Raw genomic sequence first — 52,647 nt, forward strand, 5'->3', positions numbered from 1 at the left:
TGCAAAACAGCTCGAGCTCAGTGAGGTTGGATGGAGAGCATTTGTGAACAGCAGTTTTCAGTTCTTTCCACAGATTCTCGATTGGATTCAGGTCTGGACTTTGACTTGGCCATTCAAACAACAAGTGGGACACACAGATATGTTTATTTTTGAACCATTCCATTGTAGATTTTGCTTTATGTTTTGGATCATTGTCTTGTTGAAAGACAAATCTCCGTCCCAGTCTCAGGTCTTTTGCAGACTCCATCAGGTTTTCTTCCAGAATGGTCCTGTATTTGGCTCCATCCATCTTCCCATCAATTTTAACCATCTTCCCTGTCCCTGCTGAAGAAAAGCAGGCCCAAACCATGATGCTGCCACCACCATGTTTGACAGTGCGGATGGTGTTCAGGGTGATGAGCTGTGTTGCTTTTACGCCAAACATAACGTTTTGCAATGTTGCCAAAAAGTTCAATTTTGGTTTCATCTGACCAGAGCACCTTCTTCCACATGTTTGGTGTGTCTCCCAGGTGGCTTGTGGCAAACTTTAAACAACACTTTTTATGGATATCTTTAAGAAATGGCTTTCTTCTTGCCACTCTTCCATAAAGGCCAGATTTGTGCAATATACGACTGATTGTTGTCCTATGGACAGAGTCTCCCACCTCAGCTGTAGATCTCTGCAGTTTATCCAGAGTGATCATGGGCCTCTTGGCTGCATCTCTGATCAGTCTTCTCCTTGTATGAGCTGAAAGTTTAGAGGGACGGCCAGGTCTTGGTAGATTTGCAGTGGTCTGATACAGTGGTCTCCTTCCATTTCAATATTATCGCTTGCACAGTGCTCCTTGGGATGTTTAAAGCTTGGGAAATCTTTTTGTATCCAAATCCGGCTTTAAACTTCTTCACAACAGTATCTCGGACCTGCCTGGTGTGTTCCTTGTTCTTCATGATGCTCTCTGCGCTTTTAACGGACCTCTGAGACTATCACAGTGCAGGTGCATTTATACGGAGACTTGATTACACACAGGTGGATTGTATTTATCATCATTAGTCATTTAAGTCAACATTGGATCATTCAGAGATCCTCACTGAACTTCTGGAGAGAGTTTGCTGCACTGAAAGTGAAGGGGCTGAATAATTTTGCACGCCCATTTTTTCAGTTTTTGATTTGTTAAAAAAGTTTGAAATATCCAATAAATGTCGTTCCACTTCATGATTGTGTCCCACTTGTTGTTGATTCTTCACAAAAAATACAGTTTTATATCTTTATGTTTGAAGTCTGAAATGTGGCAAAAGGTCGCAAAGTTCAAGGGGGCCGAATACTTTCGCAAGGCACTGTACCTGCTCCTGATGCACACCCTGATACCCCTTCCTCATCGTCTGCATCATGAATGAGAAGTCGAATACTTGCTGGAAGGAAGAAGGTTGGAAGACGTCGCTCGAAAGCATACAGAGATCATTGTATGACAAATGTCAAACTTGATAATGCTTTACGGAAAGCAGAGAGATACAAAAAAAGGTATGATCGACTCAACAAAATGAAGAGACAAGATTCCCCAAAAACAAAGACAAAACAGCAAAAATGCGATAATTGCAGAGTTAAAACAAAAGTATAAAAAAATGTGCTGTGCCAAGGACAAACAAGTTACTTAAAAAAATGCTCAGAGGCAACACCTGAGAAAGTATGGGCTGGTCAAAGCCGCAAACAGAGAATTTGGATTTTCAGCAAAAGCAATGAGGGCAAATGAAAACAGGACATCAAGTCTTCAATACTCCAGGAAAAATCAGTGTAACAGAATTAGCACTGTCACAGAAGAGTAAATCACCAAATTCTATGAACGTGATGACAACAGCAGAGCAGCAACAGGGAAAAAAGACACACTAACGAGGAACAGGAAGAAAAAGCAGAAGCACTTCTTGAATGGCACAATTCAGAATCTTTATCAGAAGTTTAAGAGGGAATATTCAGAAATTCCAATTTCCGACTGTGAATTCGGCAAAAGACGTCCTTTTTGGGTTGTCTAACTAACTGTGTAAATACACCAGTGAAATCCAGGCAGTTCACTTTGGTGATTCTCACAAGCAGGTGACCCTCCACACCTGTGTTGGATATACCACAAATTATACAGTTTCACTTTGCTCACTGAGCTCTTCTATGCGGCATGACCCCTCTGCTGTCTGGGCCCATCTCTCAAAAACACTGGCCTACTTCCTTGAGCGCTCTGCCCATCGGCTACTGCTGTACACTTTGTGAGTGATGGGCCTACAACCCAGTATAGGTCTGAAATGTTTAACAATGGTTGTTGTTCAAAATGTTTGCAATAAAATATTGTTTTCATATGTTTGTTTTTTTACATAGATGTTATTTCCACCACACCTTGTCATTTCCACCACACCTTGTCATTTCCATCACAACCCATATTTTGAGGTAAATTAGTATATTATGTATAATTTACATACATTTATTTTTTTTAGACATGGAAATCATATGGTTGTTATCACAATCTCACAAAAAGGTTGGGTGGAAATATCTTATTTATGATAAATAAATGTTTTCAGCTGTCGCCAAGGCAAGTTTATACATTCAGTCGTCGTGTTGAATTATTATTATTAGGAAAACCTTAAAAATCACTTGGAATAATATTCAATACAAGTTCATGTACAAATGTATAAGAAATCCATTATAAATCAATTTTATGATATTTCATTTTCAACTAAAATAGATTTTTAATGATGTGATGGAAATTACATTTGTCTATGGCTGTCTGGGAAAATGACAAAAATATATAAATTCCTGAATAGTATGATCGCAGCCATTATCAGATATAGTTTCTAGACAAATCAAGGACAAGTACAATACTGGTAAAATGGTGTTTGAATAAGTTTTAACTTCTAAACTTTGCATGGCCAAAGTGCCCGAAGTTGCATAATCACCCAATAAGGTCATATAGGGCCAGTTTCCCAGACACAGATTAAGCCTAGTCCGGGACTAAAAAGAGATTTTCCATTCACCATTTGTATGTATGTTTTTTTGTCCATGGGATTAGGCTTGATCTGTGGCTGAGAAACCGCCCCATAAGGTTCGGCTTCATCTAGAAAAGTGTCAATTAAAACCAAGGCGAACATAATCTGTTTCTTAATAGTGTGACGCTATGGTTGAGAGAATGCCATTTCATTTTCCTACCATTAGTGTACTATACAGTGTTGTAGACATTACAACGGTCATTGGATTTTCATTGAGTCCACACATTCACACCCCTTAATAGTGGGTCCAAAGGCAAGGGTTATTATGGGTAGGTTATCCATATGGGTTGAGAGAGTGAGAGAGCGTTTTCTGTTATTGTGGATGTGTCTTCCTGTGGCTGCTTACATATTGACCAGAAACTGTAAGACTAGTTTTACATCCAAATGAACATCAAAGACCAAAGTATATATTCTAGGACCTGAAGGAATAGCTACTGTAGAAATTGCCTTCATAACATTTTCAGCAACCTGTTTTTGCTATTGTCCCACTGCTATTACAAGGCAACTCAGTAAATAGGAGAAATGTTGGTAGGGCAACAGTTGATTGAACACATTGCATTTTCCCCAAGGGAACTTCAGGTGTGGCATTTGTTATTCAGAAACACACAATGCGTGAGAGAGAATCCATGGCCTTAGCAATGGGGAGAAGAGGGAGAGAGAGAAGTCATGCAGAAGAACAACTTCTGACTTGTTATACCTTTCTGGTTGTTAAGAGTGAGATTAACATGATTAAATTAGCAAAAAAATGTATAGGTAATCAAATTTTAGAACTCAAGATCAACATAGGAGGAAAAGATTGACAGAGAGTGAGTTAAAAAAAAAAACTTTAATCGTGTTAGCTAGCCAAATTAAAATTTGTCAACTAGCTTACTGTCTAGCTCCAACTGTTTACTGGCGGTAACCATAGCAACATGGCCACTGAGGCAGTGCTGGCAGCACCAGCAGAAGCAGGGACTGATAGACTTCCCCCCCCCCCTTTTTTTTTTTTACATTTCCAGCAGGAATTGTTGTGGAAATATTCAGTCAATCATATTTCTCAAATACCGGAGCCTGTGAGTTCAAATATACTTTTATTACGACATAAGAAAAGCCGAGCTGGTTCATGAAAACTAACTTTCCAGTCTTGGCACATACTTCTTATACATTTTTCCTCCTTACATCACACCCATAGTAAACTCCTCTTAATGACTCATCCCCTCTGGCATTTAGCCACCATTATCTTATTGCCTTGCACTAAGTTTAGTTTGATATTAGGGCATGGAAACAGTAGAGCCACAGCAATAGTTCAAAAAGTAGTTCAAAAAGACATATGTTCTCGACTAAGACAATTGTATGCATGTAGGACCAGTCCTTGGCACTTTACAGAAATAACCAGACATGTCATCCTGCTAACTCCTCTGAAAGGGACACCCATGTTCTGGAAAAGACACAAGCAGTGTAACCATAGCAACACTGTATCAGGCCATAACACAGTTACAGGAATAACCAGTCGTGTCCACTCCCCAACAGGTGCATGTCTAATGGTGTCTAATGACCCAGAGCACATATAGAGTGCACTAGTTTTGCTGACTATCCTGAAATGTATAATGGCCACACATGTTCTGGAAAATTCTCCATAGAATTAAATCAGAGAAGGGAAGAATCTATTTTAGTCATAGAATTCTGAGGGAGAACCTGGAAACTTTATTTGCCGACTACTCACACAACAGGACTGTTGCAAACCTGTTATTTTACACAGACCACACTACTGCCTGGCACACAGCTGTAACCAGACATTTCAGCTATACGACAAAGAAAGGCATCTGCAAGAGAAGGCATTTTTGAGGACAGCGAGAAGGACCAGGAAAACAGGTTTCTGACGGTAAACATGTACCAGAACGGCACTGTCATGGTCCAGGGCAGTGAGGCTGCACTCAGCTCTGTTGTGCAGGACTTCCCCACCCTAAGGAAGATAGCGGAAACAAAAAAAGACAAGGACAGCACCCCGACCTCTCCCCTCACCTCAGGCACCCGAACAGCAGGAGCCCAGGCCCACACATACATCCACACAACAGGTATATCCTCCCCCCTGCTTGCCTACCACCACTAGAGCCAACACCACACTACCATAAGCCTGCTGAGAGACAGGCTGGCTCTGTTAGAGGTATGGGTTAATGAGCTACACCACCTCGAGCCCAGACACAGAACTACTACAGGACCAGATCAACCAGTGCAGGACGCAGCTGAAGAACTCTGTCCAGGAGCTGTCAGAGAGAGCCTTACCACAGCTCTTCAGGAGGTAAAGGCCACCATGAGGAGGAGGGAGCTGGTGCAGGTAAAGGAAGAGATGGCAAAGGAGTTTTCTGTCATCAAGAGGGTGCTGCAGAACAGAGGGCAAACTGTAGAGACTCCTAGAGAGAAGCTGCAGCCCTTCACCACCACTAACAACCCCACTGACCCACCACCTTCACCCTCAACCCCCCTGGAGGCTCACATGGGGACACCTACTACAGAGAGAAGCTCTCTGGCCCCCCCTTGACACACCCCCGCACACCCTTCCTTGGAAGCAGGCCCTGTGTACCCCAGCCCCAGACCGTAAAACCCACTGATTTGGCCATCCTCATTGACTCATATGGGAAATTCATCCAAGAGGATAAACTCTTCCCCCACCACAGGGTGTCCAAAATATGGTGTCCAAAAACACAGGATGCACTCCACATCCTGTCCCAGTCTGACTTTGGCACACCAGTCCACATTATTATTCACACCGGCACCAAAAACCTGCAAGAGGAGCAGGAGAGAGTAGGCAGCTCTAGTCAACAGAGTAGCAGAGAGGGCCTTTGAGTGGTTCCCCAACTCCCACATCAAAATCTCCACTCTGCTGCCCCGCAAAAACTTTAATCCCCATACCATTCAGAGAGTCAACGCTGACATCACCAGAGGGTGTGGCCTACTCCCGAACTTACATGTTGCTCACCACCCAACAATCACCCCAGAGCATCTGCACAACCACTCCCACCTGAGGAAGCAGACAGTAGGGAAAGTGTGCCAAGTCTCTAAAGGACGTGGCACTTGGTAGACAAACATCCCATGCCGCAGAGGACCACCCAGAGACCCCTGCCAGACCACTGCACCACCAAGGAGCCCCACGCCCTCTCAACACCCCACCAGAACCAGCGCACCCCACAGGCCCCACCCAGTGCACCCCACAGGCCCCACCCACCACCAAAGCATCACCACATCTATTGGCTTAGCCAGACTGGACCGGGCCCAGCCTACTATCCCGCATCAGACCACCACCTCTACCAGACCAGAGAGGAAGCCCCACGGCCCAGACCTGGCCCCCCTCCACTCCACAGGGTCCAACAGCAGGACCAGCGCAGCTACGCAGAGGTCGTCAGAGGACAGGAGAACCCTGTAGGATTAAGTGAGATTAAACATCTGCTCCAATACATCTGCACTAAACACACGGACACACACACACACCTATTGTACTAAGAGTTTACTTGTTCAATGAATAGGAACATATATATACATTTGAAGTCAGACGTTTACATACACTTAGGTTGGAGTCATTAAAACTAGTTTTTCAACCACTCCTCAAATTTCTTGATAACAAACTATAGTTTTGGCAAGTCGGTTAGGACATCTACTTTGTGCATGACACAAGTCATTTTTCCAACAATTGTTTACAGACAGATTATTTCACTTCTAATTCATTGTATCACAATTTCAGTGGGTCAGAAGTTTACATACACTAAGTTGACTGTGCCTTTAAACAGCTTGGAAAATTCCAGAAAATTATGTCATGGCTTTAGAAGCTTCTGATAGGCTACTTGAAATCATTTGAGTCAATTGGAGGTGTACCAGTTGATGTATTTCAAGGTCTACCTTCAAACTCAGTGCCTCTTTGCTTGACATCATGGGAAAATCAAAGGTAAACAGCCAAGACCTCAGAAAAGATATTGTAGACCTCCACACGTCTGGTTCATCCTTGGGAGCAATTTCCAAATGCCTGAAGGTACCACGTTCATCTGTACAAACAACAGTACGCAAGTATAAACACCATGGGACCACACAGCCGTCATACCGCTCAGGGAAGGAGACACGTTCTGTCTACTAGAGGTAAAAGTACTTTGGTGAGAAAAGTGCAAATCAATCCCAGAACAACAGCAAAGGACCTTGTGAAGATGCTGGAGGAAACAGGTACAAAAGTATCTATATCCACAGTAAAACAAGTCTTATATCGACATAACCTGAAAGTCCGCACAGCAAGGAAGAAGCCACTGCTCCAAAACCGCCATAAAAAAAGCCAGCCTACAGTTTGCAGCTGCACATGTGGACAAAGATCGTACTTTTTGGAGAAATGTCCTCTGGTTTGATGAAACAAAAATAGAACTGTTTGGCCATAAGGACCATCGTTATGTTAGGAGGAAAAAGTGGGAGTCTTGTAAGGCGAAGAACACCATCGTAACCGTGAAGTATGGGGGTGGCAGCATCATGTTGTGGGGGAGCTTTGCTGCAGGAGGGACTGGTGCATCATGAGAATGGAAAATGATGTGGATATATTGAAGCAACATCTTTGAGACATTCTTGAGACATACTTTCAAAGTTGTGGCAAAATGCTTAAGGTCAACAAAGTCAAGGTATTGGACCTATATCCCATATAAAATTTGTGGGCAGAACTGAAAAAGCGTGTGCGAGCAAAGGAGGCCTACAAACCTGACTAAGTTACATCAGCTCTGTCAGGAGGAATGGGCCAAAATTCACCCAACTTATTGTGGGAAGCTTGTGGAAGGCTACCTGAAATGTTTGACCCAAGTTAAACAATTTAAAGGAATTGCTACCGAATACTAATTGAGTGTTTGTAAACTTCTGACCCAAAATTAAGTTGTGATCCTAACTGACCGAATACAGGGGATTTTTACAAGGATTAAATGTCAGGAATTGTGAAAAACTGAGTTTAAATGTATTTGTGTATGTAAACTTCCAACTTCAACTGTATATAACATATATATTTTTTGCTGTTATCCTGTTTATCTCACTCTTAACAATAGTTAATCGTTACTGTATTTATGACTACTATTCTTTCTTTTTGCAATATGAAATCACTATCAGTTAGCATGTGGAACATTCAGAGCCTAAACTCATCATTCTTTGGACTGAAGAATTTAGCACTGAAGTTCAACAATAATATTAAAGATGTTGACGTCACCATTCTGTTGGAGACATGGTGTAAGGCTGACATTGTCACTCATTGTCCCACAGGCTACAGAGAGGTAATTGTGCCATCACAGAAACACAACTCTGTCAAAAGAGGCAGAGACTCTGGAGGATTGATAATTTGGTACAAATCCGCGTGCCCCCGACCAGGCTGCGGCCAAGTAGAGTAGGTGAGGCACATGCTCTGGGAGTGCAGAGCTGCCAAGGACCTGTGGAAGGAAGCAGGCCCCCTGATCACCCCATGTCTGCCAGCAGGGGAGGACCTAACACCTCAGCCCGTGCTGTATGGGGTGGGCCGAAAGGCCTATTATATCGAAGGCCTTCACCAAGTTCTGGCCCACCCTCACGTGCTTGAAGGAAGCACTATGGGCCTCCCGCAACCTGCTGGTAGGGAAAAGCTTAGAGACCACCCCCCAGGCAGTGGCCATGGTAGCCATGGACGCCCTGGGGTGGTACGGAAGGAAGGGGGCCTCGACCCCAGGCGAAGGGTCCCCCACAACACCCTAGGTCCCGGCGGTCACGGCCTGACAGCGCTGCGGCGCCTAGGGCGATGCGCCTAGGGGAGGGATCTCCTCTAGGCCCCGAAGGAAGGGACGGTAATTTATTGAGAGGAACAGGATGAGGCGAGTTTGATAAGGACTCACCCCGCTACTGTACAAGGGACCGAAGACAGCCTTTTAACAAAGTGACTTTTTCTGTTTCAAATATTTTTTATTAAACACACACAAGAATGGTGTATAGGTATACAAGACAGGTATACAATTCTTATCTAAACATAAAAGAGCATACAGGAACAACAAGTAATACAAAACACGACATACAAAACAATGACATGTGGAAAGAAAGAGGGTAGATGCACCCCCCCCCCCACACACACACTTATTCCCCCCTATAAAATTTGGGAGACAATCCTCCTTCCATCTTGGATTTACAGAGGTGTTTTTTTACCTATCCTGTGTGTTTTATAATCCCAGATGAAAGGATTGATAATTGAGTCCAGTTGCTTATGAAAGGATTTAGGTATGAATATTGGTCTGTATGACCCTACCTCTTCTGGATCTTTACCCTTCTTATGTATAACTGTAATGAACACTTCGTCCAAAGTAGAAGGGAGAGCTCCATCCTCATTGGCCTGAACCAACATTTTGTGCAGGTAGGGAGAGAGCATGTTGCTGAATGTTTTATAGAATTCACCAGGGTATCCATCTGGGCCCGGGGTCTTGCGACTCTAGAGATTTAATTGTTTCTCGAATTTCATCAAGAGATATTTCCTTATTCAGGAAGTTAGAATCTTCCTGGTTCAGGGCGGGAAGATTACAGTCCTCCAAAAATGTTTGCATAATTAAGGGGTTAGGATCTTTAGATGTATATAGAGTCTCATAAAACTGCCGGATTCTGTCATTGATGTCTTTGGGGGAAGAGAGTAATTCCCCAGATGCAGATTTAACTTTGTGAATCATTCAGTCACTTACATTTTATCGAAGTTGTCTGGCGAGTAATTTGTGTGGTTTGTCACCAAACTCAAAATATTTTTGCTTGGCATAGAGAAAAGATTTAGCAATTTTAGCTGAGAGAATCGGATTATATTCAAATTTTAAAGAGGTAATTTTGTTATGTTTCTCCATAGATGGATGGCTAGCATTCTCCCTATCCAGTAAGTGAATTTGTCCCTCCAGTTCTTCCAGTTTTCCTCTGTTTTGCCTACTCCTGGCAGCCTGAAAGGAGATGATACAGCCTCTCAGATAAGCCTTCAGTGTTTCCCACAATAATACTGGGGAAGTCTCTGTTGTCGTTGGTATCAAAGAAAAATGTAATTTGGTCTTTAAGATATTCACAGAATGTTGGTTCTGTGAGGAGCTGAGGATTCAACCTCCAGACCCTCTCGTTTGGTACAATGTCACCCAATCTCAGGGAGAAGGTGAGTGGACTGTGGTCAGAGAATATAATATCATGATACCTCACATTACAGGTATAGGGGAGTAGTCTAGCATCCAACAAAAAGTAGTCAATTCGAGTGTAAACATTGTGAACATGAGAGTAAAAGGAGTATTCCCTACCCGTAGGGTTAGAGATCCTCCATATATCAAATAAGTTTGAATGTTTTATGTAGGTATTCAAGAATTTGCTTGAATAGGAGGTAGGGGTTCGCCGGGTAGAGGATCTATCCAAATATTGGTCTAGCACACAGTTAAGGTCCCCTCCAATGACCAGGTTAGTATGGGAGATATCTGGAAACAGGGCAAGGACTATTTTGAAAAAAGAGGGGTTATCAATGTTTGGCCCATAGATATTTCGTAGAGTTACTGAGGTAGAGTGGATTTCTCCTATTACAATCACATACCGACCCTCTTTATCCGCAATAATGGTTTTATGTAGAAAGGGAATTCCTTTCCGTACCAGTATCGCTGTGCCTCTCATTTTGGCAGAGAAGTTAGTGATACACTTGCTCCACCCACCTACACTTAAGTCTGCTATGAGAGTTATTTTTCAGATGGGTTTCTTGCAAAAATATCATATCAGACGAGAGTGCTTTCAAGTGGGCTAGGACCTTGCCTCTCTTAATTGGTTCGTTTAAACCCTTGACATTCCAGGAAGTGAATGTAAGCCCCGCCCTTCTCTCATTTGTAGTTCCTATGGTGGCCTGCATAACATGTGACTTGATAAAAAGGTAAGAAAGCGCACCAAACCATCACGATCAGCATATGTAGCACCTACACCCGAGCAGTATCCAACCCACCCCTCCCACCCTGCAAGCACCTTTACTTCCCACCCTGTTCCCCTAATTTCCCCAACACTTACCCCCCCCATCAACCCATATATAACAGGCATGCACAAACAGGAGAGAAAAAAAAGGAAAAATAAAAATAATAAACACATTGTCTGGCCGATGCCAAAAAAGCACGGCGCGACCTCGAACAAGAGGTAAAACAAAAATAAAATCCCAACTATACGTTCACCTCTCACTCTCCTAGAACTTCTACTAACATATGAACTGAGGAGGCTCCCGCGAATAAAGTGTTCAGTTAGCATCTAATAAACCTAAACAGAATAAGTTGCAACTTATACATATTGCGCATTTAAGCGTCATCCTGGGTCAATCCCAGAGATAAGCAAGGTATAGCCTCAAGATTATATTGCTAAGCACTGCCGGTCAAAAAATAAACCATCCGCAACCGACATAGTCAGCCGTACATTTACATACTGTGGGTCAGGAGATCGGAACAAGGATTTGCTAAATTAAACGTTCCCCCCAAGAAAATAAAATATTAAAAATATAAATGAAAAAGTATATATATATACATACATATACATACCTACACATACATACACACACATACATATACACATACATACATATATACACACACAAACATACACACATACATACATACATATATACATACAGTGCCTTGCAAAAGTATTCGGCCCCCTTGAACTTTGCGACCTTTTGCCACATTTCAGGCTTCAAACATAAAGGTATAAAACTGTATTTTTTGTGAAGAATCAACAACAAGTGGGACAAAATCATGAAGTGGAACGACATTTATTGGATATTTCAAACTTTTTTAACAAATCAAAAACTGAAAAATTGGGCGTGCAAAATTATTCCGCCCCTTTACTTTCAGTGCAGCAAACTCTCTCCAGAAGTTCAGTGAGGATCTCTGAATGATTCAATGTTGACCTAAATTACTAATAATGATAAATACAATCCACCTGTGTGTAATCAAGTCTCCGTATAAATGCACCTGCACTGTGATAGTCTCAGAGGTCCGTTAAAAGCTCAGAGAGCATCATGAAGAACAAGGAACACACCAGGCAGGTCCGAGATACTGTTGTGAAGAAGTTTAAAGCCGGATTTGGATACAAAAAGATTTCCCAAGCTTTAAACATCCCAAGGAGCACTGTGCAAGCGATAATATTGAAATGGAAGGAGTATCAGACCACTGCAAATCTACCAAGACCTGGCCGTCCCTCTAAACTTTCAGCTCATACAAGGAGAAGACTGATCAGAGATGCAGCCAAGAGGCCCATGATCACTCTGGATGAACTGCAGAGATCTACAGCTGAGGTGGGAGACTCTGTCCATAGGACAACAATCAGTCGTATATTGCACAAATCTGGCCTTTATGGAAGAGTAACAAGAAGAAAGCCATTTCTTAAAGATATCCATAAAAAGTGTCGTTTAAAGTTTGCCACAAGCCACCTGGGAGACACACCAAACATGTGGAAGAAGGTGCTCTGGTCAGATGAAACCAAAATTGAACTTTTTGGCAACAATGCCAGACGTTATGTTTGGCGTAAAAGCAACACACCATACCCACTGTCCAACATGGTGGTGGCAGCATCATGGTTTGGGCCTGCTTTTCTTCAGCAGGGACAGGGAAGATGGTTAAAATTGATGGGAAGATGGATGGAGACAAATACAGGACCATTCTGCAAGAAAACCTGATGGAGTCTGCAAAAGACCTGAGACTGGGACAGAGATTTGTCTTCCAACAAGACAATGATCCAAAACATAAAGCAAAATCTACAATGGAATGGTTCAAAAAGTAAACATATCCAGGTGTTAGAATCGCCAAGTCAAAGTCCAGACCTGAATCCAATCGAGAATCTGTGGAAAGAACTGAAAACTGCTGTTCACAAATGCTCTCCATCCAACCTCACTGAACTCGAGCTGTTTTGCAAGGAGGAATGGGAAAAAATTTCAGTCTCTCGATGTGCAAAACTGATAGAGACATACCCCAAGCGACTTACAGCTGTAATCGCAGCAAAAGGTGGCGCTACAAAGTATTAACTTAAGGGGGCTGAATAATTTTGCACACCCAATTTTTCAGTTTTTGATTTGTTAAAAAAGTTTGAAATATCCAATAAATGTCGTTCCACTTCATGATTGTGTCCCACTTGTTGTTGAATCATCACAAAAAAATACAGTTTTATATCTTTATGTTTGAAATGTGGCAAAAGGTCGCAAAGTTCAAGGGGGCCGAATACTTTCGCAAGGCACTGTATGTACTCACACCTACACAGACACAAGCACTACAGAGGGCTGGTGGGACTCTAGTCGGGAGAGCGGAACCACGGCTAGATAAAGGCAGAACAGCACAAAACATCAACTTGCTAACCAGGTGTCTGCGTCTGCCCCTTCCCAACCATCACCCCCAGTCCCCTGCAAGCAATAAATAAATGGTATGGTAGTAAGAATAATGTAAGGATACAAAGTGACTTTTTAACATGTTTTTTCATGTCTTAAAAATGTTTTACCTTTGTTAGATCATTAGTACACATTTTAAATGGCTTTTACAGATTTGATGTTTACAAGGAAAGTACTTTTATTCATGGTTGTTTTCATTGATTTTAACAACACATACTTTTTAACAAATTTAAATGTAACTTTCAAATGCTGTGTTTTATGCTTTGTTGCCGTTTTGACGTGTATAAATGATGTAAAAAATGTATGAGCTGTTTTTAAAGGAACTGTGTTAATAACACTTTTCCAAAAGAAAACAATCTGTTTATCAAAGTAAGGTGGATAAATCCTTGATCCTGCTTTGGGACATTCCCCTCAGGTCTTGATGTGTGTGGTGTGTCCCAGCAGCAGATTCATGAAGATCAGTAGTTTATATGAAAATCATTCCTGCATGTCTCGTCCGTGCCCTAAAGCTGATCTGGGTACTGATCATCTGAGTAGAGATATAATTACATAATTCATTCATTACAGTTCCTCTTGTTGTCCTGCTGCTGATGTACACGTTTGTATTTGATTAAATTGATATGAGGTGACTGAAAGACAGGATGTGTCTCTTTTTCATGTGAATGCTTGTGCTTTTGTTTCCATGTAGAGATTCAGCTGGTGGTGTTCAGTTCATCAGTTCTCCCCATTGATCAATATCTCTATTTAAACAGGTTTAGCGTCATCCTTAACCCTATCAGAGAAAATGTGAAAAGTTATCGAATAGAGATTAAGCAAGGTTTATTCAAACAGAAATCACAATTACAAAACATGATAATGGTCAACCCTGAAGTGAAAAGCTCATTGAAGATGAGCAGTTCCATTCTAGCCTTACGTGTAATATAGAACAACACATTTGACCTCGACAAGTTAAGCAAGCTCATTTATTTTACACTACATCCAAGAACAAAACACAAATTAACTTTCCAATTTAAAGATTGATCTATAATAACTTTTAAATATGATGTAATATTATCAGAATGAGAAATCAATGGTTATAAACTGAGGAACTGACGTCTGTGAAGTCACAGCTGGTTTGGTCACATTGTGCAGTTGTTGCACAGCAGCCTTTGTTGCACTATTTCCTAGTAGCTCTTCTGGTTAATATTGAGACTGGAGAAAGGTGTGGCTGCTGATCTGGACCACTGACCAATCTCTGGTGAAACCTTTAGACCTCTGAGCCAGGGCTTTTGCCAGTTGAACCTGTGTTGACTTTGGGCAGAGTTGTGTCTTTAGAGTTGCCAACTGCTCCCGTTTCGAGTTTGGGCGTGGCCGTCTTGTCTTGCTTGAGTGTCATGCCCTCCTTATCAGGGATATTGCCAACCGCACCTGATTTGAGATTGAATCTGACCTGCTCCTTGAACACAAGCGCCTTGCGTTGCTCACGGGCTTTCTTATAGTTAAAGTAGTGACCTAAGCCATTGCTGACACTCTCCATGACACCCTGTGCTATGGCTCTGAAGTTACGAGACTGCTCTTCCTTCTCCTCGCGCTTGGCCTCCTCCTTCTCTCTCAGGCTCTGTATCTCCTCCTTCATGGCTGCCTCTTTCTCTGTGAAGCCCTTAGCCATCAGCTTTTCCTGCTCACGGAGCTTGCTATCTAGCGCTCTCTCCAACTCATGTTGCTTCTCCTTCGCCTCCTGGACCATCTTAGTCTAAAAATCACAGAGGGACAACATAAAAAGCAATCTGCATCTTCTCAAAGACTACTGTGTTTACCTCCATCAGTTACTACAATCTGTGGTTATAGTTAAAAATATATGATTTTATGAGATATGGTATACTATAGGTTCCCAGTGTTTATACATACCTCTAGCTGACAGATTCCCTCCTGATGACTCCTCTCCCTCTCCTGGATCAGTTTCTCTAACTGGTGCTGTTTCTCTGCCTCCATCTTCACTGCCTGTTCAGCCAGGGCTCTCTTCTCTTGTTCCTCTGTGTCAGAAAAGACAATAGCCAATGGCTATTTCTCAAGTGCAAACTGATTGATTCATGGTCTGAAAACCATTTGAACACCAAAAGGTGACCCAGTATCTGAGATAAAAGTAAGAGGATTGATGTCTTTTATTTTTGCATTGTTGTTTTCCTTAGTTTTTCTCTTTTGTTAATTTTGTTGGTGGCTTGAGGGTGGTGACATCTTGGATGGTTAAGAGGCAGCTGTTGGGGAAATGTTCGGGGGAACTTGGAGGGTTAGCGTTTGGGAGCTTGGGCCAGTGGCCGATAGGTGACTGGTTCGGGTCCCCATTTGGTCTTAGTGGAAGAGTCGCCGACGTGCCCTTTGGCGGGGCGTGGACCCTGGTTGATATTGTGGGTCGCTGTGGATGGGAGTCTGTTAGATGACTGAATGTAATTTAAATGTTGAGCGACTCACTGCAGGTAGATTGTATGTTCAATGAAAAATATATAATAACAAAAAGAAGTGCGTCAGGCCCCGAATGCATAAATGGGGTTTTCCAGATGCGAGTCAGTAACAGACTACTACTACTTACATAAACACTAAAAGATTCAAAGTGGATTCAAAACAATTTATTTATAAACTGATATGCATTTTATATACAACTTCAAATGACAATATCCAAATGATTCATATTTTCCTTCAATAGACAACGTTCTCAAAGAATATAAGACCATAAAAACAAGACTGAACAAAAATAGAAACGCAACATGTAAAGTGTTGGTCCCATATTTCACGAGCTGAAATAAAATCTCAGAAATGTTCCATACTCATAAAAATCTTATTTCTCTCAATTTTTTTGTACAAATTTGTTACATCCCTGTTAGTGAGCATTTCTCCTTTGCCAAGATAATCCATCCACCTGACAGGTGTGGCATATCAAAAAGCTGATTAAACAGCATGATCTTGTGCTGGCAACAATAAAAGGCCACTCAAATGAGCAGTTGTCACACAACACAATGCCACAGATGTCTGAAGTCGAGGGAGCATGCAATTGGCATGCTTATTGCAGGAATGTCCACCAGAGCTGTTGCCAGAGAATTGAATGTTCATTTCAGTATGTCTCACCGGCCTCAAAACCGCAGACCACATATAACCACACCAGCTCAGGACCTCCACATCCACTTTCTGCACAAACTGTCTCAGGGAAGCTCACCTGCATGCTCGTCGTCCTCAACAGGGTCTTGACCTGACTGCAGTTTGGCCACCTTCGATGACCACTGGCATGCTGGAGAAGTGTGCTCTTCACAGATGAATCACAGTTTCAACTGTACAGGGCAGATGGCAGACAGCATGTAGGGTGTCGTGTTGGCGAGCGGCTTGCTGATGTCAACGTTGTGAACAGAGTGCCCCATGGTGGCGGTGGGGTTATGGTTTGGGCCAGCATAAGCAACGGACAACAAACACAATTGCATTTTATCGATGGCAAGTTGAATGCACAGAGAAACTGTGACGAGATCCTGAGGCCTATTGTCGTACAATTCATCCGCGGCCATCACCTCATGTTTGAGCATGATAATGCACGGCCCCGTGTCGCAAGGATCTGAACACAATTTTTGGAAGTTGAAAATGTCCCAGTTCTGGGATGCTCTGGATCGACATTGTGTTCCAGTTCCTGCCAACATTCAGCAACTTCACACAGCTATTGAAGAGGAGTGGGACAACATTCCACAATCAATGGACTGATCAACTCTATGCAAAGATGTGTTGTGCTGCATGAGGAAAATGGTGGTCACACCAGATACTGACTGTTTTTCTGGTCTACACCCTGCTTTTTTTAAGGTATCTGTGACCAATAGATGCATATCTGCATTCCCAGTCATGTTAAATCCATAGATTAGGGCTAATGAATTTATTTCAGTTGATTGATTTCCTTATATGTAATTCAGTAAAATCTTTGAAATTGTTGCGTTTATATTTTTGTTCAGTGTATATTATGATTAAAGAAAAGTCTTAGTTATAGTCTAGAAATGTTTTCATTAAAGCCTCTAGATTTAAGCGCTATACTAGTACAGTGATAATTTCACCAAAACCTGTAAATACATATACTGTATGAGAAACATAATACATTGCTCTTGCATATAAAGCTTATACTGATACTAAGCATGGCTATCAACTTGACTTTCCACTTTACATTGATAGATAAAGCAAACAAATGTGTACATGCTCAAGTAATACACAATGTTTCTACTTCATAAAAGCTCCCCTCATGAGCTTATATTGAAAGAAAGTGTTGGCAGCGTCCAATCCAAGTCGAAGAACAGGCATGACTGTAGACTCAAGGAAACCACCTCCTTCCTTCTCAGGTTTGTTGCTATTCTTGAACTCCTCTATCTCCTGTCTCATTAAGTCAGCCTTCTCCTTGTGGCCCTTCTCCAGCAGATCCTTCTGCTCCTGCATCTTGCACTCCAAGGCCCTGTGGAAGTCCCGTTCCTGTTGCTTCATCTCCTCCTTCATCTTCTCTTCCATCTGCTTCAACTTCTCATCTTTGCTTCTGCGATCGTCCTCCATGGTGCGCTCCATCTCCAACCGTTTCTCTTCAGCAGCCTTCTTCTCCTGCTCCAGCACAGCTGATCTCTCCTTCTCCTCTGCATGGTCCAAAGGAAGAGTTGAGGTAGGAAAACACTCTAGCTTCTGGACTACTCATGTTCTCTCTCATATGGAGTCAACAGACAGCCCCTGATCTTTTCCATGTTCTGGAGTAGGCCATAACTTTTAGATTACTCTTTCAAACATCCCAGGTCTATGTTGACTTCGTGCAAGATTATCACCAATTTATTGTGAGAAGTCACTCCAACCAGAAAACTGAATGCAACCAGATAATAACATCCCGATGCTATATTTTGGACTTACCGTGGATCTTTTTCTCATTTTCGGTCAATTTTTTGTCAGCTTGCAGGATGGAATTCTTCTCTAGACTCTTCTCCCTCAGGAACTGCTCAAGAATCTCCTCAGCCTGTAGAAAACACCCCCAAAGGCTACATGTTTTATCATTGGTTGATGGCAATCTGTTTCTGGTATGACGCTGCAGATGGAAGCTAACATGGAAGCTAATCATAAGAGGTTGATAGAAACAGCAATCCATCTACGGAATTGAAACTAAGTGGATCGGCCTGAAAGATGAGAACAGCTCCAGTGTTTAATATGGATTTTTTGATGAATGTTTCAGCCCAAGCAAGGATTCTTACCCTAACTCCTTTATCAGGCTCGGCCCGGTACTGTGCCACCATGTTGTCATGGTGACTGCAGTAAAGCTCATATCCTCCAGGTGTGGCATAGATCCCCTCCTTAATCTTCTGGGCCATCGGAACAGACAGCTTCTCCAGAAGAGCCGCACACTTCTTCTCTGAGGCATCCTCGTTCTGGATGAGAAGGTCAGCGTAGTGCTTTGCAATGGCCACCTGCAGGAGTCAAGACTGTTTTAGGGAAGCATTTGTAAAAAGTGGTCCTTGACAGAGTTAAGAACTAAGGCAGTGTTTGTATCAGGCACAGCTCTGAAATGATGACCCTTACCGCCAACGCTTTCAAGAAATCCCCATTTTCGTCTTTGAAGGATCGTTTCATGAAAGCCTGCGTGGCCTGGTGGTCTGAGCGGAGGTGATGAGCTGAAATCTGACCCATGGCCACAGGGAATAAGGCCTTCACCTCCTCCATGCCGCTCTGGTATACCGCCTGGCCCTCATCCACAGCAGCCTGGTTCTCAATTTGAGCCATGGCCAGCACCGCATTCTCCAGACAGGGCACAGAGCCTTTGGCTATGGTCTCCACATAGGTTTTAACCAAGTGGCCGAGCACTGCAATCAGATAGAGGCGGGAAGAAAAATATAAGTGTATACATTTGGTGGTACAATAACATGGGCTACATTGTTTTTTTCACCTTTATTTAACCAGGTAGGCTAGTTGAGAAGAAGTTCTCATTTACAACTGCGACCTGGCCAAGGTAAAGCAAAGCAGTGCGACAAACAACCACAGAGTTACACATGGAATAAACAAGCGTACAGTCAATAACACAATAGAAAAAAAGAAAGTCTATATGCAGTGTGTGCAAATGGCATGAAGAGTTAAGGCAATATATAGGCCATAGTAGCGAAGTAATTACAATTTAGCAAATTAACACTGGAGTGATAGATGTGCAGATGATGATGTGCAAGTAGAAATACTGGTGTGCAAAAGAGCAGAAAAGTAAATAAAAGCAATATGAGGATGAGGTAGGTAGATTGGATGGGTATTTACAGATGGGCTATGTACAGCTGCAGCGATCGGATAGCTGCTCAGATAGCTGATGTTTAAAGTTAATGAAGGAAATATAAGTCTCCAGCTTCAGCAATTTTTGCAATTTGTTCCAGTCATTGGCAGCAGAGAACTGGAAGGAATGGCGGCCAAAGCAAGTGTTGGCTTTGGGGATGACCAGTGAGAAACACCTGTTGGAGTGAGTAATACAGGTGGGTGTTGTTATCGTGACCAGTGAGCTGAGAAGGCGGAGCTTTACCTAGCAAAGACTTATAGATGACCTGGAGCCAGTAGGTCTGGCGACGGATATGTAGCGAGGGCCAGCCGACGAGAGCATACAGGTCGCAGTGGTGGGTGGTATATGGGGCATTGGTGACAAAACGGATGGCACTGTGGTAGACTGCATCCAGTTTGCTGAGTAGAGTGTTAGAGGCTATTCTGTAAATGACATCGCCGAAGATCGGTAGGATAGTCAGTTTTACGAGGGTATGTTTGGCGACGTGAGTGAAGGAGGCTTGGATGCCAAATAGGAACCCGATTCTAGATTTAATTTTGGATTGGAGATGTTTAATATGAGTCTGGAAGGAGAGTTTACAGTCTAGCCAGACACCTAGGTATTTGTAGTTGTCCACATATTCTAAGTCAGAACCGTCCAGAGTAGTGATGCTAGTCGGGCAGCGAACGATTGAAAAGCATGCATTTAGTTTTACTAGCGTTTAAGAGCAGTTGGAGGCCACTGAAATAGTGTTGTATGGCATTGAAGCTCGTTTGGAGGTTTGTTTACACAATGGCCAAAGAAGGGCCAGATGTATACAGAATGGTGTCGTCTGCGTAGAGGTGGATCAGGGAATCACCCGCAGCAAGAGCGACATCATTGATATATACAGAGAAAAGAGTCGGCCCGAGAATTGAACCCTGTGGCACCCCCATAGAGACTGCCAGAGGTCCGGACAACAAGCCCTCTGATTTGACACACTGAACTCTGTCTGAGAAGTAGTTGGTGAACCAGGCGAGGCAGTCATTTGAGAAACCAAGGCTGTTGAGTCTGCCGATAAGAATACTGTGATTGACAGAGTCGAAAGCCTTGGCCAGGTCGGTGAACACGGCAGCACAGTACTGTCTTTTATCAATGGCGGTTATATCGTTTAGTACCTTGAGCGTGGCTGAAGTGCACCTGTGACCAGCTTGGAAACAGGACTGCACAGCAGAGAAGGTACGGTGGGATTCAAAATGGTCAGTGATCAGTTTATTAATTTGGCTTTCAAAGACTTTACAAGGCAGGGCAGGAAGGATAGGTCTGTAACAGTTTGGGTCTAGAATGTCACCCCCTTTGAAGAGGGTGGTGCCTGCGGCAGCTTTCCAATCTTTAGGGACCTCAGACAATACGAAAGAGGTTGAATAGACTGGTAATAGGGGTTGCAACAATGGAGGTGGATAATTTTAGAAAAAGAGGGTCCAGATTGTCAAGCCCAGCTGATTTGTACGGGTCCAGGTTTTGCAGCTCTTTCAGAACATCTGCTGTGTGGATTTTGGTGAAGGAGAAGCTGGGGAGGCTTGGGCAAGTAGCTGCGGGGGGTGCGGAGCTGTTGGCAGGGGTTGGGGTATCCAGGAGGAAAGCATGGCCAGCCATAGAGAAATGCTTATTGAAACATTCAATGCATCTGTGCAGAATCTGCTCATTTTTGACTTACTTCTCCCGGTTACTTTGTGTCCCCCTTTGACAGTTTTTGTGCGGCTCTCCTGGAAAATGAAGCGGCAGAAAGTATCTGCAACCTTTCGGAAGCTTCCACAGAGGTCAGCCTCGTCCATGGAATCCAGATGGGGCATGTTGGCAGGAGTTGTAGGAGTGGGGAAAACAAAGCACTTGCGCGAGGGGAAGTAGTTCCGGATGCACTCTCGTGGGAGGTTGTACATCAGGTTCTTTTTACCCCCACCTGAATGATAGTCAGCATTCACCATTACAGTTGACATTAATCTATTTTTAGGGCCAGTTTCCCAGACACAGACTAGGCCTTGTCCTGGACACAAAAGTGTGTTCAATGGAGAATCTCGTCTGGAGGCCGAATCTGTGTCTGGGAGACTGGCCCTTAGTTCACCATCCAAACACACAATCATTAACAGACAAGCATATATAGAGATATGCATAAATGACTTTATGACCAATAAACAAACTGGATAAGATAATTGTGTCACTTGATTTATGAGTCTGTTTGATTAGGAGTGTAAACCTACAATACATTTTCATATGAATGATTTTATAACGTGTAATTTAGCAAGTGTCAGAGCAAATATCAATCTTGTTTTTCAACCTCTTTGTTCTTGTGAGAATGATTGTTCCAATTGTATAAATGTTCATGGGGAGCACTATTCTAGAGACATTGTGCACAGTTGATCATTGGGATGGTGGCTAGTGCTAATGTCACCTTTTCTGAGTTCCAGGGAATGCTCCAGATACTCATCTTCAGTGACGTTTCTACCATCGATCTCGAGTAGTAGAGTGAAATCTCTGATGGTCCACACGAAATTTGGAAAGAACTGCACAAACTGGGCGTCCCCTCCTTCCTCGTCATCGTGAGAGGATGAAGCTGCACTGGAAGAATTCACCTTGATCCGCTCTGTCAGCTCACTCACATATCTTTAAGGCCGGTTGAGGATTGACTGATAAAAGCTACCAAAGTAGCTGCTACAGTTGTACAAGGACTTGCTTTTCAACAGTTATAGCATACAAGTCATTTCAGTTTCATTTTGAATGGACTGTGTCCACATGCACTGAGTAACCCCTAAGGGAATGGATACAACAAAGTACAGTGTGTTGAACATTCTGCAAACACATAATTAAAACGCTGTCAGTAACACAATATATTGCTCCAGGTCTATAAGGACATGTTGCTCAGCATCCAATACATATACAAACATACAGCACTTTCACTTTCAATATGAGAGGGACTTCCAAGAAATGGCCCGGTTGGGGGAAATATCCCCTAACCATGTGATATGTACACCTGTTAAAGTCAATAGGAAAGAAAACTGAGAGGATTGCCATGGGAAAATTGACATTGGTTTAAAGGATACTGGAGGTTCTCCACGGCTTGATTGTCAATGGTCCCTCTACTATTGTAGACCAGAGTACTGCTTAACAGAATGGCCAAGGAGAAGATCCAGGCATCATTCTTAGAATCTCCCTGAAACAAGTATGACAACCGCAACATGTATTTGTGATCTGGCGAAATGTAATGAAATTATTTAAAATATATGTGTGTTTAGATATGTGTTCACTGTGCTGATTAGTAATGTGAATTGTAAAGAGACTGAACTTTGACCTCTCACCTTCTCCACATCCCCCAGCCCCTCTGTATCCAGCAGCACCAGGGTGTGGTCTCTTTTTTCAGGATGAGGCACACACCACATCCAGATTCCCTTAGTCTTAGATTGGATGGTGGCACCAAGGGCAAAACCTAAATCAATATTTCAAAGACCAATTTCAGAAAAAAAATAATGTAATACAAGTTATTTCTAAACCAGTGTGTGTACTGATGAAAATAAACATTTAATTGGGCATTGACTATTGAGGTACAGCTGATGGTCAAACCAGTCTGTACATTTTGATTTGTTTCTCAGCATCAGTCTCACCTTGTCTCTTTCCAGCCAGCTTGTTCATGAGGTAGGACTTGCCGGTGCGGTACAGCCCGACCACCGCCACCACTACGACTTGCTGGTTCAGTCCCATCAGGTACTTGATGGCACCGGGAACTACATGAAGCTCGCCGTCGGCGTTTTCGACCAGGCACATTGGGGAATCCATCGTCAAATGATTTCACAGGATGATTAGCCTACAGCTCCCAGAAATAGTCAATCTTTAATAAAAATATTAATTAAATATAGTTCAGGTGAAATATTTATATACGTTTATTATCGATTTCTTCTATAAATTAAGCTCACAATGTGAATATAGTCTACTGGATATGCCATGCAAGTATATTATTAAAAAGATCTGCACCATGAAACAGCTTAGCCATATGCATACAAACATGTAGTTGAAGTGAAGTTAAATTATTGTCCAATGACAAGCTTCAATTTCATTATGAAATTCGTTTGCAAAAATGTAATAGTTTCCTGCTATGTTACTGCATTCGTCGGTCCTACTTACATAAACGACTCATCCACAAATCCTCTCCAAACCAACTGAGGTTAATCGCAGAGGAACAATGTCCTGCTGGCTATATATTTGCTGCGAAACAGAAATTGAAAGTTGCCTAGGCTTTCTTTCTGTTCACTTTTTTTTCACCAGTCCAATACGAGATTGAACTGACGCAAACTACTTTTAAATTCATCAACAAAATCTTTCAAAATGTCAGAAGGAAATGCAATGGAAACATTCAATTGTGAATGGCGTTATTGAGCCTATTATCGAGCTATTGTTCAACTAGGAATAATGCCACTTTCACGTGGTAGTCGGAACTAGAAACTTGAGAGAAAAAAAACACGGAACTCTGAAATCTCTGACTTCAGAGCGTTCAAGTAAACTGGGAAATCTGGAGGAAAAAACGACCTCCGACTGAGATTTATTTCCATCTCGGAATTCCAAGTCGGGAAATCGTGCCTATTTCTAGAGCTCCTACTTTCCGACATGAAGATAACTGACATCATGACATGATTTGACCTCGTTTTTTTTTTTTTACCGAGTTCCCAGTTGTCGTGAACGCACCATTATATACGTGCGATTCAACCAGTTAGGAAGGAAGTCTGACATTTCGGAATGTTCTAGTTCCCACTAGCACGTGATCGCGGCATTTAATGAATAACGGCGCAGAGCAGGGACTTTTATACATCACATATTTCTTTAACTATCCTAACGCTGACCAAAGACTGAATAACAACCCACTACAGCTTTGCCGAGGTAAACTCCCTTGCACTGCTTACATTTAGAATAATTTTTCATTTTTTGACATATTGATTTGCAAGTTGACTGGTTATATGAAAAATACTTGATCAAACCTTAATAATGTAGGCGTTTGCGGTTAATTCATTGATTAGATAACCAGAAAAAAATCTTCTGACTTAGGCTATATCTGCCACATGATTTAGCCTACAGTAGAAACAGTATGTGAATTTGTCTGTAGTCTACATGCTGGACATACAATGTATGACAACGTACTGTATTGAGACTGAATTAGATGGTGATCTCTCTGGAATTTATACACTGATTGAGTAGGTAAAGTTATGGAGATTGTACTCCAATAGAGTAACGGTGAGAAAAACAGTTTCTCAGTTTAGGGTTCTTTAATGTTGATTGGAGGTTAAATGTTTGCAATTCTGTGACATGTCACTCAGCTTTTAAAAATCCAATTAACTGTCAATTTATCCATACAAGATGTGGTCTGGAAATAATAAACATCAATACAATTGCATCAATACTAAGAAGGCACATTAATTTAGCAATAACAGAATGAGATATACAGCTTTCATCTGTTATAATAATCAAATGACTGAAATGAAATTACAAGTAGCTACCAACATCAGACTAACCATCTAACAATGACAGGTGAAAATGTAGCTAACAATGTTTAGATAGCTACCATAAAAAAGAGACACAATTGATCAGTTTGGCCTGGCGGTAGGCTCTAGGAAGAGTTTTGGCTACTGTGTTCTTGGGGACCTTCAATGCTGCAACATTGTTTTGGTACCCTTCCCCAGATCTATGCCTCGACACAATCCTGTCTCAGAGCTCTATGGACAATTCCTTTGACCTCATGTCTTGTTTTTTGCTCGGACATGCACTGTCAACTGTGGGACCTTATATAGACAGGCGTGTGCCTTTTCAAATCACGTCCAATCAATTGAATTGACCACAGATGGACTCCAAGTTGTAGAAACATCTCAATGATGATCAATGGAAACAGATGCACCTGAGCTCAATTTCTAGTATCATAGCAAAGAGTCTGAATACTTATGTAAATAAGGTATTTCACTTATTTAAAATGTCTAAATCTGTTTTCGCTTTGTTATTATGGGGTAATTGTGTGTAGATTGCTGAGCATTTAAAAAAAATCCATTTTAGAATAAGGCTGTAACGTAACAATGTGGGAAAAGTAAAGAGGTCTGAATACTTTCCGAAGGAACTGTATATACAGACTTTACAGTTGGCACTATGTATTCGGACAGGTAGCATTCTCCTGGCATCCACCACACCCAGATTTGTCTGTCAGACTGCCAGATGAGGGAGTGTGATTCATCACTCCAGAGAACGCATTTCCACTGCTCCAGAATCCAATGGCGGTGAGCTTTACACCACTCCAGCCAACACTTGGCATTGCACATTGTGATCTTAGGCTTGTGTGTGGCTGCTCGGCCATGGAAACCCATTTCATGAAGCAGTTTGGAACTCTGTTGTGAGTGTTGCAACCGAGAACATATGATTTTTTACATGCTTCAGCACTTGCTGGTCCCATTCTGTGAGCTTGTGTGGCCTACCACTTTGCGGCTGAGCCATTGTTGTTCCTAGACGTTTCCACTTCACAATAACAGCACTTACATTTGACCGAGCCAGCTATAGCAGGGCAGAAATTTGACAAACTGACTTGTTGGAAAGATGGCATCCCATGACTGTGCCACGTTGAAAGTCACTGAGCTCTTCAGTAAGGCCATTCTACTGCCAATGTTTGTCTATGGAGATTGTATGGCTGTGTGCTCGATTTGATACGCCTATCAGAATCGGGTGTAGCTGAAATAGCCAAATCCACACCCCGCACCTCTTCTGCCGACCCCTTGTGCCCTCATAGTGTCACACCCTGACCATAGTTTGCTTTGTATGTTTCTATGTTTTGTTTGGTCAGGGTGTGATCTGAGTGGGCATTCTATGTTACATGTCTAGTTTGTCTATTTCAATGTTTGGCCTGATATGGTTCTCAATCAGAGGCAGGTGTTGGTCATTGTCTCTGATTGGGAACCATATTTAGGTAGCCTGTTTGGTGTCGTGGGTGATTGTTTCTGTGTTTGCACCAGAATGGGCTGTTTTGGTTTTTCACATTTCTTGTTTTGTTAGTCTATTCATGCATAGTTTCTTGATTAAATGTATAGTTTCTTGATGAATAATAACCACGCTGCGTTTTGGTCCGCCTCTCCTTCGACTCAAGAAAACCGTTACACATAGTTTGGGAACCACTGCTGTAGGCTACATCCCAGTAAACACGGACAAACACCGATGTCTTTTGGATGTCTTGAATCAATCATAGCTGTCTGTTTGGTTCAGACATCGTCCAGTCCGGACCAGCCTTGATTGGGTCGAAAAATAGATGGTATTTTCAACTTTCATTCAGAACCGAAATATGACCCAAATTTTTTTTTAAACATTTTTTATGTCTGGAAAATAGTATTTTAAATGTATTTTCAACGTCTTTGTGCTTTCTGGGACTATTCTAGCTTTGTGGGGTATAGGGAGAGGCAATTTTTTTTTGTCTAGCCAAGGGTGACAGAACGGCCAGGACCGGGCCTGAATTTATTATAATTTTTTTGTCACTGTCCACCCAATCTGTTGATAAGCCTTGATTCACTCTTTATCACCTGTTCCTGTGCCTCCTTTATCACATTACATTTAATTGCAATAAAAAAGTCTGTCAGGACTGTGACACACACACAGTACCCTACCCAATTAAAAGTTATTGTGTGTTGTTGCCATTGTTTCTATAGGACAGCATCATGACAGGCCAGAGAGTATCCATGAAGGAACCAGTATGTCTGATAGAGAACGACAATGATGGGAAGCTGCGTGTGGTCCGCAGTGCACTGGGCATCTTGGACCAGATTGACCAGCATGTGGTAGTGGTGTCGGTGGTCGGGCTGCACCGCACCGGCAAGTCCTACCTCATGAACAAGCTGGCTAGAGAGAGGAAAGGTGAACCACTCAATCATTTTTTTAAATCTATGGTCCAAAGTCCGAACAATGTACATAACAATATGCATGACCTCAACACTGTTATATGGATAAGGAATGATTATGTATAAGATAATTATTTCTCATAAAGATAGGGTAATAGAAATGTGAACAGAAAGTGTTATCTTATGTACTGCATTTGTCATTCAGAGTTAGAGACAGATTGCTGCACCAAAGTACAGATTTGTCCTGTTCTAAACACATTATGCCTTGATGTTTTTTTTCTCTCCAAAATTGGAAATTCGACATCCTGTTATTGCGTTGTGGAAACTACAGTTTCTCTTTCAGTTTTACATTATAACGTACAACCAGACAGCAGAGCAAACATCAAACACATTTTGTTCCAACCACATTTGTTCTAGGTGGGTTGCGTAGATCAGGGTGCCGTTTTGCACTGGCTGCTAGTTTCACTTTCAGTCTGTCAGTATGATATACAGTGTAACTAGACAAACAAAGTCATCTGAAAACCAGCAGCCTTGAGTTAACACTTTACATCCTGCTGCCTCTTTACAGATTCCATCCTAAGAACCGTTTTTATCCTCTGTCCTCAAGGTTTTGCCCTGGGAGCCACCATCCAGTCCAAAACTAAGGGCATCTGGATGTGGTGTGTGCCTCACCCTGAAAAAAGAGACCACACCCTGGTGCTGCTGGATACAGAGGGGCTGGGGGACGTGGAGAAGGTGGGAGGTCACTCTCTATCAAAAACCTTTTATGGTTCAGATTGTTTAGATGACAGAATATAACATAGCATGGGATTTTACCCATAGCAATCTCAATAAACTGTGTCTAGTACTGATAGCTGATGTCATCATCTGTATATAATGTCTGACTTATGTATGAATGTATGATGTATACCCATTGATTCTAAAGAGTATAACAAATAAATAAGGACCCATGAGCTTAGTTCAACTGTCATACCCCATCAGAACCCAAAATATAAGCTTGTTTTATTCCAATGTTTGTAAATGTAAATAAACTCTGTATAACATCATGGTTAACTACAATTATGTCACGGATGGTGAGTCATTGCACCCATAGTTCAGTCTATGAATTTCAGTGGTTACATTTCTTCAGGCCCATCCCTCAGCTCTTTTTTTGTTAGCTTTTTTTTAACCAAAACTGAGGCATGGTGGGGCATTGTTATTGTTTCAATTAAGGATTCCAGCTTTGACCTTTATTTAGGTAGGGAGCCCATAAAATGGCGTATGGAGTAGACATTTAGTTACTGACTTAATTTCACTTGAGTATGAACAGAGTACCAATGTTTATTTTTTTATTTTACCTTTATTTAACCAGGTAGGCTAGTTGAGAACAAGTTCTCATTTGCAACTGTGACCTGGCCAAGATAAAGCATAGCAGTGTAAACAGACAACACAGAGTTACACATGGAGTAAACAATTAACAAGTCAATAACACCGTAGAAAAAAAGGGAGTCTATATACATTGTGTGCAAAAGGCATGAGAAGGTAGGCGTATAATTACAATTTTGCAGATTAACACTGGAGTGATAAATGATCAGATGGTCATGTACAGGTAGAGATATTGGTGTGCAAAAGAGCAGAAAAGTAAATAAATAAAAACAGTATGGGGATGAGGTAGGTAAAATTGGGTGGGCTATTTACCGATAGGCTATGTACAGCTGCAGCGATCGGTTAGCTGCTCAGATAGCAGATGTTTGAAGTTGGTGAGGGAGATAAGTCTCCAACTTCAGCGATTTTTGCAATTCGTTCCAGTCACAGGCAGCAGAGAACTGGAACGAAAGGCGGCCAAATGAGGTGTTGGCTTTAGGGATGATCAGTGAGATACACCTGCTGGAGCGCGTGCTACGGGTGGGTGTTGCCATCGTGACCAATGAACTGAGATAAGGCGGAGCTTTACCTAGCATGGACTTGTAGATGACCTGGAGCCAGTGGGTCTGGCGACGAATATGTAGCGAGGGCCAGCCGACTAGAGCATACAGGTCGCAGTGGTGGGTGGTATAAGGTGTTTTAGTGACAAAACGGATGGCACTGTGATAAACTGCATCCAGTTTGCTGAGTAGAGTGTTGGAAGCAATTTTGTAGATGACATCGTCGAGGATTGGTAGGATAGTCAGTTTTACTAGGGTAAGTTTGGCGGCGTGAGTGAAGGAGGCTTTGTTGCGGAAAAGAAAGCCGACTCTAGATTTGATTTTCGATTGGAGATGTTTGATATGAGTCTGGAAGGAGAGTTTACAGTCTAGCCAGACACCTAGGTACTTATAGATGTCCACATATTCAAGGTCGGAACCATCCAAGGTGGTGATGCTAGTCAGGCGTGCGGGTGCAGGCAGCGAACGGTTGAAAAGCATGCATTTGGTTTTACTAGCGTTTAAGAGCAGTTGGAGGCCACGGAAGGAGTGTTGTATGGCATTGAAGCTTGTTTGGAGGTTAGATAGCACAGTGTCCAAGGACGGGCCGGAAGTATATAGAATGGTGTCGTCTGCATAGAGGTGGATCAGGGAATCGCCCGCAGCAAGAGCAACATCATTGATATATACAGAGAAAAGAGTCGGCCCGAGAATTGAACCCTGTGGCACCCCCATAGAGACTGCCAGAGGACCGGAAAGCATGCCCTCCGATTTGACACCGAACTCTGTCTGCAAAGTAGTTGGTGAACCAGGCAAGGCAGTCATCAGAAAAACCGAGGCTACTGAGTCTGCCGATAAGAATATGGTGATTGACAGTCGAAAGCCTTGGCAAGGTCGATGAAGACGGCTGCACAGTACTGTCTTTTATCGATGGCGGTTATGATATCATTTAGTACCTTGAGCGTGGCTGAGGTGCACCCGTGACCGGCTCGGAAACCAGATTGCACAGCGGAGAAGGTACAGTGGGATTCGAGATGGTCAGTGACCTGTTTGTTGACTTGGCTTTCAAAGACCTTAGATAGGCAGGGCAGGATGGATATAGGTCTGTAGCAGTTTGGGTCCAGGGTGTCTCCCCCTTTGAAGAGGGGGATGACTGCGGCAGCTTTCCAATCCTTGGGGATCTCAGACGATATGAAAGAGAGGTTGAACAGGCTGGTAATAGGGGCTGCGACAATGGCGGCAGATAGTTTCCGAAATAGAGGATCCAGATTGTCAAGCCCAGCTGATTTGTACGGGTCCAGGTTTTGCAGCTCTTTCAGAACATCTACTATCTGGATTTGGGTAAAGGAGAACCTGGAGAGGCTTGGGCGAGTAGCTGCGGGGGGGGGGGGGGGGGAGCTGTTGGCCGAGGTTGGAGTAGCCAGGCGGAAGGCATGGCCAGCCGTTGAGAAATGCTTGTTGAAGTTTTCGATAATCATGGATTTATCGGTGGTGACCGTGTTACCTAGCCTCCGTGCAGTGGGCAGCTGGGAGTGTCTGCACCTTCACCTTCTGCACCTTCTGTTGTGTCTGCAGGGTGATGAGAAGAATGACAACTGGATCTTTTCCCTGGCTGTCTTGCTCAGCAGTACTCTGGTGTACAACAGCCTTGGAACCATCGACAACAACGCCCTGGAGAAACTACAGTATCCTTCAGCAGGCCTATAAATAAATATAGTGTAGTGTTGTTTGTCTGGGTTCATTTCATCCCCAACAACCGAACCAACCTTAAAAAGCACTAATCACTCAGCACTATAATGTATGTTAGTATATCTGGTTTCATTTTGTCCTCAACACCACCTTCTACAGCTATGTGACAGAACTGACAGAGCACATCAAGGTGAAGTCCAACCAGCGAGACCGGGGAGGAATCTTCAGAGTACCTGCGTTACTTTCCTTCCTTTGTGTGGACAGTCAGAGATTTCACCCTGACCCTGGAGGTTGATGGGAGACCCATCACAGCCAATGAGTACCTGGAGAACGCTCTTAAACTGAAAACAGGTGAGAATACCAACTAGCACAAAACTGGATTGATGATAGTAAATATGAATATATGAATACATACATAAACATAAAACGTTGTTGCGCACATAGAAGTTGTTAATTTAGGCTGATATGAATATTTTTTATTTTTACAAAAGGTCAAAGTGCAAAAGTTCAGCAGTACAACCTGCCTCGTAGTTGCCTGCGGAACTAATTCTCTCCTCGTTGGTGCTTTGTGTTTGAGAGGCCAGCCAGCGGAGACAAAATGAGACGTATGGAGGAGCTGACCGATGCTGACCTGTAGCCTGCCTTTGTGGAGCAAGCCAAGGAGTTCTGTGACCACGTCTTCAATGAGGCCAAGACCAAGACCCTGAAACAGGGCCTGAAAGTTACCGGCAGACGTGAGTATAATTATTATAATACAACAAATATACTAAAGTACAACAGCTGATACTACAACCACTTCCTATACTACCACTGATACTACAACCAATTCCTCTACTACCACCAGTGCGCCACCACTACTACCAGCACCACTACAACTACTACAATTTCCTTTACTTCTTCTACAAGTAGTACTACTATTATACTACTTCCATCGCTACTACATCCATCACTACCACAACTATATATTGAGTGCGCAGCACATTATGAACACCTTCCTAATATTGAGTTGCACCCCCTTTGCCCTCAGAAAAGCCTCAATTCGTCAGGGCATGGAATAAACAAGGTGTCAAAAGCATTCCACAGGGAGGGATGCTGGCCCATGTGCACTCAAAATGCTTTCCACAGTTGTGTCAAGTTGGCTGGTTGTGCTTTGGGTGGTGGACCATTCTTGATACACACTGGAAACTCTTGAGAAAATCAGCAGCATTGCAGTTCTTGCTTGACACACACGAACTGGTGCGCCTGGCACCTACTACCATACCCTGTTCAAAGGCACTTAAAACTTTTATCTTGCCCATTCACCTTCTGAATGGCACTCACACAATCCATATCTCGAATTGTCTCAAGGCTTCAAAATCCTTATTTAACTAATCTCATCCCCTTCATCTACACTGATTGAAATGAATTTAACAAGTGATATCCATACAGGATCATAGCTTTCACCTGGATTCACCTGGTCAGTCTGTCATTGAAAGAGCAGGTGTTCCTAATGTTCTGTACACAGTTAATTATTATAATAAGAGTACGACCCATGCAGTTTATAATGTTTATGTATGTATGTATACAGTGCATTCGGAAAGTATTCAGACCCCTTCCCTTTTCCACATTTTGTTACGTTATAGCATTATTCGAAAATGGATTATATATATTTTTTTTTTCAGTAATCTCCACATAATACCTCAATGACAAAAATATTTTATTTTATTGCTAACTTATTACAATAAACAGAAACCTAATTTACATAAGTATTCAGACCCTTGTTATGAGACTCGAAATTGAGCTCAGGTGGATCCTGTTTTCATGGATCATTCTTGAGATGTTTCTGCAACTTCATTGGAGTCCACCTGTGGTACTACCATCTACTGTATCTTGCCTATGCTGCTCTGCACCATCACTCATTCATATATTTATGTACATATTCTTTATCCCCTTACACTGTGTATAAGAAATTAGTTTTGGAATTGTTAGTTAGATTACTTGTTGGTTATTACTGCATTGTCGGAACTGGAAGCACAAGCATTTCGCTACACTCGCATTAACATCTGCTAACCATGTGTATGTGACAAATAAAATTTGATTCGATTTGGTAAATTCAATTGGTTGGACATGATTTGGAAAGGCACACACCTGTCTATATAAGGTCCCACAGTTGACAGTGCATGTCAGAGGAAAAGCATTGAAGTTGGAGGAACTGTCCATAGAACTCAAAGACAGGATTGTGTTGGCACAGATCTGGGAAGGGTACCAAAACATTTCTGCAGCATTAAAGGTCCCCAAGAACACAGTGGCCTCCATCATTCTTAAATGGAAAAAGTTTGGAACCACCAAAACTCTTCCTAGAGCTGGCCACCCGACCAAATTGAGCAATCAGGGGAGAAGGGCCTTGGTCAGGGAGGTGACCAAGAACTCGATGGTCACTCTGAGAGAGCTCTAGAGTTCCTCTGTGGAGATGGGAGACCCTTCCACAAGGACAACCATCTCTGCAGCACTCCACCAACCAGGTCTTTATAGAAGAGTGGCCAGACGGAAGCCACTCCTCAGTAAAAGGCACATGACAGCCTGCTTGGAGTTTGCCAAAAGGCACCTAAAGACAATCAGATTATTTTTTTATTTAACTTTTATTTAAACAAGGAGTCACATTAAGATTAAAAATCAATTTTACAAGAGAGCCCTGTATACATTACAATAAAAACATCACATGTATGAGACAACATAATTCAGCACATATTAAACCAAAATAAACATATTTAATAAAAGCAATCACCATGAGAAACAAGATTCTCTGGTCTGATGAAACCAAGATTGAACTCTTTGGCCTGAATAACAAGCATCATGTCTGGAGGAAACCTTGCACCATCCCTATGGTGAAGCATGGTGGTGGCAGAAAAAAAGTATGTAAAGAAAAAAGTATTTAATAATAATTTTTCATTCATTCAGATATAGGATGTGTTATTTTAGTGTTCCCTTTATTTTTTTGAGCAGTGTATTTTCGTGAACCTAATAAACCGGCCACTGAGTGTATATATGCAGATTCTGCTCACTCACTCTCTCCCTCTCTCTCCTGTAGTTCTGGGGAACCTGGCAGAGACATATGTGTCTGCCATCCGGAGAGGGCAGATCCCCTGCCTGGACAATGCTGTGTTGGCGCTGGCCCAAATTGAGAACTCCAGTGCCATCGAGAGGGCCAGGGCTCACTACTAGAAGGGCATGGCTGACTGGGTAGCCTTCCCCACAGAGACCCAAGAGGAGCTTTCTGAAGTGCATGCTGTCATGGAGAAGGAGGCTGTGGCCATATTCATCAACAACTCCTTCAAAGACGAGGACCAGAAGTACCAGTTGGAGCTCATGGTATGGGAATATAGATTCTATATTCAATGAGTCAATATTACATTTAATGATACATGTCTAACAAGATTAGGTTAATTTGTCATTTGGGTGAACTATCCCTTTTATGGTACCATTTTATTACCTCAACTCAACCAAGACATTCTGGTTTGTTCTGGTACATTCTGAACCAACCTCTTTCTATAGAAAGTGCTTCAAGAGGAGTATGAGAAGATCTGTGAGAGGAACTACAAGGAGTCCCAGAAGTCATGCGAGTCCAAAATCGAATGCATCTTTGCCCCCCTGGAGGAGAAAATAAGGGATGGCTCCTACATGACCCCTGGAGGATACAAAGAGTACTGCAACGACCAGAAACTGGCCACCAGCGAATACAGATCTGAGGGAGGCAGGGGAGTGAAGGTATTTTGGGGAGGTGGTGCTTCAGCTATTTTAGAATATTATGTAATTATCATGTATTGTGGATGCTGGTCAAAGGTGTTATGAATGCACTGATGTGATGTTGAAAGTTATATATTATGTGTGGTGGTTCCAGGGTGAAGAGGTACTGAAGGAGTACTTGGAAAGGAAGGCCAGCTTTGGTGAGGCCATCCTGTCAGCAGACCAGTCTCTCACTGAAGCTGAGCAGAGAGCAGAAGGTGATATTATAAATATAAAACTAACATCTGCCAAATCAGTGTGCTAAAATGACAACACACAACCTGACGACAACATTCTATTGACCACCACATGAAGGCTTACCTATCACTCTCTCTTTCCCTTGGTCTCTCTCTGTCACTCATACTCTCTCCCTCTTTAGCCTAGCAAGCAAGAAGGGAGGCATCTGAGCAGGAGAATCGAGCCATGGAGGAGCAGCTGGTTGTCCAGGAGAGGTTGAGAGCGGACCAGCAGAGGACGTATGAGGAGAATGTGAACCAGCTGATGGAGAGGATGGAGAGAGACAGCAGAAATGCCATAGCAGAGCACGATAGAGTTCTACAGGCCAGACTCAAGGTAGGAATAAAAAAAACACAAACATTGAGAAGTACACTTTAAAACTACAGTACCTGTAGTAATACAATGTGTGTCTGTGTACACTGCATTTGTCAGTTATACACTGTGTATGTGATGTACTGTATGTGGCAAACTTTATTTGTCATTTCAGGAGCAGAGTGATCTCCTCCAGCAAGGATTTGATGACAAAGCAAGCCAAATGCAAAGAGAGATAGATGCCCTTAAGGATGCAAGGCACAAGAGGTAGAGAATAGGCCATCATTCATTAGCAAGGCTCTGGATACTGTTGGGACTGCAGCTACAATGTTCCTACCAGGAATATTCCCCAGAATTGGAGGAATAGCTTTGAAATTATTTTCAAAGTTGTTCTGATGAAAGTTCTCAAGGAGAATGATAAACTATCAAATTAGTATTATTCCCATAGACAAGTTTAATCATTTATTGATTCAATCAGTATTTATTGAAGTTAATGACTGATCTACTTTAGATTAAGCACTCAATTTAGGTTGTATTTCTTTGGTGTTATGTTAGTTTAGTCTACAATACAAAAAAATGAAAGGAAAACTTTAAAGATGTTTTTTCAGTTATTTTTTTTTTTACTATTACCGTCTAATATTGAAAGATTAATCAGTGCCTAAATGATCTACTTGAAGTTTAGTTTGATGAGGTGCATTTGTTATTGCACCAGACATGCTTCCCTAGTTATAGTATTGCATCCATAATTATGAATTATGTTGTTAACTGTATGGATAATAGGCAACATTGACCTGTCAAAAGCTTTCGATACTGTTGATCACTCACTGCTAATTTAGAGGCTTTCCTCAATTGGCCTGCATGTAACTGGTTTAAAAATGACTTGACTCAATGTGTATCTACTGATGGAGTTAAATCAGGTTTCCTGGATATTATGAAAGGTGTCTCGCAGGGGTCAATTCTGGGTCCTGTAATTTTCACATGAACAATATCAAGTTGTCTGTTAAATTGTAACCTGCACTTGTATGCCCCCCCCCCCCCACAGCACGTGAAGTATGGTCTCAATACATTAACATGACACAGCCAGGTTTTTCCCACTATGGGTTAAGGGCCTGAAAAGCGAGCCTGCAACGGGCAACAAAACATTGAAAGTCAACCACATTGAAAGTGCGGTTTCCGGGTCTTTCGCTCAAACCAAACTTTAATTTCCTTTGCACCTTCTCCAGATATTCACTGGCAAACTCACAGGCGCAGTGTAATCTGTAATCTGCTCTTCGCCTGTGGACAACACAACAGCTGTCTGTGACCAGGTGAAAAAACCTATCAAAGCCAAACCTTCACAAGTGCTAACCGCTACACACAGTCTACATCATTGTCACCATATTAGCTAACATCATTGTCAACATAGCTACTGGAACTAACGAGTTAGTAAACCCACTACACTGACAGAGTACAGTGTACAGCAAGCAGTATAGCAATTACACCGGCGGGCCCCAGTGGCAATAAAATAAGGAAACTGAAAGCTTACCTTGACTTGGAAGAGTTCCAGTGTTGGATAGCCTTAGCCAGCTAGCTAGCATAAATAGCATTCCTCTCTTTTTGAGCCGGGTGTTTGAGTAGGCTAAATTAGCTAGCTCCATTAGCTAGCTAAGAAAGTGAAAGTGAGAGAAAAAAAAACAAAATATAGCTAGCTAGCTCTCTGTTGCTTCTCCTTAATTTAGAATAAATTCATTTGTTCAAAACTGTTAAACTATTTTATATCTCTGAGTCAACTACTCACCAGATTGTATGCATTGCAGTGCTAGCTAGCTGTAGCTTATGCTTTCAGTAGTAGATTAATTCTCTGATCCTTTGATTAGGTGGACAACATGTCAGTTCATGCTGCAAGATCTCTGATAGGTTGGAGACTGTCCTCCGGAAGTCATCATAATTACTGTGTAAGTTCATGTAAGGGGGTGAGAACCATGAGCCTCCTAGCTTTTGTATTGAAGTCAATGTACACAGAGGAGGATGGAAAATAGCTCTCCTCCAGCTACAACATGGTGCTACCCCTGTGTGTTTTAATCAGTTATTTGGTGACATGTTCATATAGTTAGTATAGTTTTAAATAAAACTGTTTAATGTTTCACAATTTTTTTAAATAATTCACTGATTAGGATGGTTCTTCTCTTTCTCCTCTGAGGAGCCTCCACTGGTTGACACATGTGTAAGGCTTGGAGGGATACCTCCACCCAACAGATACTTACCAGTAAATGTACGATGTTGCTTTTTGCAAAACGTTCAGCAAATTCCCACACTTGTCTTGCACTGGACATGCCAACGATATGAACATGGACATTCTGCAGAGAGAAAGAAAAAGATAAAGCAACATAGAAGAACCACAAAATAAGTCTGCACTATTCTGCTGGTAGTTGGAAAGATCAATTATAGTATTAAAATTTGATTACAAAGAAATCAAACATGTAATTCTGTGGGAATGATAGCCTTGAAAAAAAATCTTGGCCAGGACTTAAGTATATAAACAGTAGTTATTTATCTAACAAACCGGAGGCATAAAAACATATGACTTGCAGGAACTATCAAAACAGACTGCATTCTGCAGATTATCTGATCTATATATCAACTTCCACCCAGCTGGGCATAGATCCTTATCATGGAAACATTAGCTAATCTGTGCAGCACGTAGCTCAGGATGACCCCATGAACAAGCCACAAATTGAAGAACCTGTTCACACTCCACTCAATGGCTCTTCATACCTCACCAGGCAGTCACTGGGCATGAACAGATGTGTGTGGTGTTTGTTTAGTGTGCAGACTGATGACTGACAGGTCATTTACTCCAACTCACCTGGGGCCGGTACTGGACATTCTGCCGATAATAATCAAATTGCCTCCTCTACTAGAATAGTCTCAGTAAGCAAACATTTTTAAAATATGTATTTTCCAGATGTTGAAATCGGGATTATTTTCAGTTCTGAATCAAAGTTTAAAATATTAAATTTATGTCAGCTACCCAACTTTATCAGGGGGAGTTATTCTGAGCCTATTTGCAATGTGTTTACACAGAGGGAAATGCAGAAGAATTTTATATTTTCACTATGATCAGCTCGTAAAAAATGTAAGGCTACAAACTTGAAGCCACTGATCATGACAATTTAGCCCGCTGGATGCAACTCCTGAACAGCAGTTGTGAGTAGCCGGAAGTTTTTCCTAGCCACGTACTTCTACATCTGCATTTCTTGCTGTTGGGGGTTTTAGGCTGGATTTCTGTATAGCACTTTGTGACATCTGCTGATGTAAAAAGGGCTTTATAAAACCATTTGATTGATTGATTGACCTGGTTTTTACTCTGTTCCACAATGACCTCTTTTGCCTCCTCTGCCCGTCCCTTGTTACGACACACTAGGTGGAACGTCCCACCTGTAGAGCAATAAAACCCAGAAGAACCCAATGTTAACTACACAACCCTATATCAAAAACGGTGTAAACTATAATTACCTTAAAGGACCTCTTCCACCTGAGGGGGAATCTAACAACATATCGTCCCTCGTGGTTGGTCTGTCAGTCTGTATGTCTTTATGAGACCTCACTTTGAGGTTTGGTGCCATCTGGACTGGGGCGCACTCATAACTCCACAATGAATCATTATCTAGCCTATCACCCACTATGACTGTAAAGTAATCTTAAGGTGGACTGTATAGACATCCTGTATGGTGAAATGGTACCATACATTTATGATGGAAAACATCTATTCACTCACTGTTGTATGAATTTATCCAACTCTAGGGCATTAAATGTTGCCTATACAGTACCTATTTTGGCTATTTCATGGGCAGTAGCTTTTCCAACGCCGCTGTTGGTCCCAGTGATCACAAAAGATCTGCCACTCAGGTTCACATCCAGGTCCCCAGGATTAAAATGTTTAGCTGCTGCTTCTGTAGAACACAAGAACAACACACCTCAACAAGGTCTTTGGGATTATGGGGATTATGGAGCGGAGATAGATTACTGTTGGATACGTAATTAGCCAAAGATTATGCAAAGCACAGAGCACACACCCACCACTACCATGAAGAAAAAAATACAGTTGATATAGTAATTGCATGACTGCTAATAAAATAAACTGTATCTTTGCTAACATCAATCTGAGTGCACCGACGGGCAGTATTTCTGTTACATATATTTTAAATATGCATTTAATCATTTGTGTAACACTTTCACGCTACATTCGTATCAGAAGTATGATGGCACTATAGTATGATAAGAGTGTCTGCTAAATAACTAGATATGAATATGTAAAAATGAACAATTCCAAAGCATGCTGTGCATTATTGAAATGAGCTCTGACCGAAACAAGGCAAATAATAATACACAGTGCTTTGCAGTTCATTTTGGAATGTACATTTTCATATATACATTTTGGTTATTTACCAAACACTGATTTACAGTCAATGCATTCCACTAAGGGAGATAAACAACAACATAGCAAGCAAAAAGTTTCTGGAACCGTTACTGAGACACTGTTGCTGTTCAGCCGGCTACTTCCAAACGTTTTTTTTAATACATGTCGTTTGTATTTTAATGAAATACATTACAAAATACATGTATTTCTTAGTTCATTTTGATACATGATCTTTGTGTTATTTTTGTCATTGTAATTTTTGCCCATCCCTGTCTGTAAAATTAGTCTCTGTGAAGACATGCGTGTCAGTCAGAACCTCTACAATTCCAACCTTCGATTTATGCGCAATAGGCCTATACTCACTTTGTGTATTCTTGAAGTCCTTTAACGAGCCAAACGGCTAGTGTAACATTTCATAACGACACTAAACAAGACACGCTCTTTTTACAATAACAATGAATGACTCGTCGTCCAATTGGTGGTGAAAACACACGGTCACGTGGTGCAACACGACTCTCTTCAGCTTGCTAAACTACTGCTAAAAATGACAAATGTGTTCATATTGGCAAGCGTTTGGTTTATAGTAAAGTAAACTCAGTAGTGAAACTAACTACCCAAACAGTTATCATCAACAAGCTTATAAAATGGGCACTGCTACGTGTATCTTTATAAGTGGTGTAACTTAATTTCTTTTCAGTTGTCAGGATGGCCGAGTGGTCTAAGGCGCCAGACTCAAGGTTCTACCTTCCATAGTAATGGGGTTTCTGGTCTCCGAATGGAGGCGTGGGTTCAAATCCCACTTCTGACAAACTTTTTGGGGTAGATTAAATTAATAAAAATAGCAACAAACGAAAATAAATCACAACACTCCAGAGCAAAGCAACGCCGGTAAAGTGCCATATCTGGTATAATGTTCAGCCACTGACAAAGCCATAGATCCTAATTTTCACAAGAAAAGTGATGTATTATTTCCTCATTTCCATTGAGCAAATTATTAACGCTAGCTGTGAGACGTTTGCAATATTACCAGTAACGTTAGCTAGCTATTTCCTAACAAAATGTGAACTAGCTAGATTTTGCTAACAAAATGCAAAATCCCAACTAGCGATATCATACATTTCACGATATCATACATTTAATATTATGAATTAATTGAAAATGTAGTACCGCACTTCATCATGTGGAGAAAGGCTCTTTTTTCTCACGAATACTCGGAGTTGTCAGGATGGCCGAGCGGTCTAAGGCGCCAGACTCAAGGTGAAAATCCTTCCTGGAAAGGGCATTCTGGTCTCCGAATGGAGGCGTGGGTTCGAATCCCACTTCTGACAATAATTTTGGAGCTTTCCTTTTTTAATGTAGGCTTGTTGGTGAGTATAGAAATACACGTCTTATTGTGAATTGTGAAAGTTAGTTATAAGACAATAACAAATGTAAAATGGATGATATTTCAAACCTCGTCAACTGGGGTTATTCAGCAGATTGCTTAGGCTATTTCAACCAATACAAATATTACAGATTTGGGAATCAGCATAATGATTGATCAGTGGTCGAAATGTTTTCACTCTGATATCAAAGTGAGTGACATTGCTTTATGGCCTTTGCCAATAATAAGTAGTAGTAGACTACTTATTGTTTATGTGGAATTAGAATGTGAGGTGATTCACTCAAATCTCCAATAGATGTCACTGTGTTCCAATGTTTAGGTGATACCAAGCAGCAGATAGAATTTTAGAAATACAGTGCTCTAAGAAACGTGAATACAGGTTAAAACAATCCTACAGTAGTTTGATTTAAACAACCTGTTCTGGTATTAGATCTATACAGCATTTTCTCTTCTGCCCATGATGGCTTTTGGTAGGATGGGGAGAGTCTGTACCTGACTCAGTACCTGCTTCTTTCATTTGACATGCTTAGGGAATTAAAATGTAAATTGTCTACTTACTTGGCTCTACTTCAGTTCCACAGCCTATACAGGGGAGGTGCTAGGAGGAAGCAACATTCCTCCGCCTGGGCAGGAGACAGAATTGTGAGGAAAATTGATATATAGACTGTTATACTAGATTGATTCGCATTGAAATAAAGAGAACAAATGTACTTTACAGAGAGCAGAGAGAAGTAATACCACGACTCTGAGAACCATGTTCAATTTATGCACACGCCCATCCCCTGTAGGAATAGTCATAATCAGTGAAGTTAGTATCCCCGCCTGGTATGTCAACTGCATCGAATGCAACCACAGGACTCTCCAGAGGGTGGTGCGGTCTGCCCAATGCATCACCGGGGGCATACTGCCTGCCCTCCAGGACATCTACAGCACCTGATGTCACAGGAAGGCCAAGAAAATCATAAAGGACCTCAGCCACCCGAGCCACGGCCTGTTCACCCCACTACCATCCAAAAGGCGAGGTCAGTACAGGTGCATCAAAGCTGAGAGCGAGAGACTGAAAAACAGCTTCTGTCTCAAGGCCATCAGATGGTTAAATAGTCACCACTAGCTGGCACCCTGCCCTGAACTTTAGTCATTGTCACTTACCGGCTACCACCCGGTTACTCTACCACACACCTTAGAGGCTGCTGCCCTATGTACAGTACATAGTTATGGACAACTGGTCACTTTAATAATGGAACACTAGTCACTTTAATAATGTTTTCATACTGTTCTACATACAGTACTTCATATGGATATACTGTATTCTAGTCAAGGCCATCCTATTTAACTATTGCTGTACATATACTATTCTATCCTATGTATTCTTCAGATATTCTATCCATATACTGTCCATAATATCTATACATCCCATCACATACAGTGCATTTGGAAAGTATTCAGACCCATTCCCCCTTTCCATATTTTGTTACGTTCCAACTTATTCTAAAATGGATTAAATACATTTTTTCCTTCATCACAATACCCCATAATGATAAAGCGAAAACCAGTTTTTAGAAATGTTTGCAAATTTATAAAAAACAGCAACCTTATTTACTTGTGTAATCAGACCCTTTTCGATGAGACTCAAATTGAGCTCAGGTGCATCCTGTTTCCATTGATCATCCTTGAGATGTTTCTACAACTTCATTGGAGTCCAACTGGGATAAATTGAATTGATTGGACATGATTTGGAAAGGCACACACCTGTCCATATAAGGTCACACAGTTGGCGGTGCATGTCAGAGCAAAAACCAAACCACAAGGTCAAAGGTACTGTCTGTAGAGCACCAAGACAGTATTGTGTTGAGGCACAGATCTGGGGAAGGGTACCAAATCATTTCTGCAGCTTTGAAGGTCCCCAAGAACACAGTGGCCTCCATCATTCTTATATGGAAGAAGTTTAGAACCACCAGACTCTTCCTAGAGCTGGCCACCCGGCCAAACTGAGCAATCAGGGAAGAAGGGCCTTGGTCAGGGAGGTGACAAAGAGCCCGATGGTCACTCAGAGAGCTCTAGAGTTCCTCTGTGGAGATGGGAGAACCTTCCAGGAAGACAACCATCTCTACAGCACTCCACCAATCAGGTCTTAATGGTAGAGTGGCCAGACAGAAGCCATTCCTCAGTAAAAAGGCATATGACAGCCAGCTTTGAGTTTACCAAAAGGCACCTAAAGACTCTCAGTCCATGAGAAACAAGATTCTCTGGTCTGATGAAACCAATATTGAACTCTTTAGCCTGAATGCAGTGTCACGTCTGGAGAAAACCCTGCACCATTCCTACGGTGAAGTATGGTGGTGGCAGCATCATGCTGTGGGGACGTTTTTCAAGGGCAGAGACTGGGAAACTTGTCAGGATTGAGGGAAAGATGAACGGAGCAAAGTACAGAGAGATGGTTAATGAAAACCTGCTCCAAAGCTCTCAGGGCCTCAGACTGGGGCAAAGGTTCACCCTCCAACAGGACAACAACCCTAAGTACACAGCCAAAACAACGCAGGGGTGGCTTTGGGACAAGTCTCTGAATGTCCTTGAGTGGCCCAGCCAGAGCCCGGACTTCAACCCGATCGAACATCTCTGGAGAGACCTGAAGAAAGCTGTGCAGCAACGCTCCCCATCCGGACAGAAATTGAGAGGTTCAGCAGAGAAGAATGAGAGACACCAAATACAGGTATGCCAAGCTTGTAACGTCATATTATACCCAAATAGACTCAAGGCTGTAGTTGCCGCCAAAGGTGCATCAACAAAGTACTGAATAAATACTGAATACTTATGTAAATTAGATATTTATTTGTATACATTTGCAAAAATGTCTAAAGCTTTTTTTGCTTGTCATTATGGATATTGTGTGTCGATTGACGAGGAGAAAAACAAATTAATCAATTTTAGAATAAGACTGTAACCTAACAAAATTTGGAAAAAGTCAAGGGGTCTGAATAATTTCTGAAGGCACTGTATCATACCAGTCTAAAGTTTGGACACCCCTACTCATTCAAGGGTTTTTCTTTATTTTTTACATTGTAGATTAATAGTGAAGACATCAACACTATGAAATAACCCATATGGTATCATGTAGTAACCAAAAAAGTGTTAAGCAAATCAAAATATATGAGATTCTTCAAAGTAGCCAATCTTTGCCTTGATTACAGTTTTGCACACTCTTGGTATTCTCTCAACCAGCTTCATGAGGTGGTCACCTGGAATGCATTTCAATTGACAGGTGTGCCTTTAATTTGTCAAATTTATTTCCTTCTTAATGCGTTTGAGCCAATCAGTTGTGTTGTGACAAGGTCGGAGTGGTTAACAGAAGATATCCCTATTTGGTAAAATACAAAGTCCATATATTATAGAAAGAACAACTCAAATAAGCAGAGTGAAACAACAGTCCATCATTACTTTAAGACATGAAGGTCATGAAAATGTCAAGAACTTTGAAAGTTTCTTCAAGTGCAGTCGTAAAAACCATCAAACGCTATGATGAAACTGGCTCTCATGAGGAACACCACAGGAAAGCAAGACCCAGAGTTACCTCTGCTGCAGAGGATAAATTCTTAGAAATTGCATCCCAACAGACCCATCTCAACATCAACTGTTCAGGGTAGACTGTGTGAATCAGGCCTTCGTGGTTGAATTGCTGCAAAGAAACCACTACTAAAGGACACCAATAATAAGAAGAGACTTGCTTGGGCCAAGAAACATGAGCAATGGACATGAGATAGGTGCCAATCTGGTCTGATGAGTCCAAATATTATATTTTTGGTTCCAACCGTGAATGGATTGTGGTTCCCATCAGTAACCGAAAGGTTGCAAGTTCAAATCCCCGAGCTGACAAGGTACAAAATCTGTCGTTCTGCCCCTGAACAGGCAGTTAACCCACTGTTCCTAGGCCGTCATTGAAAATAAGAATTTGTTCTTAACTGACTTGCCTAGTAAAATAAAGGTAAAATAAAAAATGAAGCATAGAGGAGGAGGTGTGATGGTGTGGGGGTGCTTTGCTGGTGACAGTGTCTGTGATTTATTTAGAAATCAAGGCACATTTAACCAGCATGGTGTCATGACTTTACTTTCATTAATCTGATGACTTGTTTATTTATTCAACTAAATATGTTTAATTGTTATCCGATTAAATTAATCATGTAAAAATTGACCCATTAGGATTTGGGGCACCACGGAAGAAGTTGTTTAAAGAGTTACCATCTCCCGAATTAAACTCTAAAAGTCTTTACCTATCACAACCATAAAACAGTCAAGGTATTAATCATTACCTCTTATCATGTCATCATTCTGAACAGTCATAACCTCGTGCATCTGCAAAAAAAAAACAGTCTTACTCATGATTCAGTACTACACCAAATGGTTTAATTATTTATTTACTAGCTAACTAAATAATAACACAGAATAAACATACACACTTACTACATGAGACAAATGTCCCTAGCGGACTGACACAATATGGCTTTTTACGCAACGACGTGGAGAGGGAGAGAGAGAGAAAGAAAGAGGGAAACTTCTTGTGGATACATTTTAGAACTATTCTCACATTAATGTCACAACTCTCCTGTGAGGATACGAAGGATCAGGTTACAGTAAGTCCGCTCTACAATGCTCTCTTTCTCGCTCTCCCACAGCGAGGGAGAGGGGTAAAGTTGGTAATTTGATGACGGTCGTAAATACCTTGTAGATACTCTGCAGGATGGTTGGGAAAGAAACCTTTTGTTACAAGGAGATTCCTCCTGACAAAACTACAACATAAAAAGGTTGAATAATGAAACAATATTTCTGTAATCTAACAGTTGGAATGGTAGTAAAGACAGGCGGGTACTTAAAGAACAATTACGTTAGATCAGTTGTTGTTTTGGGATCTCATTAAGGACGGTATAACAACGTAACTGAATCTCTTAAATATTTCCCATTTGTCAGGTTTACATCCAAAATGTTGTGGAACTTATAGGATTAAATCCAAAACTATTTGTGAAAAGATGAAATGTGATCTTTGCCTTCTAAATGAGAAAATGTTTTTTCATGTAAAGTTTATCCAGTCAGTAACCATGTCCACGTGAGCACAGACTTTATGCCAAACATAATGGAACGCCCTTTTTCCCCAAGTGTTTAAAAGGACCCACTGAAGAATTTTCTACAGACCAGTTACTTGCAGCGCCAGCTGAATACATTACAAGTGGTTAAGAAAACTACAAGATCAGAACAAACAGGTGGACGGTGTTGAACCGGACATCATGAATGGTCAGACTCTATGAGACTAGAAAAACATGGAGCGTGGCTACATCTTGAAATTATTAGAAACTCTGAAAGAAGAAGACTACACAGGAACATTCGGCCTGCAGCTGTTTAAGTACTTTAGTTTCGTAAACTCTGGCGTGAACCACTGGGTGGTACATTGAAAGATCCATTCTAACAAACACTTCCCCTGGAAGATCCGTTCTCACAGACACTCCAAAACCAAGAAGCGAGAACTACAAAAGACATGGTGATCTCTGGTGGACAACCAGAGACTTACACAACCAGACTTTCTGTCGATTACCCCCGTAGATGGATTGACTGTTTTCAACAGAGAGACAGCAAAGACATACACACGTAAAAATATACATTGCAATTATTTCGAATGAGCAGCCGTTCATGTGCAAAGTATTCACATTTCCATGAGCATAGTTATCAGCTATATGTACGTTAGTGGAATTCCTTTCCGTCTCCCTTTCCCTCTCTTTTGAATCTGCGATTTTGTGTAACAAGCCATAATATTGGTTTAGTCCACTGGGGACTTTTCATTGCATCATGTTAGTAATCAATGTGTAAGCTATCCCATTTGTTCGTTTATGTAATTCTGTGTGATTATTTAGTTTAGTTCGTAAATAAATAATTAAGCCAATTTGTGTATCGCTGATTCATCATTCATCCTGTGGCAGGCCGGGCGCAGTGCACGCTGACATGGTCGTCAGGTGTACGGTGTTTCCTCCGACACATTGGTGCAGCTGGCTTCCGGGTTAAGTGGGCATTGTGTCAAGAAGCAGCGCGGCTTAGTTTGGTTGTGTAAGAACATTCCTTGGGTTAAATACTGGATGAAAGGAAGTCTCCTTCTCCTGTCATTTACAACAGGGTGTGAACTGTTGACCATCCAGCAGCTACCTACCCCTCTGTGGGAGAGAGAGAGGCCTTGTTACTGTCAACCCCCGCCAGTCGGATCTGACCCATTCTGATCCTCACAGGAGAGTGGCTACCACAGCATTCTGCACCGATACACCATCCCATCTGGTTTGCGCTTAGTGGGACTATCATTTGTATTTTAACAAGCCAATGACCCAACACACCTCCAGGCTGTGTAAAGGCTATTTGACCAAGAAGGAGAATGATGGAGTGCTGTATCAGATGACCTGACCTCCACAATCACCCGAGCTCAATCCAATTGAGATGGTTTGGGATGAGTTGGACCGCTGAGTGAAGGAAAAGCAGCAATCAAGTGCTCAGCATATGTGGGAACTCCTTCAAGACTGTTGGAAAAGCATTCTAGGTAAAGAGGTATGAGTGAATGCCAAGAGTGTGCAATGCTGTCCTCAAGGCAAAGGGTGACTACTTTGAAGAATCTAAAATATATTTGGATTTGTTTTTTTGACTTTTTTGGTTACTACATGATTCCATATGTGTTATTTCATAATTTTGATGTCTTCACCATTACTCTACAATGTAGAAAATATAGAAATAAAGAAAAACCCTTGAATGAGTAGGTGTCCAAACTTTTGACTGGTACTGTAGTATATATATATTTATTTATTTATACTCAGGACACCGACATTGCTTGTCCTAATATTTCTATACTTCCTAATTCCATTGTTTTACTTTTTAGATGTGTGTTTAACGTTGTACATTGTTAGATATTACTGCACTGTTGGAGCTAGGAACGCATGCATTCCTCTATATCCGCAGTAACATCTGCTAAATATGTGTATGTGCTCAATAACATTTGATTTGATTGTAAATACCTGTTAAAATGGGCCTTTGATTTGTGTGTTTAACAACAGGGGGGCATTTTGTAACCACAGTGATTCTCACTTCCTGCAGCGAGGTCCTGATGCTCTGATGGTTGTTTCAGCTCCTGTCTGGGAAACTACTGTTCCCTGAAGCCACACACTAGCTGCTGGGCAAGGCCCTCCGCAGAGCACAGCATTATGGGAGAGCACAGGGAACTTAGTATGGACATGAGGGGGTGGGCACAAGACTCAAGATGAAATCAGTAGGGCGATTTGGAAAGCCATAGTCAGTCAATCAACAATTTAGTAATACTTGTAGGAAAGGTTTTCATCATTAGCTCACAATCTGTGGATACTATGGGATTAGAAGGGTTCAAAATTCATGTAAAACATCACAGCACGGCTGAAAAATATGTATGTGGACACCTGTTCATCAAACACCTCATTCCAAAATCATGGGTATTAATATGGAGTTGTTCCCTCCTTTGCTGCTATAACAGCCTCCACTCTTCTGGGAAGGCTTTCCACTAGATGTTGGAACATTGCTTTGGGGACTTGCTTCCATTCTGCCAGAAGAGCATTAGTGAGGTCGGGCACTGATGTTGGGCGATTAGGCCTGCCTCACAGTTGGCATTTCAATTCATCCCGGAGATGTTCGATGGGGTTGAGGTCAGGGCTCTGCGCAGGCCAGTAAAGTTCTTCCACACCAATCTCAACAAACCATTTTTGTATGGACCTCGCTTTGTACACAGGGGCATTGTTATGCTGAAACAGTAAAGGGCCTTCCCCAAACTGTTGCCAGAAAGTCAGAAGCACAGAATTGTCTAGAATGTCGTATGCAGGAGCGTTAATATTACCCTTCACTGGAAGTAAGGGGCCTAGCCCGAACCATGAAAAACAGCCCCAGACCATTATTCCTCCTCCACCAAACATTACAGTTGGCACTATGCAGTCGGGCAGGTCGAACCCAGATTCGTCTGTCGGACTGCCAGATGGTGAAGCAGGACTCCAGAGAATGCGTTTCCACTGCAGCCAGCTGACGCTTGGCATTATGCATGGATATCTCAGGCTTGTGTGCGGCTGCTCGGCCATGGAAATCCATTACATGAAGCTCCCGACGAACAGTTCTTGTGCTGAAATTGCTTCCAGAGGCAGTTTGGAACTTGTTGCAACCGAGGACATACGATTTTAACGCGCTATGCGCTTCAGCACTCGGCACTCCTGTTCTGTGAGCTTCTGTGACCTACCACTTTGTAGCTGAGCTGTTGTTACTTCTAGACGTTTCCACTTCACAATAACAACACTCTTCAGTAAGGCCATTCTTTTGACAATTTTTTATATGGAGATTGCATGGATGTGTGCTCGATTTTATACACCTGTCAGCAGCTCGTGTGGCTGAAATAGCCGAATCCACTATTTTGAAGGGGTGTCCATATAATTTTGTATATACAGTCGTGGCCAAAAGTTTTGAGAATGACACAAATATACATTTTCACAATGTTTGCTGCTTCAGTGTCTTTAGATATTTTTGTCAGATGTTACTATGGAATACTGAAGTATAATTACAAGCATTTCTGTCACATCCTGACCATAGAAAGCCTGTATTTTCTATGGTAGAGTAGATCAGGGCATGACTAGGGGTTTTAGTCTAGTTTATTATTTCTATGTGGGGTTCTAGGTTTCATTTTCTATGTTGGTGTTTGTGTATGATTCCAATTAGAGGCAGCTGGTAATCATTGTCTCTAATTGGGGAGCATACTTAAATTGCATTTTTCCACCTGTGGGTTATGGGATATTGTTTATGTTACTGTGTTTGGAGTTAGTGCACGTTGCACCTCTGTTGTCACGGTTTGTTCGTTTATTGTTTTGTTAAGTTTCACTATTATTAAAGCATGTGGAACTCTACATTTGCTGCGCCTTGGTCCATCTCTGCAAACGAACGTGACAGAATATCCCATCAACAAAGGACCAAGCAGCGTGTCCAGGAGGAAGTATCCTGGATTTGGGAGGAAATCCTGGCAGGACAGGATCACCTTCCTTGGCTGGAGTCGCCTAGGAGCATGAGAGGACACCTTTTTGTACAAAATAATGATGATGGCACGTGTTTCCTTGCAGGTAACCATGGCTAACAGAGGAAGAACAACGATTCCAAGCACCACCCTCCTTTTGAAGCTTCCATTCTGTTATTCAAACTCAATCAGCATGACAGAGTGATCTCCAGCCTTGTCCTCGTCAACACTCACACCTGTGTTAACGAGAGAATCACTGGCATGATGTTCATTTGCATGGCAGAGGGACTTTGCAATTCATCTGATCACTCTTCATATTTTTAAAATTTTTATTTAACCAGGAAGGGCTTATTTGAGATTAAAATCTCTTTTTCAAGAGCGCCCTGGCCAAGATAGGCAACACTGTCATTTCAAAAAAATTACAGACAGACAACATGAAAAACTACAAGTAATCTAGTAAAAACCATTGAATTCACAAGAGTATAAAACAGCAAATTAAAAACATTGACAGGTCAGGGAATCAGCCTCAATACTTCATCATTGATTTTAAAACAGCAATCGGGACAAGTTCTTCCAGTTTAAAAGTATTTTGTAAGGTGTTCCAAGACGATGGCGCAGAATACATAAAAGCCCTTTTACCAAATTCAGTACGGACTTTTGGAACAGTTAGCAGGATAAAGTCCAGCGAACGAAGAGAGTACCCACCACATTTCTGAACAATAAAAATGCCCAAATAAAAAGGTAGTAAACCCAAAATGGCTTTGTAAATAAAAGTATACCAGTGACTGAGCCTACGAGTGACTAGAGAAGGCCAGCCAACCCTGGTATACAAAGTGCAGTGGTGCGTAAGGGTTTTGCAGTTTAAAATAACATTCTGGAGTATATGCAAATTACCATCATACAAACTGAGGCAGCAAACTTTGAAAATTAATATTTGTGTCATTCTCAAAACTTTTGGCCACTACTGTATATGTATGTATATATATATATATGTGTGTGTGTGTGTCACATGAATGCTGTATATAAAAGTATCACGTATGTAAGATTTTATGTCAAATGTATGTAGCGTATATGTAGCAAAAAAGTTATTTTTGTCCTCTGAAGAGGATGGGTTAATAAAATACATAATTTTAAAGACAAGATGAATAGGAATGGTATTTTAGGCTGTTGTATGATGACTATGAGGAATATTATCATGGTCAATCAGATGTGTGATGGGGTTGTAGCTGTTTGTTTTTACTTTTAAATGACATGTTAGTGCTCCTGGTTATTTATCTATTGTCTGCCCAATAATATAGTGCATCCCCATCACATAATACAAACATGTGATATGAACCACATTAACTCAGAGAACACTCTTCTCTCACATGGTCCCACTGATACATCCTTCTCTGTCATGGCTTTGTTTTCCACACCCCTAAATGGTTTCCTCTCCACATCCTCTATGACCACATATATAATATGACTGGGTTGGTTGGTTGACTTTACTACACATAAATAACAATAGTTAATAAGAGAGCTTGACAATGAAAGAAATTCATACAAGAGTATTACATTTAAAAAAATATTGCCTATCTTAATTTCAACTTTAATAACCCCTCTTCCATCCCACTTTATATCTATTGTCAGTGGACACAACAGAGTTTGTCTTTGGGGGGTGGATGCAGGTTTTTGGCCCCATAAAGGTAGATACAATAGAAAGTTATAGAATATATTCGTATTACAACCATAGGTATCTCTATTGTGAAGGGAATATTTTCACATGAACAGCAACCTTTTTGATATCATGTGAGGCCATATTAGAGTTGGACAGTCAAGTGCGTGTGAGAGCTCAATGTTTGAAGGAGGACATTGACTTTGTAGAGCTCCTCAAACAAACAGAATTTGTCTCCTGGATCTCCTGGATCCATAAACAAACAATATTATCATATTAGGAATATTGCAAATAAACATATCAATGGGCATGTCAAGCCTATACAGTATCTACAGTGTCTTCGGAAAGTACTCAGACCCCTTGACTTTTTCCACATTTTGTTACATTAAAGCCTTATTCTAAAATGGATTGAATTGTTTATTTTCCTCATCAATCTATACACAATACCCCATAATGAGAAAGCAAAAACATTTTTAGATATTATTGCTAATATATAATTTAAAAAAACGTAAATATCACATTTACATAAGTATTCAGACCCTTTACTCTGTTCTTTCTTGAAGCACCTTTGGCAGTGTCCTGTGTGGCTCAGTCGGTAGAGCATGGCGCTTGCAACGCCAAGCGTCGTGGGTTCGATTCCCACTGGGGCCACCCATATGTAAAAGTAGTGGCCCCAGCCGACTTGTAAGTCGCTTTGGACAAAAGCGTCTGCTAAATGGGATATATATTACAGTATTGAGTCTTCTTGGGTATGATGCTACAAGCTTGGCACATCTGTATTTGGAGAGTTTCTCCCATTCTTCTCT

The 52,647-nt window shown here is 41.7% G+C and overlaps 1 protein-coding gene, 1 long non-coding RNA gene, 2 other non-coding genes and 1 pseudogene across 7 annotated transcripts; 3 read left to right on the plus strand and 2 right to left on the minus strand.

Annotated features, from left to right (window-relative positions):
- Positions 1-14,159: 14,159 nt before the first annotated feature.
- LOC135547517 (guanylate-binding protein 1-like) lies at positions 14,160-23,937 on the minus strand. 3 transcript variants are annotated; one of them, XM_064976589.1, is made up of 11 exons: positions 23,766-23,937; positions 23,249-23,448; positions 22,946-23,073; positions 22,691-22,800; positions 22,042-22,253; positions 21,310-21,552; positions 18,902-19,182; positions 18,577-18,789; positions 18,242-18,344; positions 15,245-15,369; positions 14,160-15,089 (listed from the first exon to the last, which is right to left on the minus strand). In XM_064976589.1, the coding sequence occupies exons 2-11, from the start codon at positions 23,418-23,420 to the stop codon at positions 14,604-14,606; spliced, it is 2,073 nt and encodes a 690-aa protein (XP_064832661.1). In that variant the 5' UTR covers positions 23,421-23,448; positions 23,766-23,937; the 3' UTR covers positions 14,160-14,603. The 3 variants fall into 3 exon arrangements, with proteins under 3 accessions (XP_064832661.1, XP_064832663.1, XP_064832664.1); XM_064976591.1 differs by having other exon boundaries at positions 23,249-23,472; XM_064976592.1 differs by lacking the exons at positions 14,160-15,089; positions 15,245-15,369 and adding an exon at positions 15,946-17,976.
- A 172-nt stretch (positions 23,938-24,109) lies between these two features.
- On the plus strand, positions 24,110-37,504 carry LOC135547522 (guanylate-binding protein 1-like; annotated as a pseudogene).
- LOC135547523 (uncharacterized) lies at positions 34,804-40,373 on the minus strand. 2 transcript variants are annotated; one of them, XR_010456725.1, is made up of 6 exons: positions 40,139-40,373; positions 39,186-39,308; positions 38,711-38,793; positions 37,620-37,712; positions 35,149-35,325; positions 34,804-35,027 (listed from the first exon to the last, which is right to left on the minus strand). It is a non-coding gene; the product is annotated as an uncharacterized LOC135547523 (long non-coding RNA). The 2 variants fall into 2 exon arrangements; XR_010456726.1 differs by lacking the exon at positions 38,711-38,793.
- A 101-nt stretch (positions 40,374-40,474) lies between these two features.
- trnal-caa (transfer RNA leucine (anticodon CAA)) lies at positions 40,475-40,583 on the plus strand. The gene is made up of 2 exons: positions 40,475-40,512; positions 40,538-40,583. It is a non-coding gene; the product is annotated as a tRNA-Leu (tRNA).
- Positions 40,584-40,994: 411 nt separating this feature from the next.
- On the plus strand, positions 40,995-41,103 carry trnal-caa (transfer RNA leucine (anticodon CAA)). Its single transcript has 2 exons — positions 40,995-41,032; positions 41,058-41,103. It is a non-coding gene; the product is annotated as a tRNA-Leu (tRNA).
- Positions 41,104-52,647: the final 11,544 nt, after the last annotated feature.

The sequence above is a fragment of the Oncorhynchus masou genome, chromosome 10 (genome assembly GCF_036934945.1).
Source record: "Oncorhynchus masou masou isolate Uvic2021 chromosome 10, UVic_Omas_1.1, whole genome shotgun sequence".
Lineage (NCBI taxonomy): Eukaryota > Metazoa > Chordata > Actinopteri > Salmoniformes > Salmonidae > Oncorhynchus > Oncorhynchus masou.

Bases quoted from the DNA above. Each gene is read 5' to 3' on its own strand.
- LOC135547517 (XM_064976589.1), bottom strand. From the start codon at position 23,420: ATGGATTCCCCAATGTGCCTGGTCGAAAACGCCGACGGCGAGCTTCAT. The intron at 22,254-22,690 runs GTATCCTTTAAA...CCGGCCTTAAAG, and splicing joins CAAGCCGTGGAGAACCTCCA to ATATGTGAGTGAGCTGACAG. The intron at 18,790-18,901 runs GTAAGGGTCATC...TGACTCCTGCAG, and splicing joins ATTTCTTGAAAGCGTTGGCG to GTGGCCATTGCAAAGCACTA.